Source organism: Mastigoproctus giganteus, chromosome 9 (genome assembly GCF_048544385.1).
Source record: "Mastigoproctus giganteus isolate SK-2022 chromosome 9, ASM4854438v1, whole genome shotgun sequence".
NCBI lineage: Eukaryota > Metazoa > Arthropoda > Arachnida > Uropygi > Thelyphonidae > Mastigoproctus > Mastigoproctus giganteus.
Window position 1 is genome coordinate 55,752,225 of NC_143583.1, and position 72,089 is coordinate 55,824,313.

The window sequence follows — 72,089 nt, forward strand, 5'->3', positions numbered from 1 at the left end:
TCAACTGAGTCAGTTTCAGATGACGATAGCAAGGTTCCGTCCCAAACGGATAGATGAGGTAACTCTTGGGGAGCCCTATATAACAGTATTTATGCATACAGATAACGTTTCCGTGCTTTCAAACCCTTATATAGAATTCCCTCTAGAAACCAGAATTTGATTCTTTTAGATTGCATGTTAATGGAGCGGAGTTAGGGTATATTTCCAGCCTGACACCACAATATTCGCAGTCTTAAGCAAGTGGAGATGCAAAATATTGACAACTTTATCGTAGATCTGTGATGGTTGTCACTGACGACTGGGCTGCGTTTGAGGGTTTGCGTGAAAGTACGAGGAGGGAGGGAGGGATCTGTACAGTGAGGAAAAATGGATCAAGTTTGGATGTATTAAAACTTTTTCAAGTTGAGTTTTGTCATATATTCCGGATGGTATCGAAGAATAATAAATAACATGTAATTATAAAAAGGGCCGCTATTTAAAAGCTTTTATCTACTTTCACGACCTACTTTTATATCCTTTGTGAAAAGAGATCCAATGACAGAAACGTGAACCATAGAACTCAGCACACATCAAACAAGAAAGTGTAGTAGCAAACAACATTGTAATTTTCACAAATGCCATAAAATATTAAGAGACATGTCAGACTCTTGAAGGTTTACTTTAATTTACTGTCAGTGACAGACTTTCCGCTTTAAGCGGATAATTATGAGTAATGTACAAGTATAATTTCTGTACGTAACTAAAAATGGAACTTAGTTTGCAAGAAATGCTTCAAACATCCCACGTTAGGAAACATATTGCCACGAGCGTACTCAGTCTTACACAGCATATAAACAATACTTCCCGCAATATAGCAATGTATTTTCACATTTCTGTACCTAGCAAAACAAAAGGTTTGCCACTAAACTTCAAATTTTCCTTCATATAAAACTGATCCTTTCGCCCTACTGGTACTTAAACTTCAATAGCTTGACGCACTTTAGCTCCAAACTTGTAAGAAGAGTACGTGGATGTTGATTATACCCCGTGAGGTATTTTTCCCCATATGTTCGACCTAAGAGCAGATATGTAATCAAGATATTCTGGACATAATTTTGCGATAAACAAACGTTTATTTAACAACTTATTTCAAATTATTTCTTCTGAATATTTGTACAAAGAAAAGATAGACTGAAATTATTATGGAATTCTGATTATTTACTCGGATAAGTTTAGGCACAGTTCCCAAATAAAATTACTTATTTTATACTTCGATAATATTTATTATTTTCTCTTTGTTATCAAGTTATTTTATTTATTTTTTATGAAAACCCCAATACGAGAGGTTTTAGAACCTATAGGACTTAGCACCGTGCATTGAGAAGACGAAAGAATATATTTGTTGACATTAGACTTCAACTTCTACAGACTGTAATTTTCAGGAAATACGTATGAAGGAAGGTTGTTCCAGAAAACGGCAGTTGAATGAATAAATGAGGAAGATGAAAAGTTGGTTCTGTGAGTTTGAAGTTGGACAGTAAATGGATGTTGGCTGGTGGCGGCACGTGTTCGGACTGTTTTGAAAGAGAGAGCGGGAATTATAGAAGCCAATTCAGAAGAACAGTTCCCATGGAAGTATCTGTAGAAGAGGCATTCAGCAGAAACAGTGCGTCTATGAGACAGCGAGTGGAGAGACTCTGTTAGAGAGGAGTCATTAATTAACCTAACTGCTTTCTTTCGAATTTAATCTAGAAGCCTGAGAGAGGTTTGGTTTTGGGGCACCGTCCCAGATGTGGGAACAATATTCCATGGCAGGGCGGATTTGCGATTTATACAGAGTGAGCAGCTGTTTGGAAGAAATGTAACACCGAGAACGAAAGAGAAAGCTCCGTTTTGTAGTAGAAGCAGAAGAAGTAATATTTGCAATGTGCTTGTGCCAAGAGAGATTAGAAGTCAGGGTAATCCCCAATAGAGATAATAGGACCTTGCCTAGAAATCAGAGTATCATTGAAGACAGGAGTAGAAGAATTCTTTTTGCGAGATATAAAATAGGACTGAGTTTTAGAAGGATTGAAATCAATTAAATTATTTTTGCCCCACTGGAGATCAGTATTTAAGGAATTATTAATGGATATTCGAGAAGTTGATGCTGTTTGGGCAGGGAAAGGTTTCTAAAACTGGAATGTGGAATGAAATGTGCTATCATCAGAAAAACTATGGATAGGATTTCCGGTCAATGGAAGAAGATCATTAATATACGAGAGGAAAAGAGTGGGGGAAAGAACTGAACCTTGGGGAACACCAGCATTAGTGGAGAAGTTAGAAGGCAGAGAGCCATCTACCATCGCCCGTATTGAGCAGTCAGAGAGAAAACTGGATAACCAATTACAAAAAAACCGGATGGATGGTAAACCCTAGGATGGAAGGTTATTTAGAAGATCTTTATGCTAAACACGATCAAAAGCCTTTAAAATTTCAAGAGCAACTGTTTGAGTTTCACCAAACTTTTCCATTGCATTTGTGCACAGATAGGTAACATAACCCAGAATATCACCAGTGGATCGACACTGAAAATTTTATTTTATTATCAATTTATTTTATTTTATGTTTCATATTTTCAGTGAAACAGAATAAAGCGTAAAAATGTTTCAATAATTTTTCGAATGATATTTTTACTGCAGTGTTTACAGTGAGGTTTTAAATAGAGATTTATACAATGCTAATTTATACATAACGAAGAATCTCTCCATTTTTCAAATTTCTATAACAGTATTCTGTTTATACTTCTTCTGTACAACAATTACACTACTACATGAATTATACACTGAATTACACAAATCTTTACAATTATATACAAAATCAACACCAGTTTGCATTAAAAATGATCGAATGTGCAAAGTACTACAAAATATATGTGGTATGCATATTTTCATTGATACATATTTCAATCGCGTCTAATTAATATTGCTAATAGATTCCTGATATATTTTTGGGAATATGCAACTGTTTATCAGGAGTACACAAGCAGCTACTGTTTCGACTATATATGACAAGGGCTTTCTCTTGTCATAAACTTACAATTTGTGTAATCTTATGAATTAAACATCAAAACTCACACTTTGTTCTAATTTACTTGGTTCTTGAGTGTGGTTTTTAACTTAATATTTAGGACAATAATCAACGTTAAACTAGAGATTTTTAATTTCGAAAAATTACCTAAATGAACGAAATTAGCAAACTGAATAATCTCTTTTTAAGTTGCAATTGGGCGGCTCGCTATTTTGTCACGGTAGTAGATCTCAAAAAGGATATTATAAAGGAAGAACTTTCTTGATTCTTTTGCCAATAAAATGAAAGAAGTGATGTAAATAGCTAATAAACAAATAATAAATAATACAAGCAATTTATGAAAAATTGTGGCCAACGATATTGCTTGCAGGGGCGTTTAATAACTAAACCCCCTTCAAATCGTCGGGAATGAATTTTTTGATGCAATACTTAGTATCACCCTGAGTGTCGAAAAACTAGGGGTATATTCCAAGATATGAATAATCTTGGAATATAGATATATTCAGATTTCTAATTCTCTTAATCCTGGACCCGTAACTTTTTAATAGACAAGGATATCTGCTATACTTGATAGATGACCTTTGTATTCGTTGAAGAAAATTTCTGTTCTCTCTCTCTTTTTCCAACCATTAAAAGCTTTCTACTATACGTGAACTACTTCCTTACCTCTGACGTCTTGTGTCTTAAACCCTTTTTTGCTACAAAGAAATCTAAATTAATTAGCATAAATCTTAACTTCCCATTCAGCATCATATTGAAGTAGGAATCCACCAATATTTTCTCATCTATAAGATATGTAAACTAAAACATTTATTTTAAGACAATTATAAACAGTTTTATTTACATGTGCGTAATTTGCTCTCATACTTGAGCTTCAAATAACTTCATAACTATTCGAAGAAACCACTAAATTATCTGTTCTTCTGTCGGTGATAAATTTTGTACTGGGGAATCTTCTGCGGATGAATTGCAGAACAAGAATGTTCAGGAAAATGAGCGATATTCAGTTATAAATGTAAAAAGGCACGTTGGAATTTTGTAACTGTAGATTTAGTTATGGGAGAAAACTGTTATTGGCCGTACAATGCCCAATAAACAGAGGCTGTACTAACAAAAGTGCAAGGGAATAATATTCTGGAGGCAATGTCAATATTCTTTGCTGAAAATCGAATCTTCAATAATTCTTTCTTGGGAGTGAATGCCTTTCTCGTAGTGTTATTCATTGGGCGCACTCTGATCTGAAACGGAAACAATTTGCTATCAGAAAACAGAAATTATAGGCCTACATACGACTGAATACAGTTTCAATAAAGATGTCAATATTTGAATGCTAGAATCGGGTTAAATTGTAAAATCAATGCATCAATTAAAAGAATAATTTTCAAAATAAACGTGAGGTTCGCATGAAAAGTGCATAACCTCCGCTCCGTATATCATAATCATCTGCAAAGAGAACGTTGAAGAGTTGACTCCGTTATTAACAGATGTGTTCGTTCAATTTTAGGCCTTCCCTGGAATGTATCAGTGATCACTAGAAAGAAGGAAGTGGAACTACTCAACATCTTCCAACTGTTTCATAAAGCTGAGGCTGTATTTGTCTGCAATGGTCTGAAAACACCAGCCTTCGCTCCTCTTTTCAGATCCTTTTTCATAACCGAAGAAGAAGAAATAGCCTACAACCTAAGAAAGAAAGCAGACCTCAAGTTTCCGCTTTTAGAAAAGCCATCGGACAGATACACATAAAATATAGAGACGAAAACCTTCCTGTAAACATCAAACATACCAATTCACTAAACGGGTTCAAGAAACTACTGATTGAACACATTTCTATGAATAATTGAATCAAGATTACCTTTCAACCAACGCCTGAAGTTTTAATAATGTCAAGCAAATTACCAAATTAAAATACAGTAATGTAAATCAAATTTTTCATAATTTAAAATTGCAGATACGTCATTATTTTAATTGTAAAAAAGCTCACAGTTTAATCTATCTTATGAACCGCATTACGCATATTGATAAATATCCCTGTTCTCACACCTCCAAGATTGCAGATGGAGGTATCTGAATTTCTCTTCTATTTAAATTTACATAATTTTCTAATTTATTAGTAGTATCCTTGTTGTTATAATACTTGTAATTTCAGGTCTGCATAATTATTATATTGTCATCTATTGTTTAAGGGAACCCCCCCCCCTAAAAAGCTTTCGTTTTATGAGTTCCCCCTCTCCTTTTGACTGTTACCTTCCATCATATGTAACAAAAAAAGGGACATCGCATATGCTATGTACATAAGAAGTATTAGGCAACTACTTCGGGTGTTTTATTCGTTTAATTATTTAGAATTTTAGACGATAACTAAGGCATCGGCATACTGTTCGTGTAAATCGAACAGTGTACCCATTCCAAGGGCACTATTCCAAGGGTCTTATATCGATTTGTACAAAAACGGGGAAGTTTGAAATGAAAGCGAAACATTGTAGATTTACTCTCTATCGATTCTCTTTCAGCCTTATTTCAAACATTGTAGATTTACTCTCCATCGATTCTCTTTCAGCCTTAACTTAACGAATATAATGTGTTTAGAATGGTGTTATTTTTGTTGAGCCAAATTTACAGAAATTGGAGACATGTTACGGTTCGTTGCTGATAATCAGACATTTGATGACTTTCTTAAACCTTGTGAAGCTTAAGATTGTGCACAGAGATTTTCCACTCAACATTAGCAATGTTAAATAGTTCACAGATCATTAATGTAAACCCCAAATAGAAGCAGGCCAAACCTTTCATGTACTCGCGACTGTCCACATACAGCGCCATGTCTGAAAAGGTAAGTACCATGTTATATTGTGCAACAGATTGCTCTAAAGTTTCTGTCGAACAAAAAGATGAAACCAGGCAAAACTTTTAAACATATTTTAAACTTAGTACGGCGATGAATATTTATCACAATCACAAGGTATACATGATTGCAGGGTCTTCAGTAAAGGTTGTAAAAATGTGCAAAACGAACTGCATGCTTTATGACTGAACATGAAGTACAAACGTATTTCCATTAAAGGATTGCAATTCATTGCAATATAAAGTAAAGCTGCCGCCAATATTATCACCGGATAGAGGTCAAGAAACTAAAGGCGTGATTCTATCAAAGGTTACACCAGGCCTAGCACAGGTGCACTGATAACGAAATACAGTGAAGCTCTGAAATGAGTGATATTTCTTTACTCTTCCACTCCCATGGTTTCGATCTGCACATTCTGATTCGCTCAAAATGTAGCAATATTTGTATTATATTTAATACCAATAAAATTTTATTTAACAAATGTTAATATTTGAACCACTGGCTTTGTTTTCTTCTTTATCCGTTTTTCATTTGAAAAGAATATTATATTTAACCTCATTTAGCAGTCGCATGACTCGGACCACGGTCAACACAACACATGTACTACTACATTCTGGTATTGACCACTCGGCTATGTCAGGCATTACTGTATTCTTATTTTCTGTTGAACAAATGAAAAGTCGGGGTTCCATGGGTCAATTAGGCAGGATCGCTTCTATAATTCACACACTAATTCGATTGTCCGGAATTTATTCCAGAATCAACACCTGTATCCACCAATTGCAGTAGCACTGAGAAATCTACTGAGTTGTTACAAATATAGTGTTCTTTTTTCGAATCTTCCTTCGTGGATGAGTCTATAAATGTAGTCTTCAAGGTGCAATATTAAGGCAACGCTCAGAAGATGCTTAGGTTAAGCAGCGAAAAACTTCAGAAAGTTTTTTGTTTGTCTTAAGGAAGAGAGTTTTTCTTCCACAAAAATTTCATTAGTTTCACCTCAATGTTTCAATTTTTTTTGCTGTAAATGTCAGAAGAGATGAGGAAGAAACGTTTTAGTGAACTTCATCCCATAAGTGTTGATATAAAGGCTACACTCTCAGAGATTGTATAATCATCCCACGTTTAGGAGAGGTTCCGTAAATCTCTCGATTACTTGAGCGATCTATTGGACCACTAGAAAAAATATTTATCGTTGGTTTTGATTATGTGCCAGGGTTAGATTGATCCTTTAGGATTTCCATTGAGGCAATTAAGGCAATAAAGCATCTGTGTATTGTGTACGTAATTTGTATGTATTCTGTGATAAGTTTATGGGATTGATCGGACCCATTAGTCACACAAGGCCACATCAAAAAGATAGAGTGCTGTTAGCTTTCATTGGCAAATTTCCAAAGATGATTTATTTGACTAATCGGAGTCGCCTGCTGAGTTCTTTCATGTTAGTACTACTGCATATTATTATTAGCTCGCTAACAAGCAACTTCCATAATCAAAGCATTTGTCACGGGTTATATGCTATTGCAATTGTAGTGACGCCATGAAAAATAAATTGACCGAATTAGGGAGTTCTCGACATGGAAATACACCGTCAGCATAATGATATACCCTGGAAACAACCACAACTACCACGCAACAGCAAATAATGAAGAAGTAAATAAAGCGTTAACAATTCGAAATACTTCTGTGTTCTATGGACTTCCATAATAACATGCACACGTGGTACCGGCCAGAACTCTTCGCTCCATTATGAGAAAATAAACCACAGACAGAGATATCGAACGTACGCGACATGAATAAGGTTAGATACTGGATTGGCAACCTACACATAAGTGAAAACAAACGAGAAAAGCGCAGGGATTACGAATAATTGAGGATTACCAGTAAGACTGCAGTAGGAAAAGAAGGGCGAAAAGAGATGCGAATCCATTTTCCAGAACAAACAGAAACTTTCTAAATGGAGGCTATTTGAAGACGAAAACGAAATATCTTATTCGAAAAAAAGAAATTTGGCAATTGCCACTAACATTCTAGGACCACTAACGTTTAAAATACAATTGCATATACTGTATTGTATTTTAAATACGTAAAATCGTGTTGCTAACCAACAAAATACAAGGAACAAATTAAGCTAAGTGACTGAAACATATTTACCCTAAGCGCTTAACAAGTTACTAAGGAACACTTAATGTGTTCCTTAAGGAATCATAAAGACCTACGTGATAGATGCTGGTTGAATCGCACGCATATCCAACTTAATTAAGGTCAAGTTCTCTTGAATCGCACGCATATCCAACTTAATTAAGGTCAAGTCTAAATGGTTTGTACTCGAGAAAAGAGGCCAACAACCAAACCTCAATAATAAAAGAGTTTTATTAATCTGATGCGGAATTCGTGTCGTTTGACGAATTATGGCAATTCCTTGCGTGCAGTAAGATATGCATGCAAAATCAAAAAAAACTGATCAAGTATATTACGTACCCATTCAACTTCTGAAGTATGCTTTATATTATGGTAAAGAAATCTTTTAAATAGAATAATGTTCGTATAATGACTCCTCATGACTGAAGGTTCCTCGGGACGACTATTAAACAAACCAAACAACCTTCCCAATAAAGGCCTAAAAACTTATCGGCATATGTTTGTTAGGATCACATCAATACGCTGCAAGACAATTCTTTGTACCACAGTTCGCTGTATGCCAATTCGGTGCATGACATTTCGGCGTACGAAACAGTTTGGTGAATGACATTTCGCTGTATGTGACAATTTTATATATGACAGTTTGGTGAATGACATTTCGCTGTATGTGACAATTTTATATATGACAGTTTGGTGAAAGACGATTGGGGCTACGATGATTCGATAAATTCTTTGAGAGAATTTGACACAAGACAGAAAAAGCAAACGTTTAACATGCCATGATCACCATACCGTTCTTGACGTTTTATATTTTTTTGATGGAGCCATCAAAATACTATTCAGTTCCGTTTTTTAATGCACATTCTACTCTTTTTTAAAATATCCTATTAAAAGAAAGTGCTACGGACAGGTCAAGGCTTGGAGATACCAGAGAACCTTGTTCTCACTTTACTTTTACTTCTGTCAATTGCATTTTTGGGGAATACATGGGCGGTGAGTTGTTCCAGAGACCAAAAATAGCGATCATTAATGGATACGGACTTGGTAATGCTCAGCTCCTGACGCTCGGTTTGTTAATCCGCGCTATAAATTTTTACTGAAAGAAGTTAGTAGTAGGCTAATAATGTGGATGGATTAAGGGTAGGTGGGTAAGCTTCCCTGAAGATTGTGCTGGCTGGAATTACATTCCGACTCCCATATATGGAAAAGCGCTCTGGCCAAGTTTTCACTAGGACCCATGGCAGTTCTCGACGCTTTTGACTAAGGCATGGTACGTCGAAAGACACTTAATATTCATGGAGGGCAGTAGTTAAAAGGGTGTTTACTTTTGCACCAAACAACTAAGGTCGTGAGGCGTCTGTGTATAATGCCTATACTGTATATAGGCATATTTTATAATTGCATATACTGTATTGTCTCTTCTGTTTGCTTTGTTTGCTTCATAAAAAACGCGAAGTGGGAGAGGGAACAAAACACCAACCCATAAAAAGTCCTCGATTGTAATGGGATTCGAACCACCTCATTTTGCATTGTGCTTACGTTTAAAATACTTTTTTTCGGGGTTATTTGAAGTCCATGTTTTTCAAGTAGTAAGAATTGGTTAGATGCAGGTTGAGAAGGATGAGGAAGAAATTTATTACCACACAAACTAGAAGAAAGGAAAATAATGAAAGTTAATAGTATTTTAGGGTATTTCTGCATTCCTTCTTTCTAAGTCACCAAAATTTCTCTTTTTTCCTAAACCATTTACTTCACTGATGTTCATTTCTGATCTCTGTCTTAGAAACCAATTGTCTTTCATCAAATTGTCATAGCTTACCAAAGAAGTTAGTAGTAGCTATAAAACTGTCTTTCACCAAATTGTCACATACAGCGAAATATCATTCACCAAATTGTATCTTACACCGAGTTGTCGCATACAGCGAATTTTCATAAAAAGAACTGTCGAACAACGAATTATCTTGCAACGAATGGACATACATCCATTTTTGTCACCTTGCACAAAATGAAGAAAGTTATTTAATAGTGCGCAATGCGTTACATTTCAGGCGCGTTGGCAAATGATAATAATTCATGATTTATAACAAAAAATGAGCAAAAAGCAACGACTGTTATGCGCGAACCGAGAACGTTTCCTTTCTGCGAATCTGGCACAATATCCATTGATTCATAACATCAGCGCAGGGTAAAGAACACAATATCCAATGATTCACATATAGTATATAGATAGCCGATATGGGATGTATGAAAAAATATATAATAATAATAATTACCGGACTTCTGATGGCCGAATTTTAATGAAATTTGTGTATGCTCAATAAATTTCTCCAATACCTAAATATAAAATTTTATGAAAATCATTTCAGTAGAAATCGAGTTCTTTTATAATGTAAACGGACGAACAGAGAAAATATAATCCCCAGATTTTATTCGTCCGACTTTAATAAAATTTGGAATGGCCCGAAAAATCTTCTATAACCTTCAATGTCCAAGAAAATCCGTTCAGTAAGAGCTGGTAGTGCTTACCATTGGGCATGTTTTGCTGCGAAGAACTAGGACCCCTGGTGTGTATGGACCAACGTTTAACTGGTGTGTGGTCTACCAGCAACTCTTAGGAGACCATATGTACCCTGCCATGTTGCATTTTTTTCTGGAAATGGGATCTTCCAAGACGATAATGCGCCCTGTCATTAGGTCCACACAGTGCACAAGTGGTTCAAGGAACACAGTGAAGATATCACCCATCATGATTTGCCTCCGAATTCTCCTGACCTCAACCAATTGAACATCTGTGGGATGTTTAGGATCATTCATCATCTGTTCGAACACTGTGGAAAGCCTTGAAGGCAGTATAGCTGCAGATCCCTACGGACGTCTTCAGACTTCTAGTAAGTAGAATCAATGTCTTGGCGAATAGCGGCTGTTATCCATGCAAAAAGTAGCCTAACACGGTATTAGGTAGGTGGTCATAATTCATCTAACGCTCAAAAAAAAAAAACGAAATAACATTTGTCGATTTTAGTGAAATTTTATGAAATTCTGAAAGAGGTAAATATGATATTTTATGAAAATCCGTCCACTGTGAGTCGAGTTATTACATTCTGATGGACGGCTAAACAGATGAACATGGTGAAGTTAGCATTTTAAGCATATACGAATGCCTTTAAAATACTTGAATTTTTTTAAACATCTCGAAGAAGCCATTTGCAATTCATCTATCCCATCTCGAGAAAGATAAAACCAGGGACCTCATATAATGCCCATCCAGGCCTAATGATTATGCCCCCTTTAATTTTGGTTCTCAGATGTGATTGTTCAAATATGAATCAAGGGTGGACAGTGATTTATTGGGAAAAATCCTCTGTTCTCGGAAGAACAAGAATTTCCGGAGAAAAATTTTGGCACTGCCTTCATAACTATAAAAGTTATGAAACTACCTTCGTGCACTGTATTAATAAATATAAAATTTTATAAATTAATAAATTAAATAAAAATCTAAGAATATCTAGAACTACTTACTGAATGAACATTCAATTTTGCTGCATTCGGCACAGGCACAACCTTCGAAGATTTTGCCCTTTCCTTCTCATTAGTGTATATGGCCAATACTAAAGCATACTCTAGAAGACTGCAGAACACAAATCCAATACACAGGGAGAGCCAGATGTTTAGGGCTACAATATAAGACACATTTGGGAGATTTGCTTGGTATTGCTTTGTTACTATAGTCAATAGACTCGTCACTCCTAGGGTTACCCTGGCGGGCACGGCTTCAGGGGGTATCCAAAAGGACAACATGGACATAAATACAATGAGTACAGTAGGCATATAGATATTAGTCAGGTAGTAGCCTCCTCTCCTTTGTAATGTTATGATGGCTTGTAAGCAGTCGGATTCACCTACAAAGAAAAACTGAATTTCTGCAATCTCTTCTATTTCTGCAATTACCGCAAAGACAGTTCTGATATCAAATTCTCCGTTTTCTTCCAATTTAGACATAATTAGTTAAAACACAACCCAAAAACTATCAGGGGTACAAAAATGAATTTGCTGTTTTTGGAGAATTCCATGGAGAATCACAGTTTCTAGACTGTTCTGATGAGGTTACGACTTAACGAATTTATAATCACACATAGAGAAATAACACTTTTGCTCTAGCTGGAAATTCAGCTTATTTTACAGGATTTATTTTTATAATCTGGCTATTAAGTAAAATAAATTTTGTTGATCGGCTACATTTCTGAATTTTCTTTCAAATCGTGCTTTGAAGGCAGGAGATAAAATAAGCAGATATTATAAATAAACTACGTTTAAATTAAATAAGTGCCCTACTACACACAGAGTGGCCAGTTTATTAGATACACTCCTATCATCCAAAGATTTGGCTTCCATCAGAGAAAGTGTCACGTGCCCGTACCAGGCTATATAAAGAAGGTGGTCAGATACCAACAGTGTCCATGATGCTTGCCAATGGAAGCATCATTGATACTACTGCCCTGCTGAAGTACTCGCAGACAACATCGTCTAGAGTGTACCTGTAATCCCTTCATGATTCCTGAGGTCATGAACGGGAATCGAACCCAAATCTCTCTAAATGAGTGGCAGAATGAGATGTATCGTGCTGACCAAGCCGCTACGGATTACTCATGATAGGGATATAATAGCAGTAAGCGAAATGATTGGCCCAATTCTTGTCAATTAAAAGCCAAAAGCTATTGTCACAGTTACACCGACTCTGAAGGATTTTGCTGCACTATCAGAAATTATAATAAAACAAATAAAAATACCCGCTGCCTTTTCCGGTAGATACTAATCAGTGCTTCGAATTTCCTCTATCCGTCGACTCCAACTACTCATGGTGGCAAAGTTACAGTATTCAATAATTAAAAGTAAAAAAAATAAATAAATAATAATAAAAATTAACTTTTGAAAACTTCCTGCAATCCAGGTTTATAATTCCTTTCCCTTTAAATTTCTGCCCCCGATTCTAGCACAGTAAAAATTGAACACAATAAAAATAGCATATACATCTCTATATCAGAGATTAATAGATCTCAATCAGGTCCTACTAAAGGTATCAAGTTACCAAGCCTTTAAGCCCTCATATTCTAAGTCGGGATCATTTTGACACCCCTTTTGCATTTGCTCAGGCATATTGCGATTGCCTTCCTTTGACCTTTCTTAAAAGCTCGATGTGTTCTTTTAGGTTCCATCTCCATATTTAGACACAATACTTCAAGTGCGATCTCACCATTATTTTATACAATGGGTGGGAATGTTTCTCCCCATCTCTTCAAGCGGATAAGTTAAATGGGAAGTATTTTTTATGGCTCATCATTTGCATTAGCCAAATCAGGCTAATGTAAATGGCGAAAGCTTGCTTTCTTGCATCATTTGTCACTACTAATGCGAATGCTAATCATGGACGCGACACCACAGGTTCTCCTTGCCAGGGAGACATGAAATTCTCCTGCACGGAGAACTCCTTGCATCCCTGGATTATAACTTCCTCTGGATTATAGTTTCCTTTAATGTTTCTAATTCAAATTCTTCCAGTATATAAATTATGTTCAAGTTGTAATTGTAAAACCTTGTAATCGCCAGTAAAAACCTTTCATTTTGCAGCATTTGTTTATATATTTATTTAGTTTTAATTGATGTACAGAGTTCTCTCTAGAACCATCCCCGAAATCTATTCAGGTCATCCTGACGGAGCGCTGCTTAACGCTGGTCATTACCCACTCTGTCCATCTTCATGTCATCTGCAACATGACATCACGCAAATTGCATAAAAATATGTTAGTTGAACGGTCTGTTTTAGCTGACTTGGATACCGTGTCATCATTCCATAAGCTACAGTTGTATTTTTCTCATTTAATGCTAAACAATTTGACGCAGTTAGATTGTAAATCACGTGGTAAAAAAAAAAAAAAAGTAAAGTGCAGCCATTATCAACCCACTGCAGGATGGAAGCCTCCTCAACAATTCATGCTAAGGGAAATGGACCATAATCTGCCACGCTGGTCCAGTGCGGGTTGGCAGATCGACCGTATTCAGCAGTCAGGGGCTTGAACCCCGGTCTACTCAAAGAGCGTGTGGTACTGCACTCACGCTCCTGCCCACTCTGCTACGGAGGCCGCGCCTCCGTAGTAATCACGTGATAATAAACGTAAAAGGATACCTAAACATAAAAACGCTCATTTTAATGACATAAACCCGGTACCAGATGAAATTTCGTGATAAATTACAGTACAACTGTGAGTTGTCTAAATGCAAGCATTTAACTGAACTTGCTGAATCTATTAAAACTCTAGACAATATTTTATTTACATTGCCAAAATAAACAGTTTTTACTAGCACTTCTGAAAGTTTTATGAATATTTCTATGCAACAAACTTTAGCTTTATTTGTCTGATTACTGTTTAAGCTGTATCCTGCGTGTTTCAATTTCTACTTTGTTGTATACGTGGCGTGCTTAGCTTCCATTAGTAAAAGCAAAATATCGGTAGAGGAAAGAAGCTTTTTAAAGATAAACATAAACAAATTCATTAATTTTATATTTTTTTAAACACCACAATGAATATGACAAATACAGTACGTGATTCAATACAACAAATACGTGCTGCGCGTGCTACAGAGATATTGAATTTTCTGGAAGCACAGGTATCAGTACAGAGTTAGCAAAAATAAAATAATAATATAAAATAATAATAAAATAAATAAATGTTAACTGGTGAAAACTTAATAAATGTGTAATTGTGATTCTTACCAAGAAGAGTTGTTCCATTACATATATTGGCCGACAGCTCACCAATTTCGAATTGAGGTAGTACAATATCTGTATCAGTTATCACATTTGCCTTCTCTGCCCAGATCATCTTCATTTCAGTGGATGTATGTGAAACTGAAAAAAAAAATGAAGTCAAGGTTAAGATATTAACCACGATCAAAAACGGAGAAACTGTAGTTTGAGACTGAAATTTATCCACTAATTTGGGCATTATGAATACACGTTGAAACATATTTATTACATGGACAAAGATAGTAACCATTTTTACTAAAATTTAGCGTACATAAAGTCTTCTTAAAGAACTATAGCAGTGCAGAATTAGTCTGTCAGAAACCCCCCTTTAAGAACGAAGAGATTTTGCATTCAAGTCGAAAAAAATTAGGATATTTTTTTTTCACATATTTTGAATCTTTATACACTATTTTCTAAATCCAGCTGACATATTTAAGAAATGAATCTATATTTCTGCATTTCAAGAAGCTCTTAATAAGACCTTCATTTCTGAGTTTTTGTTTTGTTTTTTTCTGTGAATTATTCTTGTAAATATGATTGAGAAACATATATTATATGCTTTCAGTTATTTTGAGAAACCCCCAGATGGATCAATCATTTTATGTATATTATTTGTAGCAACCTTTCGGTCTGATAAACGTGCTGAAAAATGACAGGAAAGCGTGATGAATACTTCTAGAATTGTTGCTGACGAAAAACAATAATCAAGATGAACCTAGGTTTTACCGTTATGAATAAATAAGTGGTACAGCATAGGACGTTCTTCCTGTAGCTATGCATTATTAACAAATTCATAGATATAGAATGTTTTTCCTGTATCTCTATGAATTCGTTAATAATGCAATAAAGAAAATGGATGGGAATAACCTGGCTGTTAGATGGCGCTCTTTTCAATCTGTTCGTCACTGAATTTTAAGTTAGAACATAAACTACCTTGCTACTTTATTAGGACCATGGAAGTTTGGACAATATGTACATAATAAGGTCACTTGGAATGTGTGTGTGTGTGTGTGTGTGTGTGTGTGTGTGTGTGTGTGTGTGTGTGTGTGTGTGTGTGTGTGTGTGTGTGTGTGTGTGTGTAATTCAACCAAATAGTGCCGAAGTCAGTTCATCATCAATGAGGGAACTGAAGAATGGAGAGTATCTCACCGACTTCCAAAAAGGTGATTGCCGATGGCACTCGTGGGTAACACAGTTGGTAGGATCGCTGTCTTCCCCACACTGGGTGAAAAATATCTGAGTTCTAGTCCCGTCGATAAAGGGAGGAATATTTTGGTAGCATGATTTTTCTCCCGGAAACTCTGGTTTCTCGTCCAGCAAAACAGAAAATCGACCTCGAAACACCCGCAATTCATAGCCAGTATACCGGCAATCGACAATCGAGGCATACCGGCAATCGAGTATTCAAAGATTCCATTCGTAAATTACTCGAAAGACAAATGTCGTTCGAGTCTTTTACGAATGGAAAAGGTGAAGGAAACATCCTTCAAAAGACGCAAATACGGCCGAAAATATAAGGTGATGGAGCGCGACTAAATGTCTGGATCAGGTTTTCAAGTGCCAAACTTGTTCCGTCACCAAATGAAAGAACAATTAACCTCTGCATTTAATGAGGAACAGAACAAGCAGCACTCAAAGAACCCTAAAAAATGTACAACGGAAGTAACAGACTTTCTCGGAAGTCACTGGTCGCGGATACCAGTCTGAAAATACGGCTGCGTTGGTGACAAGATGTAAAAGATGGATGTAGAAGGAATAGAGACAGGTCATATGGTCCGATAAATCCCAATTTTTTAAGCTTTTCAGCACCGATGAAAGCGTCTACGTGTGTAGCACAGTGGTATCGTCACTGTCCTCCCACACCGGGTGGAAAAGGTCTGCGTTCGAGTTCGAGTCCCTTCGATGACGCGAGGAACTTTAATGGGCCTTTTTTTCACTCCGTGGCTCAGTTCGTCAGTCTCAGGCGTAGATAGCAAGGTTTCCCCCCCATAATTGGAGGTTTTCGGTCAGCAAAACAGACAAATCGACCATGGAACACACGCAATTAACAGACATATGATACACAGCACGGCAGATGAATTTAATTATTCGGGTGGCCTAAAATAATAGTTTTTTTTTTTTTTTGGCACCGGTGAAAGCATGAAAGTCATAATATACCCTGGATCATATACACTGACTGGTTTTCGACAGTGTATATGATCCAGCTATGAGTGATCGATGAATGACTGTTCGGTAAATTGCCATCATCTTGGCATCTCATGTGAAAGTGTGTACCATATAGTAAGAGAGGTTATCGCTATGAAAAAGATGGCAACACTTTGGATACCAAAGTTGTTGATAGCAGAACTCACAACAGTTGTCAAGCCAAGCATTTGAATCGTTTTCAAGCGGATCCAGCAAATTTCCTTGAAAGGTTTATGACCATGGATGAGAGGTGGGTCCATCATTTTCAGCCAGGACAGAGGAGCAATCCGAACAGTAGAAACACGGCTTTTTTTTTCCCATTCAAAAAAAAAAAAAAAAAGAAAAAAGCCAAGTCTATTCCTTTCACTGGAAAGGTGGTGGCATCGGGTTTTTGGGATTTTGATGGAGTACTGTTGATGGATGACCTTCAGAAAGACCAAACAATCATAGGGGCATATTAAGCAGGCCTTGTGGGGCGTTTGCGGGAAAACATCAAAGACAAACGTCGAGGAAAACTCTGAAAAAGAGTCATGTCCCACCAGGAAAACGCGCCTGCTCACAAGTCTGTCATTGCCATGGCTGCACTATATGAGCGCGACTTTAAAATCTAGGATCATCCCTTATATTCATCAGATCAAGCACCATCGGACTTTCACCTATTTCGTAATTAGAAAAAATACCAGCATGGCAGCCATGTTCACCGATGGTGACGTCATTGCTGCAGTGGATGTATTCCTGAAGACCCAAGAGAAATCTTTCTTCCCAGCTGGAATAATGCATTGCAGCATCGGTGACTACGGTGTATTGACTCCAAAGTGTACAGTGTTGAAAAGTAATATATTACTAGTCTCCTAAAATAAACCATTCATACTTATGCCACGAACTTTTCAAAACACCTAAACCCATTGATATAAACGCAATTTGTGGACAAGAAACACTAAACTCTCATATTCCCAATTTCCTTGCCATTAATCGCAACCTAATCTGTTTTGAATTTAAATCCTACTTGTTTGTCAAGGGCTAGTTAAAATTTTACTAACTGCTTATAAAATTTGGCTAAACTTTATTTTTCAATTTCAATTTCTACTTGTTTCTTAACTGGAATTTATGTTTGTACTCTATTTTAGGGCCGTATTATTTTATAAAATGAAGGAATTATATCGAATATATTAAAGAAGAAAAAGATTCAGGGGCATCCGCTACTTACGACTCATCATGATGACATCGCATTTCTGTGTATCGTGAGGGAACAGATGCAAATCCATATCGCAACTGACTTCCACCGATAACCTAAAACGATATATAAAAACAGATACGTAAAATATATCGATATACGTATAAAAGATATATATATATATATATACATTTAAAAAAAAACACGGAATGGCATGTAAATTAAAAATGCTATAAGAATATCCACCTGATTAACTGCAGCGCAATCTAAACACAAAAAATCAGTACCAATTGTAAACCAGATTAAAAATATCTGTGAAATCACTATTACAGACAGCCTTTTTGGCAGGGTCACTAACAGCTGATCTAAAAAACTAAATATAAAGTATCCAATCACGCCAGGAGTGTCCTTAAAATTACTAACGTTAAATTGCTCATTAAGTTAAAAATACCACTAATGCAAATATTCATTAGCCTCGCAGTTTGGTAAATTTAATAGTGCGAAAACATCTAATAGGAAAATTCAAACTCTAAACTATGAAACTGATTTCGTAGCAGTGGAAATATAATATCTTCTCATGAAAATTAATAAAGGAATGCCATCCTGAATATCGTACATGAGTTGAGGTTTGAGAGGCCAGAAAAACAAGCTTTTTACACTAGACTAATTTCTATAGATTGTGTACAAGAGGAAGGTGGTTCCAGAGAAGGATTATATTCGGTAAGTTTGCAGTTGACCTTTAATGGATGCTGCCTGATTGATAAACATGCCCAATCCAATTTAGAAGGAATGCAGTAGAAAGTCCTCGAGTTATGTATTAAATGATCTAATTGGAGTTAATAGTAGAAGGGGCCGTTCTGCTGTGACTTATGACATCCGGCTGTTTGAGGCTTGAGACAAACATATTAGGACGAATAGACAGGAAGATCAGCGTCACTAAATAAATAAAAAAAAATCTTTATTGGTACAGATGGAGTATACAAATTCCCATACAGAAAACTAGCAGGAGTTCAGAAAATTCAAAATGTGATCTGAAGAACCGCGGTCATTTCATTCAACACCATGCCGGTGTACTATTAAATGTACTCATTTCATAGTACACCTGCACAAGAATTGTGTGCCATAAAATATGTAAAACTCAGGAACTTTTATCAGTGATGTTTGCAATGTATACAAGCGATCCTCAATTTCGGTCATGTTCTGGTTACAGATGAATTACGTTTTACAAGAAATAGAATTCTCAACGACTCTCGAAACACTCACACGTGGACTGAAGAAAACTCACATACGTCAGTACTCATGAGCATACTTTATCCTTTAATGTTTGGTGTTGTTGTTTGGGGCCAATCTTATTGGTTCTTATTTCCCATCAGCAAGGTTTTCAGAATATCTTAAATTTGCTGCAGAACAGTTTGGGGTAATTATTGAGAGGGATACCACTTGAAAATTGACAGAGGATGTAGTTTATGTACGACAGATCAGCAGCTCACTCTTCCCGTGACCTTGCTGACTTTTTAAATGCTGAATACAGTAACCGATGGATTGATCAAACGTCCCTGCATAATGGCAAACATGATCACCTAACCCTCACACCCTCTGAATATTCCACGCGTATATTAATATGCAAGACGAACTAAAACTGTCATTATTAGGGTCACCAGAGAACCAACTCATCTCCACGTGTAATATTTCCATACATTGCGCGTGTTTCTGGTCAATCTGCCTGTTTTCCAGGAATCAAAACTATAAGAGTTTCCGTGGAAAAAAAATATCTTGCTATCCACACCTGAGACCGACTAATTCATCCACTGAGTGATAAAAACCAGTAAAGTTTCCTTAAGTTATTGGGGGATTTGAACCCGGGCCTTTCCACCCGTGTAGAGAGGACAATGATTATAACCACTGTGGTACCAGCGCAGAGACGCAAAATGAACTGAGAAATCTCATTTTGGAACCTGCTGAAAACAGCTCTGAAACGATAAGGCATGCCTAAGAATCGTTAATTCGTAGCGTTCAATGTTGCACTGAACAAAATGGGAATCACTTTAATTCACTTTTAATTTTCCTTTTAGAAGTTAACTCTGCGTGTTTTGCAATGTATGATGAATATTTAATACTTCAGAAATAATGAAGAGACGCATATTTATGTGAACTTTTATCTTATTATTTATAGTTGTATAATAGTGTTCTATATTTGTTCTGCAATCGTGAAGCAATTGTAGGAATTACCTTTAGAAATTAATATATCTAAAAGTAATGGGTTAAAAATCCGCTACTGTCCTTTTTATTCTCCGGACCTGGTTTCTATAAGCCTCTTGCTCTTTCCAAAACTTAAGAAGTACATCAGACAATGATTTTACTAGGAAGAAGGGGCTATGTGCGCTATCAGAAACTAGATTACAGAGAAGGATAGTAAACTCTTTACGTTGCGGGAAAGGACTTTGCACCATTTAAAAAAATATATTGCATTTCAGGTGGACTCATTATTGTTTTTTTTTTTTGTATATTGCGCATAGTTCCAAGGCCACATGGCGCCAGTATATTATGTTTGTACAATTGTGTTTACAGGCTATTTAAATGTTGTGTAGGCTAAAAAAAATACAGAATAGATCAATGGACAAACCGTACTTACTCTACCCGAGATCGGTTATAGTCACAGCTGAAGAAGCTTTTAAGAATTCCTCAGATTCTCAGTTATTCGAGCTCAGACTGCTCCAAATGACTGAAAAGTGATGACACCAGTGCACTGTCATGGAAAACGGACTCTTGTGTTAAACACTTAAATAAAACTTTTTCAAAAGCTTTATTTTTTAAGGGCCATTCTATGATCGTTTTAAACTATTCTGGCATGTTATTCTTTTTTTTTTAATTGAACAGTTAGCGTTACTGAATTCTGGATTACAATTGATTAAAATCAACACAAGAATCACATGTTTAATACGATTGCTAACATGAATGAATAATCCGATTTCTGAAGCCAAGTGGATGAAATGTTTCAGTCTCAATGAAAACCGATTAAAAATTCTTTATCTTCTTCGAATGATTCACCAACTAAAATATTTACCATTTTAAGCTTTCACAATACTTCATGACAAACCGATAAACAAATTAATTTACTTGCGAAAATATTGCACCGAATTCATCTCTGTATATTATGGAAATACTGCTATTTCTTTGATCGCAAGCACACGCTACAGATTACAGAAGAATGGTACCTGTTAGTGGCTGGTAGTGATGGATTTATATATATATATATATATATATATATATATATATATATGGTTTTTTGCTGTGCAGATGTTTGCACTCATTTATTAACTATAGCAAATTTTAATTCACTTTCCCGTCTTCTCTCTTTTTTTGGGCGTATCCAACTCATGCTAAGATCAGCTCCATGGAATTGTTCCTTGTAACATGCCATTTTACTATTGCACATCTATAATTTAATTCTAATAGAATTTGAGCGCCTCCGTAGCCAGGTGGGAAGGAGCAGCAGTGCGTAGCACACGCTTCTTGATTAGACCGGGGTTCGAGCCAGTCACCACCAAATACAGAGGATGCGGAAAGATCAATGGAATGACCACCGCATATTCCCGGAGCAATACGGCCTTAGTTGCTAATGCTCCTAAGAACCCAACAATTCTATTAGAGTTCAAGCTAAGTTTTAACTCTAATAGAACTCTACTTTTATAAGGTTCGAATTTTTTTTGGCCATTGTGTGTGTGTGTATTATTGCAACATGTTGTTGTTGTAATAGGGTTTCAGGAGCATCAGCGACTAAGGCCATATTTCTCCGCGTATATTGTCTCTGTAAATTGCGTGTGTTTTGAAGTCGATTTTCTGTTTTCCAGACGAAAAACCCGAGTTTCTAGGAGAAAAAACCATGCTACCCTCACCTGAGGCTAACTAACTCAGCCACGTTGTGAAGAGTGTCCATAAAAATTCCTCATATCATCGACGAGATTCGAATTCAGGTCTTTTCCGCCAGGTGTGGGGAGGAAGGAGATCCTACCAACTGTGCTACCCACGAGGGCATTGTAGCAGCATGTCTGTTTATGTAACAGTCTCGCGATAATCTGTAACTATCTCACCCTTCCCTCTTTAGCAGTAAAAAACCAAAAAACTCTGATGTCGCCCCATTTTTGTACCTTTCTTTGGCAAATTACCACTGGAACCAATATATCTGTGGCTTCCACGACAATTCGCTTAAACAATTATTAATAAAAGTGTATTTATTTTGATTATATTAAATTTGTTAATGTGTCTATTCTACTTACAGAATGTAAACTAGTCTTACCTGATTGAAAGGGTAAGTTGATTATCCTTTGACAACGTCATGAACATGTAAGGAATGATAGTTTCCTGTACTCTTCCATCTATCGAGTTCTTGAAGTAAATATCAGGAATCCAGATATCTTTCATCCAATCATTATTCAAAGTGATCTTCTGCTCCTTTCGACTTTGGGGGATCGAAAGTCCCTTGTCTTCCCACATGTTATGCATGACCATATCAAACATTATGGACTGTTAAAAATATTAGAAGGTTTAGAAATATTCATAATTAATTAACGAATTAAAATCAATTACAAATTAAGTTATTTAATTATATAGTACATGTGGTACCCTTTAAAATGCAGAAAGGAGAGTCATATTACTTCTAAATGCTATAGAGAATGCATTCATATTCGTACTTGAGTTTATCGGGTTTTAGGTTGAACCATTTGGTAAAGTAAGCATAACTACAGCGATTTCCGTTCTCTAACTACTGTTTAGTAAAGCTGGGTGAATAACAGACAATTACACGCTTCTGCAGAGGCGGCTATTTTCGTGTTGAAACTCAATATTTCAATATGCACCGTGCAAAATATCGCTTTCACTTCATTCGACGCGTCAACTGCAATCGATGAAAAGCATTTAAATTCGCATGGGATAAAAAAAAAAAAAAAAAAAGATGACCTTTCAACGAAGTATGAAAGAAATAAAATGACTATTATCGATCTTGATTTTCTTGTCCACACATTTTTCAGTCACCTGACCATCCAGCATCTGTTGCGTCAAGGTGAATCAATAGAATTTAGAAATGCAGTCGTCACATCCACATACTATTTCAACTAAATAAAAGAACTCGATCGAAATAGACCAAATATACTGATGGACCCGACTGTACAGCTACATTACCGAAATTAATGTAATATCGAAATGTGTTTGAATCTAACATATAAAGAAGACTAGCTGCCAACCTCCAACAAGTGTACTGGTACGCCATGAGGTTATTTAAGAATTTTTAAATGTTCTCTAAAAAAGATTCTTTGAATTTTTTTTTTTTTTTTTTTTTGTTATCCTACGTCAGTTCCTAGCACTTATTCTAATTACACCATCTAACATGATGAATTTAGTTGCTGAATCGTGGAACTCTATGGGACTCTCGTTATTCCGTGGTTCACAGAGCATATGGAAATAATGAATGACGTCCGAAAATTCTTCAACTGTATCTTGGAATTTTTATGCTGCTGTTGGTTTATTACCAACAAATATGTTGGTAACATATTTGTTTGGAAATAACCTTCCTGCGAGTTGTTGGGTAAAACTAAGAAAACTCGTATTTTTAGGGCAAAATTGAAAAGCGGATCACTCTTTTTTTGTTCCTGAAGCATTACAAATATTGTGAAAGTGAAGTTGTCACTTTGTATGATTTGTGACTATAGGAAATTTTGGAATTGGTGAAAGAAATAAAAGAGGTGAAAGACTTGTGGAATTTGCAGAATCTCAAGGAATGTCAGTAATGAACACTTTTTTCAAGAAAAGGGTGAACAGAAAATGGACATGGAAGAGTCCAAATGGATTAACAACTAATGAAATCGACTTCATCCTCACTAACAGAAGATATATTGTGAATGATGTTACCGTCCTGAATAAGGTAAATGTTGGAAGTGATCACAGAATGGTAAGATGTACACTTGATATAGATGTAGGAAAGGAAAGGAAAAAACTGACTCGAGTAAATAATACAAAGGTCTTTGAAATAACAGAGGAGGAGAAAAAGCAGTATGTACTGGAACTTAAGAACAAGTTTGAGCTTCTGCAGACTGCTCAGGACCAAGATATCGACGAGGAATATTACAACTTTCTGAAAGTGATAAAGCCCAAGAAACCTATAGGGAAACAGAAATCCAAAGAAGAAAAAATTAGTCAAGAAACACTTGTCATGACGAACCAAAGACGACAAATGAAGAGCAAGAAAAACACTGACAGGGAGAAAATTGAGTATACTGAGTTATGCAAAGCCATTAGAAAGAGACTCAGAGAGGACATAAGAAGATTTAACACAAGAAAAGTAGAACAAGCATTAAGGGAAAACAAAGGATTTAAATCAGCAGCCATGAGCAGTAATATAGAAAGACAAATGATACTGAAACTGAAGAATAGCGATGGTGTACTTATAAACAGCAGAGAAGGCATAATTCAAATAGCAGAAGACTACTATAGAGAATTATACAGGAGCGAGGGAATGATACCAGCAGTGGGGAAGATGGATTGCAAAGTAGCAACACATACGACATACCCGATATTCTTCCTGATGAGGTAGAACATGCATTGAAGAAAATGAAGAATCGGAAAGCCCCGGGGGAAGATGAAGTTACTGTAGAGTTGTTAAAATTGGGAGGAAGAGACATAACACAAAAACTGGCAAGGCTCTTCACAAAGTGCATTAGAAAAGGTGTGATACCTAAGCAGTGGAATAATGCAATCATAGTTTTGCTGCATAAGAAAGGAGATAAATCAGAAATTGGAAATTATAGACCAATTAGCTTGTTATCACATATCTACAAGTTGTTCACAAGGGTCATTACTAACAGATTAGAAAGAATACTTGATGAGAATCAACCGAAAGAGCAAGCTGGCTTTAGGACAGGATTCTCAACTATGGATCACCTTCACGTAATATCACAGCTAATGGAGAAAGCAAATGAATATAAAACACCATTATGCCTGGCATTTGTGGATAATGAAAAGGCATTTGACTCCATACAGCCTAAGGCAATGTTTCGGGCACTGGAAAGACAAGGCATAGATACTCCATATATTATGATTTTGAAGAAAATATATGAGAGTGCTACATCCTTTATTAGACTAGACAAAGACAGTAGGAAATTTAAAATCGAGAAAGGAGTTCGACAAGGAGACACAATATCTCCGAAGCTGTTTACTGCTGCCCTTGAGGAAGTTTTCAGAAGATTAGACTGGTCGCAGAAAGAAGTCAATGTGAACGGAGAGTACCTAAACCATTTACGATTTGCAGATGACATTGTGGTCATAAGCCACGATCCCAAAGAATTAGAGGAAAATCTTAATCAGTTATGCACAGTTAGCAAGGATTTTGGACTAAAGATGAATATGGCTAAAACAAAAGTAATGATGAACAAGTATGCCACGGAAAGGGAAACATTGATTGAAGGAGCAGTAATTGAAAAGGTGGAGTCATATACTTATCTGGGACAAGTTATTAGCTGTAATAATGATAAATGGCTGGAAGTCAAGAGAAGAATAAATTTTGGATGGATAGCATTCAGGAAATATAGTCACATACTGAAGAGTAATATCCCAGTTTGTCTAAAACGTAAAATAATGAATCAATGTATACTCCCCACCATGACTTATGGAAGTGAAACTTGGGCACTCACCAAAAGAATGGAAGAGAAGCTAAGAACTACACAGCGAAGAATGGAACGAATTATATTGGGAATCAGACTGTTAGATAAGAAGAGAAACACATGGATTAGGCAGCAAACTCAAGTAAAGGATATTCTTATCAAAACTAAAGAACTAAAATGGTCTTGGGCAGGACACATAGCTCGAAGACATGATGACAGATGGACTAAGAAAATAACAGAATGGTACCCAAGAGGAGCTAGAAGAAAACCTGGAAGACAAAGGCGGAGATGGATAGATGAAATTCATGAGTTTTTGAGTAGTAAATGGATGGCCAGTGCTCAAACCAGAAGGAACTGGAAAGTTGCTGGAGAGGCCTTCATCCTGCAGTGGATTGAAAATGGCTGATGATGATGATTTGTGTTTACTTTTCTAAAATTGTAATCCTAGCTGGCTAATGAATATGGTAATATTTTGATTGTTTGCAAAGGATAAGTAATATTAAGTAATAAAGGATAAGTAATAAGATTGAGAATAAAGTATTCTATATTATTTGTTTTTTGTTTTTCTATACCAGGCTTGAAATTGTACACTTTCTCACCATTTTCTACCTTTCATTCTAATATTTTCATCAAAAGCACGTGTAATATGACTATATTCACGATTTTCTTTATGGTCCTCCGGCATTTTGTTGTGTATATATTTTCAGGAAAGGTAAATGAAATGTTTGGATTTTATAGTTTTTGGGCTAAAAAAACCAGAAATGGACCCTTGGCAGCCAGCTAAGAGCTCATGATGATTTTACTTCAACTCGTCCTTTTTTTTTCTGCTTTTAACGGTGGAATTATGACATTCATTCCAGTTTATACCATTTTTAAACATGATGCATATCTGCTTACCTTGTAAAATCGCATATCTCAACCAAAAATGCTGTTTTATGATCTGTGCAATAAACATGGGCGCCGGCAGCATGATGCAAGGTGGTGCAAGTGCACCTTGCACCATGCAAGTGTTATATATATTTTAGTTTATTCAGAACGTATACAAAATGTAAAATATAATTTATTTTAATAAATTGATCTCAATTTATTATTTTTTTCTGTTTTACTTTTCTTAGTCTATTTTCCAGGATCTGGTTAGCTGATACGCCGTTTTCTATAGCCCATTTAATACATTTATTTTATTTAGTACCTGTGTGTTTAAACATAAAACATCATAATTTTTCACTAAATTATTTTAAATGGTTCTTTCTTGACCTCTTTGTTTTCGTTTTTGTAATTATAAATAGCATGTTTTTGTAACATGCTATTTATAATTTCGCTGTCGGCTTGAAATTCTAAATAAGTTTCATTTTTTTAATCAATCCCATCCATAGCTTCTTCTTTTTTTCATATTTTTGACTTATTTTCAAAGAACTGATATCAGTTCTTTGCTGTCTCCAACTTCATTGCATCCAGTTTCTAAATCTTTTATAAAATCATCTGATTTTGGTCATAATTTTTTCCAGGCAGTCTCAATGAGTTTGGATAATGCAGAATCCCAGGCTTCAGAGAGAAGAAATATCGTATCTTTTAAAGTTACCTTTTTAATGTAGTTTTAGTATCTTCAGTTTGAGCTGCGACATACACAAAACTTTTATAAGGTGCTATAATTTGATCGCCCCAATTGGATTTCAGTCCACTGTCTGCATTAGAGGCATCCAGTTAAGAGAAAGAGACATTGCCACAATGTTGTTGGTTACTATATGCAGAAGAACTGGTGCACTGTCAGGAATTATCGGAAATATTTTGGCATTTTCAGTTCTTTGAGATTCTTTTTATAAGTGAAACAAATTCAGACTGAAACCATTCTATGAGTTCTCTAACACTTCTTCTGACCTTTGTACAGAACAAGAGCTGAGCAGTTTCTAAAAGGCCCATGGTTTTTCTGATTTTCCAATCGCCATTTAACGTGATTTCTAGCTTACGGTGGAAGTCCAAGGCACGAGCAGGTTTTCTGATTTTTCAACTTGGTGCAGAATCTTCGCTTTGTGACCTAAAGCTATCTTTGGTAAAACTTTTTAAAATAAGCCGCTCTCACCATCATTGTAAATGTTTTCAAGACTCAAACCCATTCAGTTATCATTTGAATAATTGATGCTGAAAAGTTTCTATGGCAGCAATATCCCTAGAAATTCTTTCACCACTTATGGACAATACTTAATTGTACAGCACCTTATAAATTTGTCAATTCACTTGAAATAGTAACTTTTTTTTTTAAATTTGTGAATGAAAACAGTTGCCTTCTCGCATAAAATATTCCCAGATATCGGAGGTTTACGCGATCTCTATCTCTCGAAGTAACCAGGAATGAGAGACTGTTTCTGCTAAAGGATACTGCAATTTTTAAAGAACAGATTCTTAAATAAAAGACAACTATAGCTTAATTACCGCTCTCTTTCTCGATGCGTGATGTTTAATTGTAAGTTCTGTTATAGAACGTACAATTAAAGTTCTATAACATAAACTATAGTTCTGTTAAATTGTAACAAAGCAAAAGGAAGGAAAATTCTTACCATTTCTGACACATCAACGTTTCGGATATTGACGATAATCAAACGAACTTGAACAATCGCAGGTTCATCAGCTAAGAAGAATTAAATAACAACATATTAGGGATGAGATCTTTGATCGTGATTTATTTTTATTTTTAATTCTGTTAAGAGTTTAAATTTGAATTAGTGATAATGTTTTGTGTAAAAGGGGACGGACTTTCCCTTGCACACTTACCATTTGCTCTTGGTGTTCGCAGTTTGTCGTAATTCGGAGATAGAATCTGGGAAATTTGAAGAGGCGCTTCTTGTTCTGTGGTATTATTATTTTCGGCACTGCAACAAAATATAGAGCAAGCGGTTAGAACAATATACTTCCTTTTTGTTAAAAGAAGAATAAAATAAAAAAAGGAACAGAAAAAAATAAGATAAGGAGGGGAGAATGTATTATGTTCGTTATTGTTATGTTGAATTTGAAAGCTGAAGTTGTCCCTTTAAAAATCAAGCTTTGCAACTCTCTAGAGACTGTACATTCACTTTGGCCAATCCTATTGACCATTGAGATTCCTGAAGACAACTATCCTTTTCAAGGATTGCCAGCCTCTCTCTTTAAGTGTGACTGGCATGTCAGCACATTGCTTGTGTTGCGCAGGTCTTTTCTCCGTTGTAGTATAAACTTGCTAGGGTTCCAACAATTCTCAGTTATGGTGTGATGTGTCAGTTAGGAATAAATGTTCTTTGCAAGAGTTACACTAATATTTGCATCCGGAGAAACCTGGCTTTCATGTAATCGTCTAGCAGTTAGTTAGGACAAATCCCGTGTTCTGAAAACTAACCCAGATGGACGTTGAGCTAGTCTGCAACATCAAAGATTGCGTTGTGTGATTTTCACCTTTGACTCCTTTCTATTTGATTAGAATCAAAAGCGCCGCCTTAACAGTTTTTTATCAGTAATCCATTCAAAGAAATCATGTGTCATCAGAGAGTAATCAATAGGCAAAAATTAGCAAACAAAACATGGTTTATTAAACATACTAAATCGTTACAAAATACAGTTAGACAAAACAGTGTATAAGTCTATAGTAAAATAGCCTTGAGCTTTTATACCTTTACATATTTAGGTAACCAACGGATTAATTAATAATGGTATGGGTTTGCAAATTGTTATGTTCTTCATGAACAATCGACAGCCAAAGAGCGTTCATACATCGCGTAGCTGACGAATATTACACCACATTGGTGGAACATGTAAGATTGTAGGCCATGATTAATATTCAGTCTTAATATTTAATTATAATATTCAGTTATAATATTTAATTATAATATTCAGTTTTAATGTTAATTAGGATGATTCAGTTTTCATATTTAATTATAATTAATTCTAATTAAATAACGTCCGGTATTCATGTACAAGTTACAGTATCTATTAAATATGAAATGCTAAGTAAAATAACAAAACTCTCATCAAAGTATGAGTGTGCGTGAGGATCGATGTCTTTAAGCACATAAAAAATATCTAAAAGGGGGGATGGAAGTATGTTCGACTTAGCGCAATTAAGTTCCGTTTATAATTAAATAACGAGGGTTAACTTACCCGAATAATTCAGCAACATCTCAGGAACTGTAGTTACAGGACAGTAGTTCATCTCGATTCCTTCCTATATCTCATTAACGAGTTTTTAGCCTTCTTCTTCTTCCGACTTTTCGTTTCCCCTTCTTAAGAATATTTTCTTCACATTCTAAAAAAGATTATCATTGCGACGGCTCTCTATCTTAACAAAATCCTAACTCAAATTCCGCTAACTCCCTTACAAGTCAACAGCTCATTCACCGACCAACGACGCTCTCCAAGGCTCAGCTCCAACTGCCCTCTCTCCCTTACCACACCCTAGCTGCTAACCGAACTGCCTCCCCCTATTTCCCCTCTAGTTAGTTTCGTCAAGCAGAAAAACATCTGGGGAACTGTAGCTTTACAGTGTTCAGACTCAACCGAAAATCCGATTTATGAAAGTCGTTGAAAGAATTACATGTTTGTATGAGGCTCGCCCAAAGGCCAAAACGGACATAAAATCGTCTACTCCGACACAAGAAACTATGAAATAATAAACACTCTGCTGATGCCTGAATCAAACACAATACTAGTAGTGTTCTCCGAAAATCTAACTCCCCTGTTTTTATGACTAGCGCCGCGACTTTTCTGTTTTCGGTCAACAATACACTCGGACGCTTGCCCGCTCCATGAATAAATAACGTACGGCAGGCGTCGGACGGTGGTTTTGGAATTTCGTGGGTGCGGCTCTGCTCCCATGCGAAAAACGAAAGTAATTCTGCCTTCTCCGGTGAAGTAAATATTGTATGACAGATACAGCGCAGTGAAAGTATGAGGCCCTTGTGCTCTCTAAGAACGTACTAATACGGTTAAAAATAAATGCATTTTTAACACCCCTCCGTGCCACCAGTAGATTTTGCGCAAGTGAAAAGAAAATTTCACATGCTCAAAATTGAAAGCATTACACAACTCTCAAAGATTGAGCATGGGGCCTTTAGGGGGGGAAAATCAGACATCTTTCCTCTTACATAATCAAATTAACCTAAATTAAACAAAAGGTGTCAAATATAACAATGTGTTCAACATATAGTGTACAATACATAAATATTGTTGTCTGAGGATAATTACTGTTCATGTTTTTACACTTTTGCACATGACAACCTTACCTGGTTGGAGAAACAACAACAACAGCAATCTTTGCAGCAAAAAAAAAATTAACACAGTAAAAAGTGGTAAGTGTTCTTGGAGAATTATGACAGTGTCTCTGGGTTTTACTCATTTCTGTTTATTAATTGTGCTGTAGGATGTTCTTTTTGTTCACTATTGTTGGTTCTGGACCATCAAAGTTCTGTCGTATTGGAGAAACTATCCTTCATTATCTGAAGAATCGGTAAGAGTTCATCTCCTCTGGAACATGGAGGATGTAGGTGATGTGTGACATCCATCACCATTCGATGCAGTAACATGACATGAAACAAATAGAAGTACAAAAGTATTAATATCTGTCCTTGTTTCTAATATTGTTTACAAAATATGATGTATATCTAACACAAAACAGAATTCACATCTATGACAATTAACAGCCAAGACAGTACATTGTATATATAATGTTATTTCAACATTTGTGTAATTATATATTTAAGCTAAATTGAATGTAGATTAGCCATCCCTTACAATACATAATCAGGGTTTAATACAAAAAAAATGCTTAAGGAACCAACAATTACAATGGCTACATCCACAAAAATATAAAAGAAATAAAGAGTAACATATTAGATTAATTGATAAGTAATTGTCCCTGAGATTATATAACTATTTATGCAGTATAATAATAATCAGTGCATAAATACTTCTGACAGATGTTGCACTTCTGTCAGTCCCTTCTACACCTGTTCAGAAATTGTACAATACTAATGTCTGACATTCAATGGTTATATATGTCTAATATATATATATATAGAGCTAAGATTACATCATGACAATTCAATACTGCAGTAACATAAACTAGTTACAAACTGTGATTATTATGAAAACATATTATGTAACTGTTCAACATGAACAACTGACAGTAATATATCAGTCCTTATTTATCTCAACATTCAATCTGGTCAGCAGCCTTCTCCAGCTTCACTAGTCCTTTAAACTCAAGCTACTGAACGAAGGCGTTGGTTGAGTGCACTGCACAGTGCTCCACCAAGCGTTTCCAAGGACACAAGAAAGGGTTGTCTCTTGGTAATGGTAATAGTTCCTTATCTGGGCAAGGAGAAGTCCCTTATGTTTACTACTGTTCTAAAGGGAAGGGTCTCCTGTAGGAATTGTGCCTTTCAACCCCTTTGGTGAGAATTGACTAGGATGGCATAGCAATCAGGTTGACCCATGACCCAGAGGGTCAAGAAGTTGAGAGCTCCTTGCTCTTGAACTAAAACCATGTACTGATTGTCACATCCAATTTTGAGAATCTCCTTTGCTGAGGGTGCATCTTCACCTCTAAACCACAGGATATCCACAAACAACCTGTTGTTGAAGGGGATGATGAACAATCTGCAGGGGTTTTCTTGGGCCGACTGAGCACCAAGGTCTTCAAAGTTTCTGCATGGACACCATCTTGGCCCACATCTTTGTATGCCATAGCTCTCCACAGCCACAGCATCCGTGTGAGGAGGAAGGCTCCCAGTTTGGTCACACAATTTAACACATTCCTGACCCTGACTAATAATGTTGATGTAACTGCAAGTGGGAAGAGAGAAAAAAAAACACAAGCAAGGAGAATAATTCCATTTATTCACTCTTTCTCTCCTCACTCTTCCCTTTCAGTCAAAAGATTTGTTTCATTTACGTCTTCTCCTGTTATTTTGAATCACAGGAGAGGGATATCTTAGATCATTTACACTTCTCATTTACTCATTTCATTCACTCTTCCTGTTCTCACTCACAACCTCAAATGTCACTTTCTCGATTTCCTTACATTTCATTTCAGAAATGAATCACTCAATTTATTTGGAAAACAAAACATGCCATGCACGGAAAACTAACAAGATTCCCATCCAAAAAAACATACTTAGAAACCATTCTCTTATTTTGAAAAATCGCCCCTGATTTTCCTAATTAACACAGTGTTTTATTCATCAGCAGTCTGGAATCTTGAAGGCACGAGCATGAGTACAATACTCAGCAGTCTAATTTCTGTTTCCTTTTCATTATAGTTGATATTAACTATGTGTTTGTTCTATATTGACTTATCTACATTCATATGATATCAATCACTCCCTTAATTTCATCCATGATGGAGTCCTCAATAGTAGGTAAACTTTATTTGAAAAAATTTAATTATGGAACTAGAAATCTGATTCATATTGTTTCGCATCCTTATCTGAGAGTAAAACTGAGAGGTGTTTTTTTTTTTTTTTTTTTTCCAAAATAGCACAGGGAGATGGATCCCAAGTGTAGATCTTGAAATTCAGATGTTACCTTCTTTTCCTTTAGTCTTTTCTTCAGGAAAAAGACAAACAAGTAGTACCTGGCTGGAACCAGCCATTCCCAGGACAATTGCTTCACCTCGTCCCCAAAATGAAAGAACCAAATATGATTTTTTTTCTCTGGATCTAATCTCTTGAACTTAAATTTTAGCTATGCATTCAGAGAGAGAGAAGACAAAAGTGACTAGGGGCTTACTGGCCATGCCCTAGACAAAATGCACCCTTCCTCTCTGCATTTAATCCTGTATAATTTTATAAACTTGATATGTTTGTGCAAAAAAAATAATAATGTCTGTTCAATAGAAATATTCCATCACTGGTCATATTTGATCAGAAGCTGTAGTGCTAATCTCCTTTTACTCCCCTTTTCTTTTTTTTTTCGGATAATGATTCTTACTTTACATGGAATTTAGGTTTTTTTTTTTTTCTTTCCTGTGTTTCCACCATCATCATTCAATACTCTGTGCTTGTTGCTCCATCCATTTACACAACTGCTGATAAAACATACTGACAGAATCCAACAAAAATGATCAATATCTTCACCTCTATGGTTACGTTCTTTGATCCTTTGTTTGCCATAACTTCGCTTATCCCCTTTTTTTTCTCATTAAGGTAACCTTTTCCATATGGTGAAAACTGGGCTTGCTCACCAGTCAACACATGTCCCACTGTGTCTAACCTGATCCACGTTTACATTGGTGGCATCAAACAGATTCTGTAGAAAATAACTGGTGGGTTCCTAACAATCTACGATCCGACTCTGCTAGCCAATACGATCCGGCTGCTAGCCTCTGACATATACATAAGGCCTGCCAATTACACTACATATAAATACAGAAAAGAAATGTCACTCTCATGTGCCTCTCCTGTTCCAACAAAGAAAAATTGTTGTCCTGTTCCTTCAAGACAGAGGAAACACAATAGTGAGCCTCCTCCCACACTGTTCTTTCATTCTTCAGGGTTTCTATCTTACAAATTCTTTCTCTTTTTTGTTTTTCTTAATCTCTCCAAGCATCTCTAAGTGCACCTGCCCAATCAAATCCTTCGCCTTCAACTCTTCGGTTTAACCTCGCTGCCAGTGGCGCTCCTAGCATCCACTGAAAGGTCCTATCCACCATACTTGGCTGTTCATCTGGGTCTGCAGTTCTCTGTTCTTCACTATTTTGATCTGGAGGTTCACTCCTCTGATTCTCTGTTCCTATGGTAGGATAATTTTGTTCTGCCTCATCTCTTCTAACTGGAACTGACTCGGGCACTACTTCATTTTGTGGTGGAGAGATACTAGACACCACAGGAGGGGGGTGAGTCACACGGCTATGTAAGTTGTATGGGTGAGACTGGGTGGGTACCTGTGTAATTCTGTCTGAACTTCCAGACGGCTCTGTCCTCAATTGATTCCTCGATGGGAGAGAAGACAATGGGATTGATACAGGCAAACTCACCGTTCTATCTGGTTGTAGTCTCACAGGTCTGGGGTGTATTGGTGGAATCAACGCACATTCTTCTAATATGGGCTCATCAAAGATCCAAGTTTCCTTCGGCACTGTCTCTGTACATGTTTGATCCAGTGATTCATTATCTTCGGGCTCTTCTTCCTCTTCTATTCTAAGTTCGGGAAAAACTTTCCGATCGACAACCTTTGTCAACCGATCCACATGCACTATCTGCCTGTCCTTTGGGTTATACAGATTTTGTATCTCATAATTGACCAAAGAGGTTTGATTAATTACCCGGTATGGACCTGAGCTTAATCGGGCCAGTTTCATCGTAGTACCTGTCTTTATCTTAGGTGTGAACAGGTAAACTAAACTTCCAACACGAATATTTTTATCTACTGCCACAGCAGTTCTGCGTTCTTCTTGTTTCTGTACAGCCTCTTCCAAATGTTGAGACACAATCTCGTAAGTCCTTTGGAGACGTGCACACATTTGTTCTGAGTAGTTTTCTAACGAGGCATAGCTCTGTCTGGTTTTTCCATGCCATAGGTCAGATGGTAGCACCAAGTCTCTACCATAGATTAAGAAATTGGGCGATTCCTGAGTAGCACTATGGGTTGCTGCATGGTACACAGCTATCGCCAGTGGTGTCATTTCATCCCAGTCCGATTGAGCCTCATTTATGATATGTGACAAAATATTTGCTAAGGTGCGATTTAGACGTTCGACCTTGGCATTGCACTGAGGATGATATCGGGACGTATGAATTTGATGAATGTTCAACTTCTCACACACTTGTAACAATGAAGACATGAAATTAGTGCCTTGATCTGTAAGAATATACTTAGGTATTCTATGTCTAGTGATTACATTATTTATAAAAGCAGTTGCAACTTCATCTGTCTTTTGGGTCTGGAGCGGAACCACTTTGGCATAGCGCGTGAAGTTGTCGACTGCCAACAGCAAATACTTGTTTCCTTTCAGTGACATCGGGAGAGGTCCCAAAATGTCTAATGACACCCTCACCCAAGGGGCGTTTTCGACTGGGACTCTCATCAGAGCCGCTTTAGCTTTAGGATTATAACCTTTTCGTTCCATGCAAGATGGGCAAGATTCAAGATAATTCCGGATGTCTGCGTACATGCCTGACCAGAAAAAGTCCCTTTTAACTTTTTCCAGTGGCTTCTGTAATCCTAAATGGCCTCCAGAAAGTAAATCATCATGGCATGATTTTAAAATTTACCCCTTTAGACCTTCTGGAATGACTAACTGTTCATTTGGGTCTTCTCGGGTGTTTCCAGAGCCAGACAGAGTATAGTGGTATAATAATCCATCATTACTCATATAAAAGGAATCTGGCACTCTTGTTGATGCCTGGAGTGTTCCTTCTAGCGCTCCAATTAATTTCTGCAAGTTCGGATCTTCCCTCTGTAGAGTTTTGGTCAAAGTTCTGGTTTGATTTTGAGGAAAAATCACTGGTTCCTGATTTGCCTCTGTTGATATTGGAGCGACTACCTTCATATTCCTTGGTTTCCTATGCTTTTTCTGTGACTCATCTTCCTCTAACACAGGTCTAGAAAGGAAATCTGCATTTGAATGAACTCGACCAGGGCGGTAGACAATTTGAAAGTCGTATTCTTGCAACAACATGCTCCAGCGGGCTAATCTAGGCGATGGGTTCTTTAAATTAAGCAAAAAGCTCAATGGTTGATGATCAGTTATTAGTGTAAAATGATTTGACACTAGAAAAGGTTTAAATTGCATGACTGCAAAGATTATAGCCAAGGCTTCCTTCTCAGTAGTACTATAGTTCAATTCTGATTTTTTTAACAGTCTAGACTCATAAGCTACTGGCTGTCTAGAATTCTCATCTATCTGTACTTCTAAGCATGCTGCGACACAATATGAAGATGCATCAGCAGATACCACGAAAGGTCGGGAAAAGTCAGGGTAGACCAACAAAGGTGGGGTGGTCAGAACAGTCTTTAACTGGTCGAAAGCCTGCTGCGTTGAGCTGTTCCAGACGAATGGTGTTTCTTTCTTCGTCAAATTTGTTAGAGGTCTCGCAATCTCCGAAAAATTTGGAATAAAATTCCTGTAAAATCCTGCCATTCCTAGAAAAGATCGCACTTGTTTCGCAGTTCTTGGGGCTCGACACTCTCGAACGGCAGCCACGTTGTCGGGATCGGGGCAAATACCTTCAGAATTGATTAAATGCCCAAGGTATTTTAATTGTTCTTTTAGGAACTCACATTTCTTAGGTTTTAGCTTAAGGTCGTATTCTCTCAGAAGCTGGAAAACCTTTCGCAGCTTCGAAAAATGAGAATCCAGGTCGGACGAAGCAATAATTATGTCGTCGAGGTAGGCGAAAATGGATTCCTTCCCAAGGTCATGAAGCACCAAGGAGAGGGCCCTTACGAACGCAGAGGGCCCGTTCTTCAATCCAAATGGCATTCGGGAAAATTCATACAAAGATTCCCCAGTGGTGAAGGCGGTTTTGTGCCGATCAGCTGGGTGCACCTCAATTTGGTGGAAACCACTTTGCAAATCGAGCGAAGAGAAATATCGCGCCTGACCAAGAGTTTGCAGTATTTGATCAATATGAGGGAGAGGAAAGCAATCAGAGAGAGTCTTAGCGTTCAATCTCTGAAAGTCCACACAGAGTCTGTAACTAGCATCTCGTTTCTTGACTAAAACAATTGGCACCGCATATGGGGAATGGCTTGGTTGTATGATGTTGGCTTCCAAAAGTTCATTTACCTGCCTTCGAACTTCATCTTTTAACAAAAATGGAACTCTATAAGCTGTCTGCTTGACCGGTATGTTATCAGTCAGTCTAATTCTATGCTTTAACACCTTCGAGTTTCCTAACTGAGCTAGTGATTTAGCGAAAATATCTCTATACTCATATAACAAATCGGACAGTTTATGCCTTTGATCATCTGTCAAGTGATCGAGGTCAAAGTCTTGCAAAGTCACAGGAGCTGTAGTTTTCTCATTAGCTTCCTCACCTGTAAAAATAACTGTATTATCCCTAACACCCTCAAGACTAGCAATATTCATCCCTTTGGGAAGGTGGAGGGGTTCATTAGTCAGATTGGCTACAAGAACAGACACTCTGCCATCTGGACCTAATCTGTCTATTGAGCATTTGACTGCCAAGTTATCACGGCTTAAGTTAGAGTTAGTTTCTGTCAACACTAACTGTTCGGCAGAAGCAGCAAGATGGTTACAAACAGCCGTTACTACTTTTTCTGATGAGGTGGGAATCAAATGTTTGGAAGTTAATTTAGCTACCGACGGTTTTAATTTCAAATACTGGTCTCTTACGCCTTGCTCCTCGCTACCCTCTTACCTTAAGCAAATGTTCAAAGGGGCAGAGTGTATAATTCCCTTACCCAAGTCTAATGTAAACGAAAATCGCCTTAAAATATTTAATACTAAGATTACATCGTACTGGTCCTTAAAATTTCCTGAAGCTACCAAAATCTTATCCTGAAAAGTCACCTGATCTAACTTAAAATTTACTGTAATTTCTGTATGTATTGGAACCACATAACCTGAGACTCCAGTTACAGTTAAATCTGGACGTCTGGGATTCAAGGAGCTATCATGCCTAATTTTTTTAAATAAGTCTGTGCTTAAAAGCGATACACTTGCTCCCGTGTCCACCAAAAACTTGGCTGGGATGCCTTGAACATATCCATTAATTAGCGGCAGTTTGGCGTCATTATTTAATATATACACCCCATGTTGCATATTTCTCTGATAGGCATAAGATTTATCGAATCTATGGAAATTCTGGCAAGGGGAAGCGGTTTTATTGCGTTGGAAGTTCCTTCCGTTTCGCACCATGTTCCTTCTTTGTCATAAATACCTCTCCCCATTTTGCCTATAGTCTACATGGTTTGGTGATCTTCCAAAAATAGATCTGTGCTGAGTTTGATCAAAGGTACATTCATTTCTGGGTGTTCCCCTTCTTTCCCTTGTAAATGAGCTCATATTATCCCTATTTCGATTGTTATTATACATTTTATCTGTTACTGTATCTCTATTTCTATTAAAATTACTGCTCTTTCCATTAACATAGGCTGTCCCATTTTTTGGCACTGCAGTGTATTCGCGCGTCGAGCGCCAATCATGCCGAGGAGAAAAATTCGGTGCCGGCCGGCGATTGCTTGAACGGCCGCAGCCAGCAAAACGATTCTGTCCCTGCTCCCTAGCGTCTATGTGATTCGGTAACCCATGCTTCCGGTCATAATTCGGTTCTCCATAGCGTCGGTACTCGTGATTGTTGACCCCATTCATAGCATATCCTAGCAGCGCCCTTCCTGACTGTGAGTGCCTTACGGGGAACGCTACGCGATTGCAGAAAGGGGGGAATGCATAAGTTTCAGTATCGAAATTTTGGCTTGGATGATACCTGTTATTATCTGCGCCTTGTGTTTTTAAATTATTATGTGTAATATTATTTACAGCTAGTATATGTAGCGATTGCTGTAGGTCTTTTATCTGGTCCTGTAATGGCTTAATGATTTCTTTAAGATAGTTTTCTTGTTGGTCCCATATTTCTCCATCACTGTTATTCTGACTATACATGGCATTAATTGACCTGTGTTTCGTTTCTGTAATAAGCTTGTTGGTTTCCTCGCGCTTCGCTACTGCAATTGCCTGTGTGAAGGTGACAGGATTTTGTGAAAGAACCAGTCTCCTGATCTTATTTGAAACGCCCCTGAGAAATTGAGCCAGCATTGCTTGATCTAATATTGATAATGCCTCTGGCGACTCACTTTTCGTGTTAAACGCTAAACGGCCCAAGTTTTTAACCCTCGTAGCAAAATTTGCTACGGTCTCATTAGGCAATTGTACAGCATGTGAAAAGTTATGTAGACATGTCACACTAGGTTCCGTTTTTTCGAACTGAGCCAAAAATGCATTTTTAAACACGCTATAATCTTTTTCCTTACGTAAGTCTACCGAATTTGCGAGGAATTCCGCAGCAAGAGAGCGAACTTTGGACTTACAGACAGCTATTAATTCGCAATTTCCCCAAAGTGCTAATTGTCCTACACTTTCTAGCATTTCAAAAAAATATTGAACAGACGGACCTTCATCTACTTTGCCAGAGAAAACTGGCACTAAACCCAAATAACCAGCAATATTTGCCAAATAAGGTCTGCCCATTTCGGGAGGGGGTTGTGTCTCCTGGGTTCCAAAAGGTGGAACAGAATTTTCTATACCTGAGGTTTGTGGGCTCTGTCCCTCCATTTTGACTTAATTAGTGTCTGTGTAAAATTAATGTCCCCCAAAAGGGTGTAAAACCTACCTTTCCGTTGAGCTGAAATGAAATATATCATTAATAATCAGCAATTCTAAAGCAGAAGGTGTTACAACATGTAGCAACTCGTTTCACTCTTAGTTTTTGATAAATTTTCTAGTTTAAAACATTCCAAGTTGCTGCCTGTTGTTCAATATGAGTGTTCCTAGAGACGTCTGTGTTATTTGTACTGCTGTAAAAAAAATGCCTATGACTAGTCTCTGTACACACAAAAATCAGTGCTGTCCCAATCCTTTCTATTAGAAGTACGTTCCTCAGTCTACAACCATTAGAATCATTTACGGGCATTCATATAAATCGGGTTTTTCATCCCGCAAGGACACACGTGAATCCTGGACACAATTGGCACCAGTGTTGCGCAGGTCTTTTCTCCGTTGTAGTATAAACTTGCTAGGGTTCCAACAATTCTCAGTTATGGTGTGATGTGTCAGTTAGGAATAAATGTTCTTTGCAAGAGTTACACTAATATTTGCATCCGGAGAAACCTGGCTTTCATGTAATCGTCTAGCAGTTAGTTAGGACAAATCCCGTGTTCTGAAAACTAACCCAGATGGACGTTGAGCTAGTCTGCAACATCAAAGATTGCGTTGTGTGATTTTCACCTTTGACTCCTTTCTATTTGATTAGAATCAAAAGCACCACCTTAACAGTTTTTTATCAGTAATCCATTCAAAGAAATCATGTGTCATCAGAGAGTAATCAATAGGCAAAAATTAGCAAACAAAACATGGTTTATTAAACATACTAAATCGTTACAAAATACAGTTAGACAAAACAGTGTATAAGTCTTTAGTAAAATAGCCTTGAGCTTTTATACCTTTACATATTTAGGTAACCAACGGATTAATTAATAATGGTATGGGTTTGCAAATTGTTATGTTCTTCATGAACAATCGACAGCCAAAGAGCATTCATACATCGCGTAGCTGACGAATATTACACCACATTGGTGGAACATGTAAGATTGTAGGCCATGATTAATATTCAGTCTTAATATTTAATTATAATATTCAGTTATAATATTTAATTATAATATTCAGTTTTAATGTTAATTAGGATGATTCAGTTTTCATATTTAATTATAATTAATTCTAATTAAATAACGTCCGGTATTCATGTACAAGTTACAGTATCTATTAAATATGAAATGCTAAGTAAAATAACAAAACTCTCATCAAAGTATGAGTGTGCGTGAGGATCGATGTCTTTAAGCACATAAAAAATATCTAAAAGGGGGGATGGAAGTATGTTCGACTTAGCGCAATTAAGTTCCGTTTATAATTAAATAACGAGGGTTAACTTACCCGAATAATTCAGCAACGTCTCAGGAACTGTAGTTACAGGACAGTAGTTCATCTCGATTCCTTCCTATATCTCATTAACGAGTTTTTAGCCTTCTTCTTCTTCCGACTTTTCGTTTCCCCTTCTTAAGAATATTTTCTTCACATTCTAAAAAAGATTATCATTGCGACGGCTCTCTATCTTAACAAAATCCTAACTCAAATTCCGCTAACTCCCTTACAAGTCAACAGCTCATTCACCGACCAACGACGCTCTCCAAGGCTCAGCTCCAACTGCCCTCTCTCCCTTACCACACCCTAGCTGCTAACCGAACTGCCTCCCCCTATTTCCCCTCTAGTTAGTTTTGTCAAGCGGAAAAACATCTGGGGAACTGTAGCTTTACAGTGTTCAGACTCAACCGAAAATCCGATTTATGAAAGTCGTTGAAAGAATTACATGTTTGTATGAGGCTCGCCCAAAGGCCAAAACGGACATAAAATCGTCTACTCCGACACAAGAAACTATGAAATAATAAACACTCTGCTGATGCTTGAATCAAACACAATACTAGTAGTGTTCTCCGAAAATCTAACTCCCCTGTTTTTATGACTAGCTCCGCGACTTTTCTGTTTTCGGTCAACAATACACTCGGACGCTTGCCCGCTCCACGAATAAATAACGTACGGCAGGCGTCGGACGGTGGTTTTGGAATTTCGTGGGTGCGGCTCTGCTCCCATGCGAAAAACGAAAGTAATTCTGCCTTCTCCGGTGAAGTAAATATTGTATGACAGATACAGCGCAGTGAAAGTATGAGGCCCTTGTGCTCTCTAAGAACGTACTAATACGGTTAAAAATAAATGCATTTTTAACACTTGGCTATATATAACTCTCACGTTTCTATGTTTTAATGGCAAATTACAGTTGGTTTTCGTAGGTTCAAACAGTTCGATAATCAACTATGTTGTAATCTCGCCATTAGTCATATTGGCTGCTTCAATTAAGCTGCATCCGGGCTGGCCTACATGTATGTGGCTACTGTACATGCAAGTTATACGACATTTATAGTTGTATAAATATATAACTATAAATAATATAATTATATTTATATGCTTCCCTACACAGAACAATGTCCTACTCGGTACAGAACAATTTTCATTGACATTCGTAGTACACTGTCTCAAAAAATAAATACAATTAAATATACGCAGGAGGATCTAAGAATGTGTACATTTTTATAAAAACAACCATAATAAAATTCCCTGATATAGCTGGAAAACAGCAATTTAATATAATTTTGGATATTTAATGTCAAATATCCTAAACACGCGAGAAAGAAATGCAAGTAGGAATAGTTAATTCTGCTGTCAACAGTACGTTAAAGGTCCATCCTCAGATGAAAGGTTAAAAGTGTTAAAAGTATTTGTTCGTAATCTATAACAAAGCACGGTGGTAGTGTCCACGGATACTAGAAAAAAATCGTCGATAAATCTCGAGGAGGTGGGGATAACAAATTTAGGAGCACCTTGCAAATGCTTCTCTCAAATCGATGGCGTTGATTTATTGCTTGCTGTACGAATGGGAACAATAGAATCTTGTAGTCCAAATCAGATCCTATCAGGCTAACATGCTCCATTCATAGATCCCATTTACCCTTTGGGCATCTTAATTCGAACTGCTGGCCAGATGAAAAGCAGCCAATCAGTGACGTCAAACAGGATACACTTTGTATTGCAAAGAGGGCGGGTGACGTCTTCCTATAACATGCCCACCACATTAAAGCAGAAATACTTTTTGATAGCAAAAGGGATAACTCTTCTCATAAAACAATTATCAGAATTCACGTACAGTCAAAGCCATAGAATTGTCACCAGCCATCCTCAAAGTAGAGCTTTCATCTTATCAATCTAATTTAAATTATTTATTTTAATCTGTTGGATAAACTCCACAAGATTGATATGTTTGATATTTATCCTGGAATATTTTAGTGATCTAAAAATGTATAACACCATCTATTCTGATCCTAATTGCATGCAACTTCAAGGTGGTCTTTTAACTAGATCTCTTTTAACCAGAAATCCCAATCCTGATATGTTAATTATTAACCAATGGCAGGATATTCACTACATACTATCTGTGAAAAATGAGGCCAGTCCTCCTACTTCGATCTCATGTTAAAGTTGGAGGCAGTGCAAAGGCAAAATGAAGTGCCTCTATATATGTTGAATTAACCAGTATTTTATATTAATAAGTTTAACAGATAAAAATGTATAGTTCTTGAGGTGTAATATGATATTAATAATACCAATCTGTTCAGTAAAGGCTCTATATTAATATTAGAAATTTTTAGACCAATCTGTTATGAGTACAGTTTTATTTTTTTAAATATGAGTAAGGGTTCTATATTAATATTGTAGAAAAACTAGTATTGTACCAAAAGTAGTTAATATTTATTTATTTGTGCTAAAAAAAAAACAAGAAAAAATTGTTCCTAAGTCTTTTGGAAACAAACCGGAAGTACTTACAGTATACTGAAATTCTATGTAGTTCACAAATGTAGTTTAGCGTACCTTATATTTATGGAAAAAAAAAAAGCAAAGCTCCCACCCTTTTGAGACATTTTGGAACTGTAAAATTATTTTTCGATTTATGATTTTTCGTTCACCTCATAATATGTGAAAGCAGATACAAAGATCGAAAAATGCATTATCGATTCAGAAAGCGTGTTTGTAACGTACAAAATGGTTTCAGGAAATACAATAATCGCTTTAGCAGTGCAGTGAAAAACATTAGTAGCTGCATTCGTAGTTGTAAGAAGTTATTTTTGATAGCTGAATTCTAACGTTTCTAATGCGCTTATTCGGCAATTGCAAAAGATGGTTAGACTTCAATTCTAATTTTTATCATTGACAACAGAAGCAGTTGGCCAATGTCTGCTAAGGTAAGCCTGCAAATTGAATTCTATTTTATTGTACAAAAATGTTTTCTTCGTTTATTTGTAGTAAGATCCGCCTTACTACAAATGCTTAATTACAAAGAGTATTCGGACAAGCAGGGGGGCGCGAATCGATTCAAATCGCATAGAATTCTGCTGTCCAGGAGGGCCAATCGATTGAGTTTAATTATGGAAGGTATGTCTGGCGATATGGATCCGCCATTATGAAATACAGTAAAAGAATCAATCGTTTCAAACAATTCGTAGAAAGCAGAACAGAAAGCACACACACAATAAAAATAAACTGCTCCACTTGGAGTTATAAACATAACAATATTATTTATCTTTCATACAGAAATGAATGTCACTTTTGCAGATGGAATACAACGGACTGTCCACATGACAAAACTGAGTACTCGAAACCTCCTTCAGTTAATTCAATCGTCACTGATGACAACTCAATTAACTGAAAAAAGAACTTAAAGCACGAAACTTCAATAAAAGTTCAACTCCTGTTTTAAAGAACAAACAACATGGTTTCATTGTGCGCAGTGCGTTACATTTCAAGAGTATTCATTTCTCTTTTTAAATTTAATCATTTCTTCTTTTCCTGTACCTAAGATAGTGAAAAACAAATAACAATTTAGGCACTAATTAATTGTTTTCATTGCACATAACTCACAATATAATATTCATTAAACTTTTTTGTAATACGCATTTCTCCTAGATTTTAGTAACAATTGAAAATCAATGCGTATTTCAGGTTTATGCTGTTATTAATATAATAAGGAAATAGCAAAATAGATCAAAAATAGAAAAATTTTGATCACACTAAATGTGGATAGGCTATAGGATATGAAATTTCGGATGGCTCGAAAAGTGTTGTCTAAAGAGCACAAAATGTAAAATTTCACGAAAATTCATTTCATGAGAAGACAATAGGCGCGTTACGCATATGCGAACGCGCATAAAAATTCTGAAAAATTTACAGAACAGAGCATGGACCACAGATTTCTGATTAAATTGAGAAAAACTCTTGCCAAAAGTTACCATTTGTTATAAGAAGCTTATAGGGCGCCCACAAAAATTAAAAGAATGAATTTCTAAGTAAGTAAACGATTTCCTGAAGAAGAGAAGATGTCCTTGATCGTTTGGATCCAACCAGCCTGGAATAGCAAAAACTAATGAAAGTGTGAAAACATTTTGAAGACCGCTCCAGGCATGACCTGGTATCGCTTAAGTAATGACTCTCAAAATTACAGCAGAACAACAGGAAACGGATAAAGAGAGTATTTGTCAAACTGTGCCAACAAATTTGACTTGCGACCACGACTTAGGAGAGTATTAGCGAAAAGGTCTCTTAGGACAAGAGAACAGACTTCCACTGACATCTTGGTCAAAATTCAGGGAGAACCAAATTTTCCCAAAGACATCATTAGAGAGGACCAGGCATGAATATTTCAATATGACAAATTCAGAGAATAAAATAGGGATTAAATGATCGAAAATACAGAGTCCTCAAAGAGAGAAACAGCAAGGTTAAGAAAATAAAAGTCAAGAATGTGTTTTTGGATTTCTTTGGTATATAAAGATGCTGTCGTTTCAACTCGTTTCCCAAGGATAAATTGTCATTGGGAATTTTGCCTTCAAATGCTGAAGCGTTCGAGGAAATAAGTGCTTCGGTAAAGAAGGGAAAACTGTAGCTAGTTGAGTCACGATAGTACACTTGCTCACACTCCGTTTTCAATGAAACAATTTTGACGAGCATAAATGTTTCAGATGGAAGAGAGATCATCCCTGCTCTTTTGATTTCGCTTCATCTGACTTTCTTCTATTTCCAAACATTAAATTTCACTGAAAGGGATACGTTTTTGGACTTTGGAGGAAGTCCAGCAGCATACATACATCGAAGGCACTAAAGTCAGGAAACGATTGGAAGAAATGAGCACCCAACTAGAGCTTCCCAAAGCAACTAACTCGAAGAGAAAAAAAAGAAATTATTTGGTAATCTAAGTTAAATTTTAATTTACTTAAATTATAAAGCAATTCCTGGAACTTTCTATTCACACATTGTATATTAAATAATATTGCACGACAACGGATTTATTAACATGCATTTTAAACTTGGTTTCCAATGAATAACAAAAAAAATTTAAAATTTCAATCCTTTTCAATGCACTGAAAGGGATGTTTGTATTTATTAAATCACTTAACTATGTGAAGGACTTAAACCAGTATTCAGATCCGTAATTTAAATATTTTGCTTTTTATATGTATCTAAGAGAATTTCAGAATGCGAATTATTATCTAAGCTAGATTTAGCATTATTATCATATCATAACTAGTTATTTTGTTATTTAATCTTGTTATTTATAATTTTTATAAAAATGTCCGAGTCCTATAAGAATCTTCTTTTTTTAATTAAGGGATTATAGCTCAATTCACGATTATGTTATATGAAGTTTATAACTAGCAGGACACATACACTTTGTATTTTTTAATCTAAAAGATCATTTGCAATCTTGTATATAATACGTAAAAAATCACTGATACCTTACTTAATTCACCTAACTTTGACACAAAAATTAGTTCACCTTGAAATGGAAACTGACGACCAATAAGACAAGCTCACCAGCTGTTCAATTTTACGTTTTGATCCTACTGTTCAATTTTAATTTTTGATTTAAAAAAAATGCCATTCACTTATTTCTTTGCGTTATTTAAATAAATATTATTGTTATGCATTTTCTCTTTTCGGGAGCTTTCGAAAATTACTCACTTGGGAAAAGTCCTTAAAGATCGTCTAGATAAGGCACATGAGTTGGTCACGAATTTATTAATTCATGACGATCGTTTTACGAAAACAATACACATCTTGAGGAAAAAGCTGGAACATATATCTGTACTGAAACATCAGAGTACAAACAAAAAACCTTTCAACATTAGAAAAAACATCGATAAAACTGTATGAATAGTAGGCTAGAGTGTGGAAACAAAGGCGAAACCTTTAATGTCTGACTTTCATTATGTGTAGGCTTGGTCACGATACCATTAAAGAATGCTTTCAAATGTGAAAATCAATTTCTAGTTTACTCGCTGCTTGAATGCACTCAGTCAGGAGTAGCACTTCATCGAAGCAGAATGAGAGAAAAAAAAAAGTCCATTATTAAAATTTATGGACTTAAAAAAGGTTGCTTTCTAGCAACTTACATTGGTCGTGCAGTCACGAACATTCAAGAGTTTTTACCTTCAAAGAAAAGAATAAATAAGAATATAACAAAGCACAAAATTGGTTATGAAAAAATTGAATTGCAGTATGAGCATCGGCTAGCTATAATGAAGTATGTTTATCCATATGTACGGGATACATTGTCCACTTAGATTTATGCGTTACAGAAATAAAATTGAAGGATAATATAGCACCTAGTGCAATAAAAACAGTTGGCTTATTTCTGCATTTCTACAGACCAAACCAGTCACTGTAGAAAGAGAATATCTGAAGGGAAGTGGGCATTAAAATATCTCATTCCCAAGCAACTCAGTTATTTTGATTTAATCCATCCCATGATATACTTTGGAGGTGCTTAACATTAAATCAAAGCAGCTTTACTTTCATAGTCGACATTTTTTCTGTCTTTCCATATTCATTTGATATTCCCAATTTATTTTTCATTTTGAATTTGCCGCGATTACCAATCTGCTTATTGTTTGAAGTTACTGCACTACTTTTGCTTTCGATCCAATGCATCTTTCAGTGCTCCTTTCTATTTTTTATTTACCAATGCACTTTAAACATCTGATTTTAATGTATCCATTGCATGATGGTATTTACGTTTTCTTTTTTTTTACCAGAACAAGAATAGGGTTGCTTGTGCGAGCAACAGAAATCCGGTCATGGATTGTCGTTTTAAAAACAGAACAGGGAGGTTACCAAAGCTGAGATAAAGCATTTATTTTTATCATTTCTGGTCTATGGAAATCCAGATCTGAATCATGAATAACTATCAAACTGCTTGAAAAAAATATTAAGCACATCAGTTTTTCTGCATTTATTAATAGTCGTACAATAAAACTTTTGGAAATGCATTAATTATTTCGAATAAAGTTTGCAGGTTTAAATTTGTCAAATTCTGGAAGAAATTTCTTTAGTATTACTAAGAATTACTTTAGAGACTTCCACTTGTACGCCGTTGGAGTTTAAGACTGCATTTTGCAATTAAATTCCTGCGGTATAAATCCCATCAGATTGAAAACATGTACGATAGATAAAATAGCTAATATAAAAAGTTTTATTTCAATTTTGAAAAAAAAAACAAAGCGAAAAAATACCATAAAGCTCAATTTAATTCATTATTACGAGTTAACCAGTCTGGTTGCCCTTCTCTGTACTCGTTCTAACAACTCTACATCCTTCCTAAAATGAGGCCTCCAGACCTGTATGCAGTACTGTATGAGATGGCAGAGAGTGGTAATAAATGGACATTGCTCTACGTGGACTAATGTTATTAGTGAAGTCCCACAGGGTTCGGTGCTGGGCCGATTGTTGTTTTGTGTATTTATCAATGATATGGATGAAGGTATATTAGGCTTAACATCCAAGTTTGCAGATGATACAAAGGTTGGCAGCATTGTTAATGACAATAAAGACAGTATACCACTGCAACAGGATCTAGAAAAGTTAGGCAGATGGGCTGAGAAGAGGAAATTGAAGTTTAACATTTACAAATGCAATGTACTGCATATGGGTAGTAGTAATCCAAGAGAAACGTACCAACTGTGTGGTACTACTACACTCAGGGAGGTGGAGAATGAAAAAGACCTGGGGATAATTGTGCAGTCAGATATGAAGTTCCCTGAGCAGTGCAGACGGGCTGCCAGAGCAAGTCATGGAGTTTTGTCAATGATATATAGAAATTTTGCTAGCAGAGAGAAGGAGGTGATTATATCTTTGTATAAGGCAATGATCAGGCCACACCTTGAGTACTGTGTACAGGTCTGGAGGCCTCATTTTAGGAAGGATGTAGAGTTGCTTGAGCGTTTACAGAGAAGGGCAACAAGACTGGTGAGAAGAACAAAGGGATGCACTTACGAAAAAAGGCTGAAGTTCTGCAAGTTGCAGCATCTGGAGACTAGGTAACTGCGAGGTGATCTGATTGAGTTGTACAAGGCCTTGAATAATTTGAGTACGCTCAATGCTGATGGGATAATTCCGCTTGCTCAGACTAAGAACCTGAGGGGCATAGCTTCGAACTGAGGAAAGACAGTTGTAGAATAGATGTGTGGAAGTTTGCCTTTAGCCAGCGGGTAGTTGATTGCTGGAACAGACTTCCATCTTTTGTTGTGGAAGTTGATAAATTTATTAAACTTATCAACTTCCACATATAGCTTTAATAAATTTAAGGCTGAACTAGGCAAACATTTTGAGTGACCGGATGGGCGAAAGGGGAAAGTTTATTTATTTTTTTATTTTTTTTATTATTTATTTATTATTATTATTTTTTTTTTTTTTGGCTGATAAGCTTGCTTTCTGGCATCATATGCTTCAACTATTCAATTCCTAATAACCAGTGAACCTTTTAAAATGTTATGTTTATTAAATTATTTATTCTTGGAGTTTAAGTCTATTTAATAAATTTAAATATTACTTAATTGTTTTATATTTAAAAAAAAGTGTTTATTAGACCAAAAATAATTTATGTTAATAAAAATCATAAATATTATGGGTGAAAGATGGTGCCAATTATATAGCGTAAATGTAAATAATCAAATTAACTTTTATTAGGCCGTAAAAAAACTTTCTTTAACAAACTCACATACAGGCATATATTCATAGTTTATTAAATTTTATCCAAAGCTACATATAATCCCATATTCTTGATTACCGTATATTCACGTTAAACGCTTTAATTTGTACAGTATTTATGAATACAGGTAACTTATTCTTTATCACTATTATTACTTAATTAATTAATTAAATATCGACTCCCTCTGTTATCCTAAGCCGAACTTCACAGACATTCTGTGTTTCCACGTTAGATTTTAACAAACTTGAACACTACATTGTATCAAGGATTTCCGGTGGTTTTTTTTTTTTTTTTTTCAGAATGAGCTACATTTATAACCCATTACAATCCAATTTCTTATCACCTTAAGGTTGCCTAGCTTTGCATATTTCTTAAATAGAATAAATAGTATAAAGAGAAACGTCGCGAGTTAGGTAACAATGTCTATGTGTCTGCAATTCTGCCCAGGCACGATTAGGAGGGATTATATGCTGAAAGCCTTGTGAATTAACTGAAGACTTGAAGGACTCTGCAAGGCTTTTGGAGAGAAATTTCTCTCAGCTTGGCTCGCACTTGTAGGTAGAAGAAATGTGTTTTGTAGAGACGGGATACATTGAAACAAAGGTGGTTTTTGCGAGTATTATTGAGGATACCGTAAAGGTTCATGGAAACTGTTAGCTTGTTAGGAAAAGGGTAACCTAGATACGCGTTTAGCTGATAGTATTGGTCAAATTAACTCTGGCACATGCATCATTGCCCATGAATCAGATGACATAACAGGGCTGACAATAGAGGAACCAGTAGTAGGAAGTGATCACGGAGTTCTACAGTAGATGATGAAGAGAGAGAGGTAGCAGTAGTTAAAGGCAAAGGAATGGGTTATAATTTCAGGAAAGGAAATTACGACGGCTAAAGTGCTACATGGCCTCTATTAACTAGGTAGATATCTCATAGAGAGCGAATACAATTGAATATGGTATACCTTTAAAACATTAATCACAAACGCCTTTAATGCTTATGTACCATTAAAAAATACTCCACGAAGAGGATTCCAAATTGGATAAATAATGAAATTGCAAAATACTTGAGCAGAAGAAGACGGCATGGAAAAGTTACAGAACAATAAAAAGTCCTGAAGTCTATAACCGCTACAAATTGATCTGTAATAGTGCCACAGAAAATGTTAGGCTGGCAAAGGCAGATTATGAGAAATCGCTGGCAAAGAGAGCAAAGAGGGGGGGATAAGGAATTCTTCACATATATAAATACAAAGAAGAGAAGAACAAACCAGATCGGACCCTTATATAATGGACATGGGATAGTATTAGATTCTCTGGCTGAAGTTGCAGATGAACTCAAAACTTACTTTGCATCAATATTTATAGAAGAGAAACCTTCACGTCAAATGAGAAATTCTGAGACTGAAATTGAAAAAAATGTAATTAATGATGTTAAAATTTCACGCGTTTATTTAATGAAAAAACTTTTGAGCCTACAGGCCATTAAGGCTCCTGGGGTTGATAGCATTTACCCTATAATCTTAAGGGAGGCGTCAAGTGTGTGCCTTGAACCATTGAGGCTAACTATGAGAGCATCGTTGGACTCGGGAGTGATTCCTTTGGATTGGAAAAGTGTCACTGTATCTCTAATACATAAAGGCGGTTCTAAGAGTGAAGTGGGAAATTACCTGCCGGTTAGTCTAACTTCAGTAGTAGGGATTATCATGGAGACTATGATCAAGGGTGGAATTTAGGATCACTTAGATAGAAATGGGATTCTGGAGGATACTCAGCATGGTTTTGTAAAGGGAAAATCATGTTTAACTAATCTGGTTAGCTATTGCTATTCTGACCGTGTCACTCAAGATTTGGACTTAGGGAATAAATTCAACATTGTTTTTTTGGATTTCAGCAAAGCATTTGACTCAGTCCCACATGAGCGGTTACTTTATAGGCTGGAACAGCTGGAATCACAGGGAAAATCCTTAGATGGATAGCAGAGTGGCTTCAGAGCAGGAGGCAGAGAGGTTTTGTAAATGGTTATTCTCAGATTGGGCTGATGTAATGAGTGGGGTTCCCTAAGGATCAGTATTAGGACCATTGTTGTTTATTTATTTTCATAAATGACATCGATGAAGGGATAGAAGGCGTAATGTCTAAAGTTGAAGATGATGTAAAGACTGGTAGAGTAGTTAATGATTGCCGCCAAGCAGAGCTTCTTCAGAATGACCTAGACAGCCTTTAGAGATGATCAAAAAAATGGCAGCTATGCTTTAATCCAGAAAAGTGTAAGGTATTGCAGCTAGGGAACAGTAACTCCAAAATAAATTATACACTTGGCGGAGTTGAACTAAAGCCGGTAGTGGAGGAAAGGAACTTGGGTATTACGATACAGTCAGATATGAAGTTCTCCGAGGATTGTAGAATGGTTGCAGGGAAGGGTCAGAGTTACCTGAGGTTTCTTGGGGTCAGACAATGAACCAGACCCCAAGGGTCAGAGTTACCTCAGGTAACTGTATCTCTAGGGTCAGAGTTACCTCAGGTAACTCTGACCCTTGAAATCTGGTTCATCGTCTCTCTAGAAACAAGGTTCACCCTCCAGAAATTTACCAGTCTGTTGATTATCACAATGATGAAACTGTGACTTGGACTAACACTGTCAATGCCATACTTGATGCACTTCTTCCCTCAGATGACCCCTGCTCTGATCTTCCTATTTACCAACAAATTACATCTCTCAACAGTGCCTATCTTACTTCTGAATCCACTCCTTGCTTCAGCCAGGCAGAGATCGATTTGGCAATCTCCAAAATCAATAATAATAGCTGTCTGGAATTGATAACCTGGAGGGCATTTTTATTAAGCGACTACACAACCTCTATCCATCCTGTCTTTGTCGCAATGTATAATAAATGCTTGAAAGAGGCAACTTTTCCTGTCCTTTGGTAGACGGCATTGTTAAAATTAAATTCCCAAACCTGGTACTCCTATCTCTGCTAAGCTGTTGTTGTTTGTTGTTTGGAGCATTAGCAACTAAGGCCATATTGCTCCGGGATATGCGGTGGTCATTCCCTGACCTTTCCGCATCCTCCGTATTTGGTGGTGACGGGCTCGAACCCCGGTCTAATCAAGAAGCGTGTGCTACGCACTGCTGCGCCATACCACTTGGCTACGGAGGCGCCTCTCTGCTAAGGCCTATCGTCCTATTGCGTTAATGTCCAACTTGGATAAAACTGTTGAGCGACTTATTGCTGCCCGTCTAGATTGTCTATTTACTGAACGCTCATTAAAGTCCTCCGACCAGTTTGGCTTTCGTACAGGCCGTGGAACTGAGGAGGTCTTGGTTGAACGTCTCTCCAGAGTAAACAACTGCACTTTTAAATATGCTATGGCTATTTTCGTAGATTTCTCTGGAGCCTTTGACTCTCTTTGGTGGGACAACTTCTTTGCTCTCCTCAGGGCTGCTCGATGCTCCTCACAACCCTACAACTTAACTTGCAACTACTTTCTCCACTGTTCTGTACAAGTCATTTCTAGAACTCAGCAACTTAGTCGTTCTGTCTCTCGAGGATGCCCACAAGGTTCGGTGCTTGGTTCCCTCGTCTGGGATTTGGTTCTAGATGGCTTCTCCGTTCAACTCCCAATGCTTCTAAAATAGCATATACCGATGATCTAACCCTTCTTGTCTTTGGTAATTCTCGTGCTTCTTTAGAAAGTACTGCCAGTAGCATTATGAATGATCTGTGCTCTTGGTCCGCTATTAATAAACTTTCCATTTCTCCTAACAAGACTAAGCTTCTTTATCTTAAGGGCAACCTTCACATTTTCAGGCCTCCGATTGTTAAACTTTTTGGTTGTTCTCTCTCCATGGTTGACTCGCATAAATGTTTGTTTTATGCGAGTCAAGTTAAACTTTCAGAAACATATCTTGCACCTCCATGATAAAATAGCCAAATATACGTCTATGGTTGTCTGTCTTTCGCATCAATCCTGGGATACTAACCCTCTTCGTCTTCTGTACAAAGTGGTGTTTGTTCCGATTTGTACCTATGGCGCTGGCGCCTGGGTTTAGTATACTAAGAAGAGTGCCATCCAAAAGAAACTCTCCTCTATCCAAAGACGTATGCTCTTGATGATGAGTCGTACCTGTCGCACTGTTTCGACAGCTGCGCTCCAGGTTTTAAACGGTTGCTTACCTCTGGATCTCCAAATCGCTTATCGAGGTTTTTGCTATTACCTTAGACATGCCATTCCAGTTGACTTTTTAGACTTCACTCTTAATATCCACTGCGATCCTAAAACCGAAAAAACTCATTGCTGGAACCTGGTTCAACTCTGGCAAGATCGGTGGTCTTCTTCGTCAAAAGTTATGGTCACAAGAAAATTCATTCCATCTGTGTCCTTTGCCTTACAAAAGTCTATTCTAAAACGGTTCAGTCCAAGTCTCCGCACTCTTTTTCTTCTAACAGGGTCATGATTCCCTTCGTGCGAAACTTGCTATGTTTAACCTGTCTGATTCACCCCTCTGTAACTGTGGCAGCCCAGAAGACTGGTAGCATGTTCTTTTCACCTGTCCATATTACTTGGATCTTCGTCAGCCTCTGTCTACTCTGTGTCAACCATTCTCCCCAGGCAATGAGTCTTCTCTCTTGGACTTCAAAGAAAAATTTCAGAAAATACTCCTATTCCAGCTCTACCTCCAGTTCAGACCAGCATCTCTATCATCGCCATCTCGTGATATCACCACCATCGTCACTACCACCATTTTTTCCCCATTTTATTAACTTATTTTTATCTTTATTTTTATTGAATTTTATTTTTATTTTATTTTATTTATTTTTACTTATTTTTATCTTTAATTTTTCTGATTATTTTACTATTATTTTATTATTATTATTTTTTTAATTTGTTAAAATTAACTTTATTTGCTCATATTTTGAATGATTCGACATTCAGTACGTGACACTCGAGGTTTGCTGCGGTTCGCGCTCAGTTGTGGCCCGCCTCCTCGTGGCGTAGACAGGTATTACGACGCACCTCCCTGGTACTTGTTGCTTCCTGATAGCAAAGCGACCAGAAACAACTAAACAACATAACAAACAAATACACAGCACAAACATAGCATTACACACATTTCTGGCCATTCTGCAGAGTTTTTGTAACATCACATTCTACCACGGCGGAGTTGAACTAGCGTTTGGGACCCGCCTTACATAAGATACTATACATATCTACATGTCTACATGGTTGCAAGGAAGGCCCATGGTGTCCTATCGATGATTTATCGAACAATCGCTAGTAGAGATAATGACGTCATAATCCCATTATATAAGGCTATTGTTAGACAACACTTGGAATACTGTGTTCAAGTATGGAGACCGCACCTAAAGAAAGACATTGTGCTTCTTGAAAGGGTCCAAAGACGGGTAACTCGCCTGGTGAGATTGGCAAAAGGGCGTCCATATGAGGAAAGACATCGAATATGTGGGTTGCAGAGCTTGGAAACTAGGCACTTTAGAGGGGACTTGATTGAGGTGTTTAAGGCTCTGAGAGGCATAAACAAAGTGAATGAGGACGAAATTTTCAAGATTATAAATGATTCTAGAACTAGGGGGGCTATAATTTCAAGTTACGTGGGGAGTTGTTTAGGCTGGATTGCAGGAAGTTTTATTTTAGCCAACGAGTTATAAATTACTGGAATAAGTTACCTACTTGGGTGGTAGAGGCTGACAGTTTGGGGAAATTCAAAGGTCAGCTGGATCTAAGAGAGGAGGGACCTAAGGGAGGATGGAAATGCATAGGTTGTCCATTTCCTTTTCTATTATTAATTTCATTATTTTTTTAAAAATTTTCTTCTTGTTATTATTAATTTGTTTTTATTCTTGTTATTTTATTTTATGTATTTTTTGTTAATTTTAGGCTTCCTTGCACAATGTGACCGTAAAAATTATTTACCTAATTATTATTTTATATTGTACTTTATACGCAGTCTTATAGTTATAGTTACGCTGGTTATTTTTATTTTTAATTTAGATAAAGAGGTTTTTGTAGATTACTACTTAATATACGTAAAGCTGTTGTTTCGTTCGAATCTTGCAGCCATTGTTTTATTATAGAGTAGTAGGGAATTCAAATTTTTAATTGTGGTAACTGGGCAGCTCTAACGTATAATTATATAGTGTAATACGCATCAGTGCATTTAGGATTCTATAAGATAGCGTAGTATTGACAATTAATTAATTAAATTTATCGATCTTATTAATTTAAAATATCATGCCCCAGACTAGAGCAGCAAAGCAACGGGCAAAAAGTGGCAGGGGTGTTGTGACTCGGGGAATAACTAAGGGGGGGAGGCGATTCTCCAACGCATCACCGCCTAAAAAAGTGCAACTTGTGAAATGTTTGCCGAACTTTCTGGAACAGAACATGATCTAGCCAATGAGGATGTCTTTGCGTGTGCCAGGTGCAGAGAGTGTCTAGAAATTAGGCATCAACTCAGCGTTCTACTGGGCGTGTATGAGAGCTTGAGGTGTAGGGTAGATGCCCTCGAAGAAATTAATATGAGGGGCCCGTCAAGCTCTCAGATGACCAACTCAACGCCAGAGCTCACACCTGGGCATCAGGCAACACAGGGTTATTGCTTCTGTAAAGGAAAGGGTTATTGCTTGCATAAAGGTGAGTACAGTGGTCTCCGACAGTTTTTAAATTCTGTACAGTGGGATCAACTGACGATGTTACCAACAGTAAATTCTAAGTGGAAACATTCAAGGAATTAATCGTGGATGCTACTAGAAGTTTCATACCTATTAAGAAATATTGTTCAAGGTTTAGGCCTAAATGGTTGTCAAATGAACTAATGAGACTCGTAACAGAGAAGAAAAATGCATGGGCTGCGTATAAATTATCAAGCGACTCAGAAGCCTATGGCAGATATAAGTTAATCTAGAATCAGGTCACAAAGGAGGTTCGGCAGGCGAAGGCAGATTACGAGAAATCCTTGGCAAAAGATGCTAAGAAAAACAGCAGGGATTTCTTTACTTATATAAACTCTAAAAGGAAGGGGATGAATCTGATTGGTCCACTTGACATCGATGGTTCGACTGTTGATCCTGCTCAGATAGCAAACAAACTGAATGAGTATTTTGCATTTACATTCACACATGAGGAATTATTAAGGTTTGGAAATGGCAGAAGGTTATCAAATTGTAGCAGGGTGCGTAATGATTTTGTAATAACTGAGAGCAAAGTGGAGGATAAATTGTTGAAGTTAAACATAAGAAAGGCACCTGGGGTGGATGAGATCTATCCAGTTATATTAAAGGAGGCGGCAAAACAACTAAGCAAACCCTTAGCCATAATTATGAGAGCGTTCTTGGACTCAGGGGAGGTTCCCACGGACTGGAGATGTGCAAATGTATCCCCAATTCACAAAGGGGATCGAAAGGTGACCCGAGTAATTACAGACCAGTTAGTTTAACTTCTGTTCCGGGTAAAATAATGGAGTCACTGCTTAAAGATGCATTGCAGGATCATCTAGACAAGACTGCAGCAATAATTCAGACACAGCATGCGTTTGTTAAGGGAAAGTCTTGTCTGACAAATTTGATAGAATATTATGATGTGGTTACAAAGGAACTGAATACAAAAAATAATTTTGATATCATATATTTGGATTTCAGGAAAGCTTTTGATACTGTTGCGCATGGAAGACTATTGTACAAATTGTTTATCTTGTTTATTTAGGAATTTCCTCATTTTTAGACTAAAATGCCAAATTTTAATGAATTTATAAATTTAATTATTAATACAGCATAGCCATAGTGGATTTTGGGTGCATCAGAGACTTAGCCACATTGCGCCATTTTGAATTATCTGTACAAGAGATACATGGACCGGTTGGATATTGTGCAATTGTCTTTAGCCCAATTCGACATTGCGTTACACATAACTGAGGAAGTGGGTAAAATCTACGTGCAGTAACTGAAAACCGATTGCATGAGAAGATAACTGTATGGTGTGTCATCTACTTTCATATTTCACGTATTTCTGATTAAATTATTAAACAGCCCTTTGGTGCTTTGTATTTGTGAATGGCTACAGATATACAAATATATAAGAAAATAAATAAGTCTCTTCATTAGCGAAGATGTATACATACAGAAAAGTACATATCAATAGGAAAAAGACTCTCCATAGGGTGAAGGAATTAACATAAGGAGGTGATTGTCCTGTTGTATATGAAAATGGTTAGGCTACATCTTTATATTGCATACAGGTATGGAAGCCTTGTTTTAGGAAGGATGTGGATCTGTTGTTCTTGTTGCCTTTCTCTACAGGTGTAGAGAAAGGCAACGAGATTGGCGAGGGTGGGTAGAAAAGGTACTCCTACCAAGAAAGACTTCACTTCTGCAAATTGAAGCTTCTGGAAATTAGGCACCCGCGAAGAGATCTGATTGAGGTGTTCAAGGCTTTGAATGGACTGAGTAAACTCAATGCTGATGGCATCATTCCTCTTGCTGTCAACACAAATGGGAGACATAAATTTAAATCGAGGAAGGGTTGCCCGATAATATATACGGAAATTTTCTTTAGCTAGCGGGTGTCTCATTGTTGCAAGAAACTTCCATGTGGTGTTGTTCAAGTGGTAGTTTGAAGAAATTTAAGGAAGAACTGTGAATACTGCGTCTACAGACTTTACCAAAAAAAAAAAGTAGCTTAACTAAACAGGACGATCAAAATAAAGATAATAAAATTGTCCGATATCAGTTTTCCTCCGTTAAATCCGTACTCGAATCTAACCCATTATTCATTTAGAGGGATGGCATTTTAAGAATAATTGTATCCATCTAAACTGAGGCTCAAACCGAAAACTTCGTTGTTACGCTTTACTGTACTTAAGTCAAAATATTTACAAACATTTTAACTTCGGTAAATTTGTGACAGCTGTTTACGTTATGCACCCGTTTTACCCATTCAATAATTCCCTTAGCTTTGAGTATCGCTAATGATGGAGTCCTATCGTACTCATGATTCTCCATGCCATTTCTCCGAATTACGGTAATAATCGTTTCTGGTGGTATCTTTGTAAAGAGCACAAATGTCAATATAGTGTCTATATATGATGCGATACAACCGTTTCGTTTTTGAAGCTTTCTCTGCCCTCAAATAAATATGACGTGCTGTCATGATCATTAGTTACGAAACGACGTATAATATCGGTGATTTTTTTTTTACTAACAATAGTAGATCTTTGTACCAACATTATTAAGGGAGCAGAACAGAGTCGAAGCGACCTTATTTCTGCGAAGTCTGCTTTATTAGCTTTGTTTGCTAATAACACAGACTTCTTTGCTTTATTAGTTTGCTTCTTTCACGTAAAACACGTCTCACATCGTGCAACCTGAAAAGGAATTCAGATTCTTTGTATTCCAGCAATTATGTGGGATCTCTTAGGTGCTTGAATAAAACTACAGTACGAAACTTGTATTTCTGAACCATAGAATGCTGAGTTGGTTGCTTATATTTTATTTAATATACGAAAATATTAGATAAATATATAGTTTATGAAAATCTTCTCTCGATTTTTAATTTTTTTCGGGGTGGGTCGCGGGAAACAGTTTTCTAATGTGCAGAATTTTTTATTTTAATCTCAAGACGGTTGAATTAATCCTGTGAGAATATTTCCCCTCGACATCCGAAATACAATACTGCGGTTTAAGTTAAGGATTCAGACGAAGTCCTATAAAATGCCGAACTGCAAACATATTTCTTATTCATAAAAGTGACTCGCGAGTATCCAGATGTAAATTTGACTCTTGTGCCTACCATGGGGAAAGTGTTCTATTCATACTCTGACAAGGCTACTTGAGACAGAGGAGTTTACAACCGATAATTTTGACAACAGTTTAATCATTACTGTATTTATCAGTCACGTGGGCTCGAACCACAGTCAAATCAAACGCGTGTAGTATTTCGCTGCCGCGCTAACCACACGGCTATATCAGCCTCTTTAATTAAGAATGAAACACAAGACCTTCCTGGAACAGGATTCGAATTATATGGAATTCCGGCATGCTTTGTTAAGGGGGGATTATATCTGATTACCTATGAGATTGTTACTAACACTGTTGATATAGTTTATTTAGATTTCAGTAAAGCTTATTCACATTAACAATTGTCCAAGTGGATAAATGTAGATTAAGTGCATGTTTTTACTATGCATAAAGGGATGATTGAGTGGTAGGAAACCAAGCAGTTATAAACGACCCTTCTTCTTCATGGACTAATTCAGATTTTGGTCTTTTCTGTTTCTAATATTTATTAATGATATTGATACAGGTATTTCGACTTTTAAGTTAACCACCCAGCCCCTCTACAAGAAGGGACTGGGTGGTTAATTGCCGCGGTCAGAGTATGGTACTCTGATTGCTGGGTGCCAGTAATCCTGGAGTAGTACCGCTTAGGCATCATCAAACTCAAGACAATTGTTAATGAACGAGACTTGAGATTACACTCTGATGTGTAGTTAGTCCCTAGTCATATTAAAGTCATTATGAATATAAAAAATAAAACGAACCAACCAGCTGACCTCTGAATTTCTTAAGCTATTAGCCTCAATTATCCGCTGACATAACTTGTTCCAGTAATTAAGAACCTGCTGACTGAACGAAAACTTCTACAGTGCAGTCTAAATATTCTGAATTTAGGCCTCTATAATTCTGGAATCATTTAAAACAATGGAAATATCGTCATAATCATTTTACCACCCACTGTCAGAGACTTATGGACCTCAATCACATCCTCTCTATGGAGCCTGGTTGTCAAGCTCTGTAGCCCACACAGTCGAAGACTTTAATATTACGGACGCTTGTTTTTCAAATCCCACAAAGAAAATTTTCTCATACTAAGCCACTGCCAGAGTAACATTTTCTGTGGTAGCATTTTATGGACTCTATTCACGATGTAACTGAGTTAGTCGGTCTCAGGTGAGGGTGGCATGGCCTTTTTTTCTCAAAAACGCGGATTTTTCGTCTAGCAAACAGGAAAATTGATCACAGAATTCACGCAATTTTCAGATAGAGTATATTGTCTCCATTCCCTTAGTTGCTTCGTTTACTAATACAAGCGCGTGTGTCTTTCCCATTTTCATTTTCTGCTGCTTTATAAAGGCAGCCTTGTATGTATTATACATTCCAAATTAGTTCTGCCCGGGTGATATATCTACGGGGTTGACAATACTCATAAAAGGAGAGGCCTTCAATGGATTTGGTTGGAAAGAATGGATTACTAGTTTTATTTACCTCTTTCTGAAGGGCCAGTAGCTCTGTGGTTATTTATAAGTACCATAAATAATAAATGATAATCCGATTTAAAAAAAGAAACAAAACTATACGTTTATTTAGCTGCTACAACAGTCTCAACGGATAACATACGTGTATATGCCAAATGAGGGGGCAGGTGCAAAATACTTTCTCTTGCATCATTAAGCCTTGACATTAAAATCCATGGCAGTGACAACATGCCACTTAAAATTGATTGGTGAAACAAACAAGATAAATGTAAACGACTGAATAGATTAGTTCTTCCTCAGTAGAAAGGCCATTTGTGGAGCCAATTTCCTCTTTGAAATGCTAAAAAACTTAAGGCTTCAAACTGCATTTACTCTATAATGAGAAGAGCTAATTAAAATGTGTAAGTTATTTAGCTTTTCAGTGCTATTAAGTTCATTCGTTACTTTAATGAAACAAAATAGGGTAAAGCATAAATTTCCAAGTGCTACGTTGAGGGTTGATCATTCCCTGGAAGGGGACAGAAAGCAATATCGTAAGCTCTCAGGACTCTGGCATCACGCTGCATATAAGTGGCAAATATACTTTTCGAAAATGAAATAATATAAATATATATTTTTTTTTCTCTAAATAAAGATTTTAACTCATTAGGTGACATTTGAAAAGCACACGAAACGTAATTGATCAGAGTTTTGGCCATATATACACCGGATGGAAAAGACCTAAGTTCGAATCCGGCCAATGATGCCAGGAATTTTTATGGACATTTTTTTCACAAAGTGGCTGAATTAGTTGGTCTCAGGCGAGGGGGCCATTTTTATTTTCTTTGGTTCCAGGAACACTCGGGTGTTTCGTCCAGCACAGAGGTAAATTGACCACAGAAACACATGCAATTTACAGACATATTATATACGGCGCAATATGGCCTATGTTGCTGATGCGCCTAAAACCCTACAACCAACCAACCTCAGTTGATCTACAGCATTGCCAGGAAACTTCCAGCTACGGATCTATTCTGATTCATAATTTTGTAGGCCGACTCACCGAATTAAATATCTTGTCATTGCATTAAGACTGTTTTTATAGAACATACACCATCTGTTCAACTTTTTTTTTTTTTAAGCGAATAGCATGAAAATTCAGCTCTTCCTAGAGATAAAATGAACTTTTTTGCGTTTATTGAGAAAAAAATGAGTTCTTTAAATCTTTACAAGAATCGCTATATTTACGACACTAGTGCGTTTACAGGTTTACAATTTTAGCCGATCGAAAACTGCTCTGATCTGGAAATTTCGTAACTAGAAACACTTTTGTAACATTAGTGAAAATATACGTTTAATTTAAACGAAATAAGATTAAAAAACACTTTATATCTTCTTACACCAGCAAGAAAGATATACTCAAACGGCCGCTATACTTAAGTAGTTTTTGGAATGCATCGATCACCCAACTTCATTCTCTACATAAATTTGCATGATGCGCACCGAAGAATATAAATGATTAATGTTGCCCAGAGCTATTAGAGCTATTATTTGGACTACTAGCTACATGTGCGTTACTGCAAAGACATTTTGGCAACTTTTGTTGAGATTATATTGAGCTATTACTTTCACTCTTAGGTGTAGAGTTGGTTGGAGATTTCTTGGAGCTTCGAATTTTTTGGCCATATATTTTTTTTTATTTATATATGCCGGTAGAGTGAAAAATTAAACTAAACAATTTGGAGCGTTCTTTCTTCTTAAAGAAAGAACGCTCCTAATATAATTTAGAAATTCCCAAATAACCAAAAATTATTTTGAAAGCCAGTTAATTGAAATTCAATCGCGCCCCCTTGCTGGAACCAGGACTAAAAATTGTTTCCAGAGATTATTTCGGGCAATTTTAAATTATACAGTGGTTTAGCGCGTACCCTGCTATTATGTATTTATCTTCCATAATAGCTACTCGTATTTCAGAAATGGCTAATTCATTCCGCCTCTTAAGTCTCTGAATATCGAGATGAAGGTAAACCTATACATTTTACATAAAGTTTCCTCAAATAGATATAAACGTTTCTGCGAAAATTTTAATCTTACGTGACCCAGTTCCTTTCCAACTATTATCAAAGTTTTCGCAAATAACTAGCTTTAAACATTAAATTTTGAAACGGCATGTGACTTTGCTGTTTTCCATTCTTGTACTGAAACCACAAAAAACATGATAGCTGCAGCAAAAGCTTCTGATAAAAGTAGAATTACTGGCTAGTTCAGAAAAATTGAGTTTTTCATTCACTAATAATCTGTAATATCCAAAAATTACTTAAAAATATTAGGGAAGAATACTGGGTTGCCCGATTATTACAAAACTACACATTCAACGCACAATACCTTTCTGGCATTTACAGGAGTACTGTATCTCTTCACAGCGTACATATGGCGCAGTTGTGGGAAACAACAGGTGGCGCCTGAACCTAACACTATGCACACTATGCTGTATGCCCGAACAAATTTGAGGAGTTAAACTAACCTTTAGGTGCCGCCGTACATAAGACACAACACAACATGCACGATCAAACAATGCTACCTGAGGGGAGGACTCTGTAATGGCACAAGTTCAGGCCCTGAGGTCCTAGCTGGAGCAGGTGGTGGCAGAATCGAGTAACGGAATTACTCCTTTGGGGAGATATAATGCAAATATGGAGCAAGATGGAATACATTCTCTCTAAAACTTATGTTGATAACGAAAAAGCGATGGCAAAGTTAGAAGCCATTCATGAGGAACGGGAAAATTAAATTCCACAGCGCACCCGTTCCTACGCTGATGCACTGAGAATAACCAAACAGAGTACAATGACCAGCAAAGAATCTCAGCCTAGGAGGAAAACGTTAATCAAACAATCACACCTCGTTGTCCTTTGCCCGCTGAAGGAAAATGCTCAACAATCAAGCGAGTAAATAAAAAATAAAATCATGACAAATTTGCAGGAAGACTTTAAAATAACAAGGATCACAGCAATTCGCAAAACGCGTAATGTAGATGTAGTAATAGAAATCGAGACTAAGGAAGAAGCTGACGACATCAAGACGAATCCAAAAATTCCCATTGTTGGCCTGTCTGCCGAGTACCCCAAAAAGAAGGACCCCTCAATAATTATATTTGATTTGGATAGAGATTCTACCCGTGACCAACTTGTTGATGAAATATATCAGCGTAACCTCAAAGGATCTCTCCCAGGCCAGGACAAACAAAAATTTATCTACCCAAAGTATTAGACAAAGTCCAAAACTGGCAACAGCACAAATTGGATCGATGAGTTGGCGCCAAATCATGGCAAGCACTACGTGAATTGTGGCAGCCACCGCTTCCGTGAGCGTGTGGCTGTGCTCAAGTGCTATAAGTGTTGTAATTTCGGCCACCCGTCGCACACCTGTTCCCAGGCTGTTGCAAGTTGTGGTAACTGCTCAGAAAAGGGGCACAATTTTAAGTCATGCCAAAACAAAGGCCAGGAGCCTGTCTGTGCAAACTGTAAATCCCTAAAAATAGATCATGCCCACTCCATCCAGGATAACAAATGCCCTGTGTACCTAAAGGCCAAGAGTTATCACCAATCAAAGCTGGACAATGGCAACACGCCCTAAAAGATATAATACTTCAATGACCAAATTCTTCCAAATTAACGCTCAGCGGGCAAGAGCAGTGGCCGACCAAATCAGAATAAAAGCAGTTAAAAAAAAATTCAGATATAATAATCCTCCAAGGACCGTATACTCACATGAGACAGGTCAGAGGATACCCACTAACCTATAAAATAATTCAATTTGAGGAGGATATACCGTGGGCCGCAATCGCGGTACGAAACTCCGAAATCACCGTTACCAAAATCTCCCACTTATGCACGGCCTGGCCCACGTCAATATCTCAATGGGAAGTTTCTATGTTATATCTTTGTATTGCAGGCCAGGGGAGGACACTACTTTTGCCACTAGATACCTTGAGAATGTCTTGTAAATTCTTCCAAACGAGAAGATTATCGTTGGTGCTGATACCAACTGCAGGTCCCCTGTCTGGTATACCACGACTCCGGACATACAGGGTACAAGAAACGGTCAGCGGTTTGAAGAGTTCCTGTCCAACTCTCCCTCCGCAATGTTAAATCAACCGAACAATCATCAACCTTCTGCAACATGATGTGGGAAGCAACCATTGACATCACCTTTGTCACTAGAAGTTTTGCAGGCAGTATCACTGGATAGACAGTTCAGGACTCGTGGACCACTTCGGACCACATGGTTATTACATACCAGCTCTCCAGAACCCTTTGCAGATTTCCTGCTCTTAAGCGAAATCTTAACAGATACGCAATAAGCAAAGCCAACTGGGAGCTCTTCAAGACCTCGCTGATCACCTCCACAAGGCATATTACAACAGAGAAAAACTAGCAGCAACAGCCAAATGAACTTCAGCGGGATATAATAAGGATAATTACTAGTTCGTGTGACAAGGCAATAAGAAAGAAGAATCCTGCTCCTGGTGCCTTTCCCTGGTGGTGCCAGAAACTTCAACTACTCCGCAGGGAGGTGAACTCAAGGCGAAAGACCTTCCAGTGGGTGCGACGATCTTGGCCCGCCCCTGAAGTTGAAGCCCTCAGGCAACTGTACAGAGAAGCCAAGAACATGTACCCAGCACAAATAAGGAGGTGTAAGCAGCAATCCTGGGAGGCATTAGTATCTGAATCAGGTAACACTGGCCCATGGGGAGTGGTGTATAAAGTCACCACTAACAAACTCCCTAGGGGTGAGATTGTTACTTCTACTAGGACCCCACAGGGAACAATGATTACCTCCTGGAATAATCTATTGGTAACATCTTGGATGTAACGTTCCAAAAGCCGCCAACTCGGAACAGTTCAAACTATGCCATGAGAACGACCACTATGATATGTATAACCTAGAGCCGCCGTTTAGTGTTGATGAGCTACGCGCTGCAAGTGCTCTGATTAGGGATAGAAAATGCCCAGTACCAGACGTGTTGGAGCCTGAAATAATCAAAAAGACTGTCGAGTATACCCCGAGGTCATTTTAACTCTCCTCAACTGATATTTGCAAGCTGGAATATTCCCAAGTGAGTGGAAAAGAGCCAACACGAAACTCATCATTAAGAACCCAACAAAACCTCCAGAGTTACCAGAATCATACCGCCCAATTACACTTCTTCCAGTCCTTAGTAAACTATTCGAAAGATTACTCCACGACAAAATTTTACAGCACTACCATGGTGCCAACTTGCCTTCACCAAAACAATATGGGTTTAGACATGGTTCCTCCACGGTTGATGCCTTGCAGAACCTTCACATAGCGACTGCTGACACACAAGAAGTACTTCATAATTATTGCTATTGACTTCGCTGGGGCATTCGACTCACTTTGGTGGCCAAGCGTCCTTGGCAGGCTTCGCAGAGCTTCCATTTCTAAAAATCTTTATGAGACCATCAAATCATATATCTCCAACAGAACCGTCGTAGTTAATGAACGTCGTAGTTAACTCCATATCAGAAAGTCTCCAGAAACGTCTTCCGCGGCTGCTGCAGGGTTCGGTACTGGAACTTTTATTATGGAATATTGTTTTGGATGACTTCCTTAACATTGATCTGGGAGATGTCAAATCTCAGGCATATGCTGATGATCTTACATCACTGTGGCTGCACCCCTAGAACCGGCCTTGATACCCTGGATAATCATGCATGCCCTTTGCATTCTCAAAAATTGGGCAAAAGAGAATAGCCTTCAAATATCTCCAACAAAAACTAACTCTATACTCTTGAAAGGAAAATTAAATATTGGTAGACGAATCCAAATTAAAATAGATGGAAAGACCAATGAACTCTCAATGCAAATGAAGAACATTGGAGTAATTCTTGATGCTAAGCTCTCATTCGAGCCACATCTGAAATACCTCCGAACCAAAATCCGGAACTATGATGCTCTTGTAACAAGGGTCTCACGCCGGGCCTGGGGCCTTAAGCGAAGAACACTCTCTCATTATTATATAAGGCTGTTTTTATACCGATAATCACGTATGCCTGAGGAATCTGGTTCTCCAAAGCAGATATGGCCTCAAACAAGAAAATACTGGATACCATTCAGCTGTCCATTCTGCTTGTTATTACCCCCGCTTGCTGTGCGGTCAGCACCAATGCCCTCCAGCTTCTGGCAGGTGCTCTGCCCCTTCATTTAGCATTAGAATTAGCATTAGTTGAGGCATATGATGCGAGAAAGCAAGCTTATACAGCATCAGCCAAAAAAAGAAACCTTCCCATTTCACCACTCCGGTCACTCCAAATGTTTGTCTAATTCAGCCTTAAATTTATTTAGGCTATCAACTTCCACAACACGAGATGGAAGTTTGTTCCACAAATCAGCTACCCGCTGGATAAAGGCAAACTTTCGCACATCTATTCTACAACTGTCTTTCCTCAATTTGAATCTATGCTCCCTCAAGTTTTTAATCTGCGCATGCGAAAGTATCCCGTCAGCATTGAACCTGCTGAAACCATTCCATTCAAGGCCTTATACACCTCGATCAGATCATCTCGCATGTGGCTAGTCTACAGATGCTGCAACTTGCAGACCTTAAGCCTTTCTTCGTAAGCACACCCTTTTGTTCCTCTCACCAATCTTGTTGCCCTTCTCTACACTCGTTCTAGCAAATCTACATCCTTCCTAAAATGAGGCCACCAGACCTGTATACAGTACTCAAGGTGTGGCCTGACATAGCAAAATTCCTGTATATCATTGACAAAACTTCATGACCTGCTCTGGCAGCCCGTCTGGACTACTTAGAGAACTTCATATCTGTCTGCACAATTACCACCAGGTCTTTTTCATTCTCGACCTCCCTGATAGCAGTATCACACATTTGGACGTTTCTCTTGGATTACTGCTACTCATATGAAGTGGACTGCGCGAGTAGTACTGTGGTATCGTAGCCGTCCTCCCTACACCGAGTGGAAAAAGCCAGGGTTTGAATACCGTCTATGACGCGAGGAACTTTAATGGGTTTGTTTTTTTTCACTCCGTGGCTGAGTTAGTCGATCTCAAGCGTAGATAGCAAGGTTTCCCCACTCCCACTAGAAACTGGGGTTTTTTCGTCCAGCAAAACAGGCAAATCGACCAGAGAACACACGCAATTTACAGACATAATATATAAATGGGTATATGTAAGAAATTACGGGTGACCCTAATATAACAATTTGTATTTTTTTTGTACCCATATGGAGCACTTTGCATTTGTCAATGTTAAACTTTAGTTGCCATTTCTATGACAGCATAATTATGCTCTCAGTATAAGTGGCACCAACTGAATTATGCTCTCATAGGAGTGGCACCAACTGAATTATGCTCTCATAGACGTGGCACCAAGTTAGGCCCATCTGCTTAACTTTTCTAGATACTGTTACAGTAGCATAATGTCTTTACTATAATTAACAACCCTGTTTACCTTGTATCATCTGCAAACATGGACATTAAGCCTAATATACCTTCATCGATATCATTGATAAATGCACAAAACAGCAATTGGGCCAGCACCGAACCCTTGGGGACTCCGCTAATAAAATTAGTCCACGTAGAGCAGTGTTCATTTATTACCAGCCTCTGGCGTCTCCCACTCAACCATCAGTATCAAAAGCTTTCCTGAAATCCCGAAATTTGAAATATGATATCAAAATTACTTTTTGCATCCAGTTCCTTCGTGACAACATCGTAGTATCCAATCAAATTGGTCAGACAAGACTTCCCCTTAATAAACCCATGCTGTATCTGAGCTATTACTGCTGCCTTGTCTAGATGAACCGGTATCACATCTTTATCCAGTGACTCCATTATTTTTCCCGGAACACAAGTTAAACTATTAGGTCTATAATTATTTGTGTGCCCTTTGAACCCTTTGATTGGGGATACATTTGTACATCTCCAGTCCATGGGGACCTCCCATGAGTCCAAGGAAGCTCTCATAATTATGTCTAAGGGTTTGCTGCCTACTTCAATATAACTGGATAGATCCCGTCCACCCCAGGTTGCCTTCCTTATGTTTAACTTCAACAATTTCTCCTCCACTTTGCTCTCTGTTAAAGTTAAGGATATCTCTGCCAGGAGATGTCCTTCAACTTTAATCAACAAACTACGAAGGATATCTCTGGCCAAGGAACGAGCCTTCGGCTGTTTGATGCTTTACAGAACGTTTTATCTCATACCAGTTTTCATGATCCTCATTCAACACTGCTACGAGTATTACAAAAATGGGACCTCCATTTTGTAGTTGGTATTCAGTATGGAAAAGGGGTCCAGTGCATAAAAAAAAGCTTTATGAAATACGCTTGATGTCGATACCTGTCAATTTACATGCGCACTTTGTCGTTGATTGTTACGATGATCGTCTTCTACTGCACAAAATAATAAACTGGCCATTCATTATTCACTTCTGTTAGTCTCAATATATTTTAATCAATCAACAAAATAACATACTGGAGTTATTTTTAGAATATCATTAGGAAAGTAGATTATGTAAAATAGGCGACACTAATTGGTTGTCGTGGCCTTGGAAACAGACCAGTGACTGGAGTGATTTCATTAGTGATTTTCATATTTTAAGAACCTTCCTAGATGAATGTGTCCGCAAAAGTATTGCTGGGGTTTCGGCTCCATGCATTATCTCTCATCATATATTGTACATCCGCTTGATATTAGTAATTTTCATGACCTACATTTCAATGCTATTACATTCACTTGCGTCTAATGCTAGTTTTCTGGAGGAGTTTAATGAGCCCCACCGGGAAAACTTAGTATATTCTGCAAAAATAGTCAAATTGATCATGCATTACTTATTTTAAGTTTCAAAAAACAGTGCGCATAAGAACTTCTACACTGAATGTTCACTTTATTAGGTGCGCCCTAATAGAGTAGTTCCCCCCCCCCTCTATCTCCTAGAATAGAGTGAATTCCTGGTGATATGGCCCTTAACGAGGTGTCATTTTATGAGTGCCACAAGAGTTCTGGTCCATGCTGACTCAAGTTGACTCAACCGCTTCCCACAGTTGTAGCAAATTGGATGGCTACGGATCGCCACCCCTAAAGAGCTCATTCCATCTCATCCCACAGTGCTGAAACTGGACTGAGATCTATTGATTGGACGAGGTCACTACAGTAGGTCCCTTCTCAAATCGGGAGAGAACCTGCCAGACCTGCAATGGGGGGGGGAACCTACTTGGAACTCATCCCCTGCCCTTGCTGACGTCATATGCTTCTATTGTGGACATGTTGTGGGGTATGCTGATACCGGCTACAGCTGGTTGGCTACAGCTGGTTCGGCTGGTATGGGAAAACACACACAGAATCACTGGCCTCAGTGCGATCTCCTCTTACATAGGCACCCTATCCTAAGCTTTTAATTCCCAACACCTATCCCCGGTGGACTCTACCACAACAAATCTTTCACTCCTCCTTGACAGTCCCCACTGTGGAGGCACAACCCCTGACCGTGCTGGCACCAGAAATGGTGAAGACTTGGAGAACTATATCATATCTACCAGTCTTGAGGTTCTAAACAAGACAGGTAATACCTTCGCCTTCAGCAATACCCTCTGAGCTCACTATGAAGAAACTCTAACCTCTGCTGTTGTCTGAAAATTGTCAAAAAGTAAGGTCAACGAGTCCTAGATATCTAACTACAGGGCGATTTCCTTTTTCCCTGGGTTGCTCTGTGGATCATGCACCTCCAACTCTTATGGATGTTATTAGATTCTGCACTACAGCGCCCCCGTGGCCTAATGGATAAGGCATCGGTCTCCTAAACCGGGGATTGTGGGTTCGAATCCCGCCGGGGGTATTGGGTGAAATTTTTTAGGCACCAGCGAGGTGATCTGATTGAGGTGTATAAAGCCTTGAATGGTTTGAACATGCTCAATGCTGATGGGATTCTTCCTCTTGCTCAGAAAAATCACCTGAGAGGGCATAAATTCAAATTGAGGAAAGACAGATGTAGGATAGACGTGAGGAAATTTGCCTTTAGCCAGCGGGTGGTTGGTTGGTGGAACAGACTTCCATCCCTTGTAGTGGAAATTGATAGCCTAAATAAGTTTAAGGCTCAGCTGGACAGGTATTTCGAACGAACAGAGGGGTGAAGTGGAAGTGGTTATTTTTTATTTATTTATTTTTTATTTTATTTTATTATTTTTTTTTTTTTTGGCTGATGCTGATGCTGCATAAGTTTGCTTTCTTATATCAAATGCCTCTACTAATGCTAATGCTAATGCTAATGCTAAGAAAAGCAGGCTGGAATTTTATTCACCAAGTGTTGACTAATAAGCTCCATGCTGATCCATCACATCTGACCAGAAACAACGAATAAGTGTCCATCTTAGCTCATCAAGATAATTCAAGAAGCCTGTAAAGCAGCTGTTCCAAAACGTAATGCAATCAGAAATGCAGTTCCCTGGTGGAATGAAGAGCTCCAAAACAGCAAAAAAATGATAAATTGGGAACGCAAAACCTTCCAACGAACAATTCATTACCTCAAGAGGAAATTGATGTTGATAGGGAGCACTATTGGACTTTACAGAACAGATACACAGACGACATAAGGAAATGTACGAGAGCCTCATGG

At 37.4% G+C, this 72,089-nt stretch overlaps 1 protein-coding gene and 1 non-coding gene across 2 annotated transcripts; one reads left to right on the forward strand and one right to left on the reverse strand.

Annotated features, from left to right (window-relative positions):
* Positions 1-4,599: 4,599 nt before the first annotated feature.
* On the reverse strand, positions 4,600-33,973 carry LOC150080255 (glutamate-gated chloride channel-like). Its single transcript, XM_090380667.1, has 8 exons — positions 33,882-33,973; positions 28,608-28,705; positions 28,394-28,464; positions 22,487-22,713; positions 18,223-18,305; positions 14,799-14,933; positions 11,549-11,928; positions 4,600-4,728 (listed from the first exon to the last, which is right to left on the reverse strand). Exons 1-8 carry the CDS (start codon positions 33,971-33,973, stop codon positions 4,600-4,602), a joined length of 1,215 nt encoding a protein of 404 aa, XP_090236793.1.
* A 37,266-nt stretch (positions 33,974-71,239) lies between these two features.
* TRNAR-CCU (transfer RNA arginine (anticodon CCU)) lies at positions 71,240-71,312 on the forward strand. The gene has a single exon. It is a non-coding gene; the product is annotated as a tRNA-Arg (tRNA).
* The last annotated feature ends 777 nt before the right edge of the window (positions 71,313-72,089 follow it).

Excerpts from the sequence above, each read along its gene's own strand:
- LOC150080255 (XM_090380667.1), bottom strand. The coding sequence starts at position 33,973 with ATGGCAAACAAAGGATCAAAGAACGTAACCATAGAGGTGAAGATATTG. Across the intron at positions 28,706-33,881 it reads TATGTTTTATCAGCAGTTGT|TGCCGAAAATAATAATACCA; the intron begins GTAAATGGATGG and ends ATTTTGTTGCAG. Across the intron at positions 28,465-28,607 it reads GCGAACACCAAGAGCAAATG|CTGATGAACCTGCGATTGTT; the intron begins GTAAGTGTGCAA and ends AATTCTTCTTAG.